The following is a 72089-nucleotide window of genomic DNA, read 5'->3' on the forward strand; positions in this document are numbered from 1 at the left end:
GGAAAATAAGAAAAATTACTCACCAAATCCAGCAAGACCCAGGATAATTAGTAAGTGGGATTGAACAAATTTGTTTTTGTTTGCTTTTAGCAAGTGTAGCCATAAGTAGACCTTTTTTCATGTAAACCCACTCAGCTCTAAAAGCAACATTTACCAACAACAAGGAGACATTGCAGTCCAAGATCCAAACAAAGTGATCCTGGAAACCAACTTCCAAGTTATTTGAAGCAAGATGCCACATCGAGTTAAAACCAAAACCAAAAACAAACAAACAAACAAACAAACGAAAAAAACTAAGCGTCATTGCTCATCTGAAAATGAGACCAGCATGTAGTATGTTGTAGTGAGAATAGAATTATTTCTGCTATTGACAAAAAAAAAGCTAATATGTCACTTGTTTCACTTTTATGAAATGCATGTAATGCAAATGTTTTTACAATACTACATGCTTATGTCAGAGACCGTTTTTATGTATAAGAAAGATCTAGATCATCAATGTGAATTTTATTAGTTCCTCCAGGTAAGAAACTAGTTAAGTCCTATCTTCTTACAAGTTCAATGTACAAAGAGTGGGTCTGTACAGTCAGAGAGCATTTGTACAGATGCTCAAGTTTCATATTTTCCTTCTCAGCCAAAATAATCATTAGATGGAGATGACTGGTTTAATTGATTTGGTGTTTGAACTTTTGTTTTGTGATTCTAAATAGACACACCATCAAATAATGGTTTTACTTCTTACAGAACTTGGGACGTTTACTCATGTCCTCTGTGTGGTTGAGGAATCTCTCTCCTTCCCCTGACTTCCCTCATTATTACACCACAGTGTGTTCCTAGGAAATACCATTTTATCCAAAGCCAATTATAAAAACAATTATTTCAAAGAAAGAAGGCTGTTCTAGGAAAGAGAGTTTGAAAGAGTTGAGTTTCAGTGTAACTAACAGATTATTATTTTTGTGGGATGTGGGTGCTAGTACTTCATCCTTCTCTTAGGACCTTGGTTTCCTCTGCTGGAAACTGAACCTGGTCGAACGTAAGGGAAGTAATACATGTAAAGCGTCTAGCACAGTGCCTGACGCCTAGCGCAGGTGCAATACGCACTAGCTTGTATTATATTTATCATTTCAAATGACATGAGGAATAGTCATCTGTGTAATGTGTCATTAAACTTGCTAATTAATTAAGGAGAAGTGTGTGTGTGTGTGTGCAACACACATGCATACATGTATGGATGTCTTGTGTATGTGCCTACATGCACACATGGACATTGTGTGTGCGTGTGTGCACATGTATGTGCACGCATGGGCATTGCAGAAAGTGTCTTTCTTGAATTTTCACAGCAAACAACTGAGAGTGGGGTTAATATGTCCATTTTATGTTTGGGTAAAGTGAGGTACAGAGAGGAGTAACTCAGACAATGCAGGCAAGGCCACAGACTCGGGAGGAGGAGCCCTGGGATTTAAACCCAGCTCTGAAGCCTGGAGCGGCTCTAAGCACTGACTCATCAACTTGTAGCATCCAGACAAGGTGGGGACAAAGGGGCTCATCTGGAGCCAGTGAGTCTGCTCTCACACTCCTGGACATACTTTAAAAGCTGCGGAGGAAAGTGTCTGTCTTCATCGTTTTCTGAAATACTGCTCCCTCCTTGGAAACGGACAGACATGCTGGAGATGGCGGGGTCTGCGCCCAGACACTTCGGTTTGTCCTTCTAAGCTTGATTTACTCCTGTTATGCGGGTTCTCATAGGGAAGGAGCAGTAAATCGACAAGTAAACGCCCAGCAATCACCAAGTAATCAACGCATCTTTGAGGGACAGGTGACTGTTTTCACTCGGATTCTTCCCTGGCTTTGGTGTTGTCTTAGTGGGGCTGAGTTTCTAAACTGGCTTCTCATGTAAACGTAGAAAAATTCAAAATAAAGCCTGAAGATGTGGTTAGAACAACCTGAAGCTGACTGCATGGTTCACCCATTTGACATTTTGAGGGATTTCTTCTAGGTCTTTTTTTCTACCCATATTTTTATATATCTTTTTTTTTTAAGATTTTTTTAAAAATTTATTTGACAGAGATCACAAGTAGGCAGAGAGGCAGGTGGGGTGGGGGTGTGGGGAAGTAGGCTCCCTGCTGAGCAGAGAGCCCGATGCGGGGCTCAATCCAGGACCCTGGGATCATGACCTGAGCCGAAGGCAGAGGCTTTAACCCACTGAGCCACCCAGGCAACCCTATATTTTTATATATCTTGAGATCATATTACATGTGATTTTCTTCCATTATTTTTAAGAATTATTAAAGAACATTTTATTTATTTGTTTAAGAGAGAGAGAGAGAAAGAGAGAACACGTGAGCGCACATGAGTGGGGGGGGGGCAGAGGGAGAAGCCCACTCCTGCTGAGCAGAAAGCCCTATATGATGCGGGGAGTGAGCAGAACCCCAAGATCATGATTTGAGCCAAAGGCAAATGCTTAATCAACAGACCCACCCAGATGTCCCTTCCATTAATTTTACCTTAAAATTGTAACATGATGCTCTTTCATTTTATTGCTGGTTTTAATCACAGGGGTCCAACCTAGGAGTCTGTATCTAAATGCCCACCCTGAGAGCATATGCTCTGCCTGACTAAAATAAGCTTCTATAAACATTATTGTGCCTACCACTGTGCTTAGCTGGTATATTTCCAATTATTTTTGATTACTTATCTTTTTTTAAGATTTTCTTTATTTATTTGAGAAAGTGAGAGAGACCATGAGAGGGCAGAAGGTCAGAGAGAGAAGCAGAATCCCCATGGAGCTGGGAGCCTGATGAGGCACTCGATCTAGGGACTCTGGGATCATGACCTGAGCTGAAGGCAGTCGCTTAACCAGCTGAGCCACCCAGGTGCCCTCTGACTACTCCTGAGAGCAATAAACAGAAGAAAAGAAGGCTGACACCAGCTTCAAAAGACCTGAGCCAGTTAGAATGCATTTGATGCACCTGAGTGAATTACTTTTCACAGGAATGTTGTCTCCTTCCCCTGATCCTGCTCTCCTTTTAAGTCTTTCCTAACTTTGATAAGAATTCAGACACTTAGTCATTGATTTGGTTTCATTTGATTTGAGATCAGAGACTAACACATCTAGGGCCGGCCAATATTTAGAGGATTTGGTCTTAAAGCAAACATTCAAGTAAACCATTAAAAACAGACCCAGGTCTCATCTTCCACCACCCACATGTGCTGAATATGAGAATTCTGGGGCCTCTCACCCTGGCCTGTTTACAGATGTACAAGACGTACTGATGGTACAAAAAGTACCACAGCCAAACGCTTTCCACCTGACCCCCAGAAGGGAGTTTTCACCAAGCCAGGTCCTGCTCAGCTGAAATTTCTGTCCCCCAGGAAGGAGTTTTAATTTTACTAATTTTCTTCCTTGTTTTTCTGTTATCAATTTTGTTGATTCTTACATTTATCATTGTTTTCTCATTATTTGAGCTTGTTTGGGATTTAACTAGCTCTTCTTTTTCTGCTTTCTAAGATAAATGTGTACATAATTGATGGGGAATACTTACTGTTTTTGATGTAAGAATTTGAACACTATGAATTTTCCTCTCAATACTGCTTTAGCTGTGTGCCACACATTTTGATATGTGACTTCTTTTTTTTTTTTTTTAACACTGTCATTCAATCAAAAAGATTTCCTAATTTCACTTGTGTTTGATCTTTTCATCAATGAGATGGAAAGAAGTGTGGCTTATTTATTTCCAAGTATTTGGAGATTTTACATGCATCATTCTGCAACTTATTCCAAATTTAATTCCATAATGATCCAAGTGACTTTGATTTCAATTCTTTTCAGCTTTTTAGGATTTGCCTTATCATCTGGGACACAGTCTAAAGTTTCACAGCTGGTTGAGCAGACTGTGTTATTTGCTATTGTGATGGAGCATCCTTAGTTTCCTGTAAATACCAGCTGGGTAAAGTTGTTGCGTTTAATGTGTCTTCTGTATCCTAACAACTTCCTGTCTACTTGAGGTCTGCATTAGTAAGGAAGAGTATTGAAGTATGCAACTATAATTATAGAGTTTTCTACTTCTTTCAGGTCTATCCATTTTTCTTTTATTGTTTTGAAGCTCTGTTACTCCTACATATTTAGGATTGTTATGCTGTCTTTATCAATATATTCTCCTATAATTATAAAATGCCTTCCTTTATCCTTAGCAATAATCCTTGTTTTGAAGTATACTTTGTTTGGTACAAGAGACACTCTGGCTGTCTTGTCTTAGTGTTTGTGGGTTGTAGATTATCTCATCTCCTTTTAGCTATCTTTTTTTTTTTCTTTTATTTAAAGTGGGTTCCTTTTTACACCTATCTCTTACTTCTATTTGTCATTTAGATCATTTACATTTAATGTGCTTAAAATTAGTTCTATTTAACCAGGTGATGGACATTAAGGAGGGTGCATAATGTAATGAGCCCTGGGTATTGTGTAAGACTGATGAATCACTGAACTTTACCTCTAAAACCAATAACATTATGTGTTAATTAATTTAATTTAAATAAGAAAAAAATACTAGTTTTATTTAAATATAAAATTTTGCAATTTGTTGTTTATTGGTCCTTTTCTTTTCTTTCCACCCTTTTGTTGGAATAATTGAGTGGTCTCGTTTTAATATCCATTCTCCACTTATTAGTTACACCTTCAATGGGCTGCTGTCCCTAATTTCCTTATTTCTGGGTCATTCTACTTGCACCATTCCCCTATCCACCCAGCCCATCCCCAGCCATACCTGTCTTCATCCTTATATTCCCAGGGGCCCTGTTTGTATTCTCTCAAAGAAGAGGTTTCATGCTCACCTCTGAGAGGAGGAGGTGGGCTTCCTCAGGTGTGCTCTCAGCCTCTCTGGCTAAGTAGACTCTGTCAGGTTCTAGCAACACTATCCAACACATGATTTAGTCAGAAAAACGGACCTGGAATGAAAAAAGGATTAAGCCTAAAGAGATATCATTTCTGTGAATTAAATTTTAGTTGACCATTTACTTTGTATTTTGAAAAATTGGGGCCAAACCTGGAAATCATTCTGAGGTAAGGATCTTAAATTTCAGTTCAGTATAAATGACACCTATGCTTGTAGAGAGCATAACTGAGCATGTAAAGTTGTCCAGTCACTGTATTTTGCTAAAACTCATGTAGCATTTTGTGTCAATTGTACTTCCATTAAAAATATAAATGTATTAACAAAATTTCAATTCGACTTAATTTTCTTTGGTCTTGATAATTCTACATTTACTAGATGTAACCTCAAATTCATACTGGTTTAATATTAAGTTTGTGATTACTGTTTGTTGGTTGGCTGTTTTTTGTTTTGTTTTTTAAATGAAAACATCCGTTTTGGCCACCAGAATCATGTTTTGTTCCTTTTGCAAAGATGGGCTGGACTTTTGTCCAGCTGTGGGTCAGGATGACATTCTGCCAATCTCTCAAGTATTAACTCACAGTCTTGTGTTTGAGATACACAGGAGTCTGACCAACACGGACAGACACAAAAGTATTTAATGTTCTTTAAAAATGAGAATTCCTCTTTGAGTGTATTCTGCTGAAGGTTGAATTTTTATTCCTTCAATTTACTGATATGTATAATACTTTAATTTTCCTCGACAATGTTTCTGGCCATAAAGATATATCAGAAGCCCATGGTTCTGGATCCTGGTTCCAGAATGATAAGGTGAAGGACATCCAAATGTTATTTATGTTTCACATGGAAATGATTCTTTTTTACCCTTCCAACCCAAAAAGGAAACCAATCAATTAAATAAATAACAAAATAAGTGTATCTCGAACTTCACATTGTTCCTAATGACCTCAGTTGATATGGACAAATTGTCAAAAATGTGATTTGCATCATTTTTTTAAAAGATTTATTCATTTATTTTAGAGAGAGAGAGTACCTGAGGGGGGCTAGGAGTGGAGGAAGAGGGAGAGACAGAGACGCTGGAGCGGAGTCCCCACTGAGTGCTGAGCCCCACCTGGATTTGCTCTCCAACTCTGAGACCATGACCTGAGCCAAAACCAAGAGTGGGATGCTTAACTGACTGAGTCACCCAGGTGCCCCTGCATCATGTTTTAAAATGATAAATATTGTACGTGTCTTGGCTTGGCCTGCTCTAGAAAAATACCCTAAAGCAAACGGCTTGAGTAGAAGCTTGTTTTCTCACAGGACTGGGGCCTGGAGAGAGAAGACCAAGGTGCTGAGTGACTTGGGCTTGGTGAAGACTCTCTTCCTGTCTTGTAGATGGGTGCCATCTTGCTGTGTCCTTATTTTGGGATCTCCTGTTTGTGCTTATGTGGAGAGAGATAATTTGATGTCCTCTTTTTCTAAGGACACTAATCCAATTACAGAGCCCCAAGCCTCATTACCCCATGTAGGCCTAATTACTTCCCAAAGGGCCATCTCCCACTATGATTGCTTTGGGGATTGGGAGTTTAATATCCTGCCCATAACAATATGTAAGCCTCATTCATTCTTGGAAACTTGCAAGGGTGGGTTTCAAATTAAAATAAGGTGTGAATAGTTATGCCTTATGCAACATTACTTAGTTTCATTTTCATTGGTATGTTATTGTTTCAGAAACAGAAAATGATTGCATCTAGAACCAAAACTGAACTAAAATATATCTCCAAGAAATGTAACTGAAACTCCATGAGGGAAAGCATGCAGTTTAAAAAACACTGTTTCTCGGGGTGCCTGGGTGGCTCAGTGGGTTAAAACCTCTGCCTTCCGGCTCAGGTCATGATCTCAGGGTCCTGGGATCGAGCCCCGCATTGGGCTCTCTGCTCAGCGGGGAGCCTGCTTCCTCCTCTCTCTCTCTGCCTGCTTCTCTGCCTACTTGTGACCTCTGTCTGTCAAATAAATAAATAAAATCTTTAAACAAACGAACAAAAAAACACTGTTTGTCTCTCTCTCTCTCTCTCTCAAATAAATAGATAAAATCTTCTAAAAACATTTAAAAAGACACTGCTACTATTACAAATAGAAATGGAAAAATCTCCAGCATTACCATAAAGGGTGGCGGGAGGCTATAAGTCACCCTGGTTAAAAGTCATAAAGACCCGTTAGCTGGGTGATTGGCCAATAGTGCTTCCTCATGAGACCTGGAGAAGCAGAGTGATTCCTGGGGCGGTGGGGGGTTGGAGAACCTCAGAGCACCCACCATCTACCTGCTCTCTCTCACTGCCTCTTTCCTTGGGCCAGTTTGTGCCCCGATCCTGAGCATCACGAAAGTGAAGCTGTTGAGTCTTCCGAGTGCACATAGCTCTATTCGTGGGGAGAATGGCTTCTCCCATTAGCCATGCTGTGCTCAGAGCCCGAGGGCTGTGTTCCTTAGAGGGAGGCTGTTATATTAACTAAAGGGACCAGCAATCAAGGAGGAGGGACAGGTCCGTGCAGAGGGGCCTCTTCTGTGTTGACCTCACTGCCGGGCACAACAAGAACCCCACTTTCTCCAGCATGAGCTTTGTGCCATTGTTCCCATGCTCCAGCCTCACCTCTGTAGCGGTGATACCCCAAGAATAAATGGGAACTCCATTCTGTTTGAGACCCTGGAAATGAACCATGTGGGGATAAGTGGATGACAACCAGAAACATTCAGACTTTTTTCTGTCTGATACTATCACTGGAAACATCTCACTAATTCGTCAAAGCTTCCCATGAGGCATCTTAGGGCTCACAGGTCTGGGCCAGAGCTGTTTCCTTCCTTTGCACAGGGAGAGATTAACTTTTCTCATATCTCTGCTCTCTGAGGGCTGTGGGATCTTGTCATTTTGTTAGGACACGGAGATCCCCCTAAAAGCCCTTTCTCCCGTGGGACTGAGATCCGGGGCAAGGGGCTACAGTGGTCAGAGTGATTTTGGTTGCAAGTCAGAAAATCAACTCAAACCGGTGGAAGCATAAAAGTCATGGTCTTGCGCCGTCATGCCCATCCAGGACCCGGACACCGCCGGGACTCTTCTCTCTTCTCCTCTGGCCTGCTGACTCCCAAGCAGCATCTTCACTCTCAGAGGCAAACGGTGGGTCCCATTGTCCCGGTCTTACCACCTTCTACGTGGGCCACCCCACGTAGAAGAGCACACCCCTTTCCTGAAGGGACTTCCACCGATCCAGTGCTTCTAAGCGCCCCATCTGGCAGTCACGTGACCAGGTGAGGGAAGGATGCCATTGCCTAAGACTCAGGCTTGGGCCCCACCTGGAGATGCTGGCTGGCTTCACCGTTCCCAAAGCAGAGCCTGAGAGGAGGGTAGTGTGGTTTCAAGGAGACTGGACATAACCATGAAACAAAAACACATAAATCCACTAGAGGGTCCCCTCTCATCTAGCCCCTGCTGACCTTCCTTGGCTGGGGGCCTTTCCCTCATGGGCGAGTCCTCTTTGTTGGCCACATGGTGGCGTCTTAGTGGCCGTGGCTGTCATTCTGGTAAAAGAATGAGGAAAACTGTAAAACAGTTACTTCACCAACGCCAGGCACACCGTAGTTCCACAACGTGGCCAACAACACAGAAAGCACTGTTGTCCCAACACTGAGCTAGGTTTTCTGAACCCCATGCTAAGCCCCGTGCTGCCAGACCAGAGCACCCCTGGAGTTTTAAAGGACTCTTAATCACTAACCCAGCAAATATATGCGTGCAGGTCTGGACAGCGTTTCATGTCTTCAGAAAATGATTCATGCAAAGTATCTCAAATGACAAGAAATCACCGAAGGCCGACCCCCTAATTTTAGATGTACTGATGGGAGATATCATTTAAAGTAAAACGCTAAGTTTCTGATGTCATGGGCACCAATCATTGTATTATTTACAGTTAAATAAGGGGGACTAAGCACAGATGATAACATGCCAAGCGACAATTTCATTGGATGAAACTGTGATTATAAATTGGCCATCAGTACTCTTCCTCTCACTTCACGTTCATTTATGGTGACAGATCAGCGCCTTTCTCCAATGCAAAGTGTTATGTGAGACAATCTCTAGCAGGGAAAGGAGGGGAGGGAAAAAAAAAAAAACAACAACCTGATAAGTCGGGGCATTAAAGTTACGGGCCGAGCAGATCTACACCAACCACTTAAGCACACTCATTATTATGGCTACTGCTCCCCCAGGCCACTGGAGACTTGATAATTTAGTCAGCATTATGCAGTTTGAAGTGTTTCATGTTCTGCATGGGAGCCGGCTGCAATTCAAGTATCAGTAGCCATGAAAAATATGCACATACGTTTAGTAGGAAAATCTCCAAGGGGACAACAGAGGAGATGGGCATATGTCGTCGCTGTGTGATGGCGAGTTTCCGTGAATTAATCATCTGGACATAGTTTATCACCACTTTTCATTTTGCCAGAAACATCCCCCCTTCATTTGTTGGAGAAGCTTTATTATACATGCACATCCTGGAAAGATAATAAGACCAAAGCCTCTGATGCTTCAGTGCAACAGGGTTTTGTGGGTTCTGTCTGGCACCGATGGCTGCCCCACCGACGGAGCTCTCTGATAGAAAGCATGATTGCTTACTTCATCTAGTTTAGGGCCCTGGCTCTCTTTCGAGCTGCTACTTTATTACATCAATTACCGCAAACCATCGCCTTGTATAATTTATAGGGAAGAATCCAATTGCATTCAGGTCGTCTTTTAAATGTAAGACATCCTTTGTTCACTTGCTTCCAAATATTAAAATTTTTATCACATGTCCTAGGAACCAGCAGTGTTTCATTTTCCATGTGGATTTAAACATCTGGCTAGACATGTCACCTGTGCAATTTGTTTGTTTAATTCAAGGGTTGGAGTGGGGGTTGTTTTGCCTCCCAGATAAGATATTTCTGAGCGAAATACCTAATCTTTAAAGTGCAGTTAACATAAATGGCAATTTTTAGAAATGAATCCCTAATGCCTTTAAAGCTGGGGGTGAACGTGCCTGTCAGAATTCTGGCCCGCAGTTACGCCATTTGGTTGTTGTTTTGCTTTAGAAGTCCTGAAATGTGCTGCTATGGTTAGCAGTGTAAGTGTAAACCACAGCAATTGCTTTTGACACTTAAAAAGGATTTTATTGACAGTTGGAAACACGTTGGGGATTTGAAAAGAGTACTTTTCCATCTGTAATACTTGGTGTGATCAAAGATCACTCAGCAGCCCCAGATTAGTGGAAATGAGGCTGCCGTGAGTGTTTGCCACTCCACACGGGATGAGGGCTTGGGTTTTGATTCACACTAATCCCCATCACGATCTAAGTGGAATTTACGGTAACGTGGATATACTACTCAGGGCTCCTGCCAACGTAATTTTAAAGAGCCCTAAAGTAGATAATAATATAGCCAGATTTAAATTTCCTTTTAAAGTTAAATCTTACTTTCCCACTCTCCATTCATACACTGGTTTAATGTTTCTAACATATTATACTTAACTCTCTGCGTTTCCTATATGCATTTACAAATGTGTGCCGGATAGGCGGTGGTACTTTAGATAATAGGGACCAATCGGCCTCGATTCTCACGGAGCAGTGGCTAGCAAGGTGAAGTAGGGGGTCATTTGGCTGCAGGAACAACTGAACAACGGTAGATACTGGTCTGGAAGACCCGGTGTCATTTATAATTCCTTTCTTCCCCCCTTCTTTCCTTTCTTCATTCCTTCTGACTGTAAATTATATACACGTATGTATATATATACACATATTTATTTATAAAACGGCAACAGAGTTCCCTCTACCTGCTCTAAGACCCTGGCTTATTAAGGGAGGAAAATAATCACAACTTGCTCACAGTATTTAGGCAAGAATCAAATAGTACACGATAGGCCAAATCACAAAGCAAATGCCCTTGTTACCGTGGGTAAAGTAGAAACTACAAAGAGACATGGAACAAGTTGGATCCTTCTATGAGCATGAGATATGGTGACCACCCAGAAGTCTGGGGAAAGGGACTTTTTATTTTTTTTTAATAGCAGAAAAGAAAGATACATGAGCCACCAGATAGAACCAATTGTCTGGTCTGAGGACTCCCTGGCACCGTCTAGGGAATTCGCAAGAGAGGGGCATTTTGAGGAAGTTGGGAAGGAAACAGTATAACCCCACCCTCCAAACCCCAACTCCAGATTGAAACCTTCATACCAACTTTACCTACAAACTCTGGTCCCAACAACATCTTATGTTCTACCACAAAGATAACACCATCAAACATCAGCATTATTCAAGACCATATAAATGTCTTTTTTTTCCTTCAAGAAATATATCCATGAATATATATACATATATATGTATTTGTACATATATATATGTATATATACACACACACACATATATGTGTGTATATATATATAAATAACACATTTATTTTGGTTTATATATATTTATTATACACATAGATATGAAGTTTATCTATCTGTATTTATGTTGTTAGCTTTGTTAGAAAGAATAATTCCTGGGGCACCTGGGTGGCTCAGTTGGTTAAGCGACTGCCTTCAGCTCAGGTCATGATCCCGGAGTCCTGGGATCAAGTCCCACATCACTCTCCCAGCTCCATGGGGAGTCTGCTTCTCCCTCTGACCTCTCCCCTCATGCTCTCTCACTCTGTCTCTCTCTCGAATAAATAAATAAAATTTTTAAAAAAGAAAGAATAATTCCTTAAAATGTTTCTGAAAACCTAGAAGGAAAAAGAATAGGAAAAAAAAAAAGTGATTTGAAAACGAACAAAACCAGAAATGGAGTCATGATCGTACATGGTTTCCTACTGTACTTCTTCCAAACAGACTTGCTCAGGAGAGCTGAGGTATCCAGGGGAATGTAACAAGGCCCTCTCACTTCCTCAGTCTAACATGTGGTCCCCTTGTTCAATAAGGCAGGTGCCCACAAGACTACCAGCTATAGCAGAGATTTTGGAAATCCCAACATAGTTCATGAGTCACTAGATCCTTGAGAATGTTAAGAACAGTGAGCAGTTGCCAGGCATGGATTTCAGAACCAGGGCCCCCGGGCACAGCTTGGCCTGCTAGGGATTTGTTTGTTTGTTTGTTTGTTTTTTTCCAGAGATGACATTCTGCAAAAGACATAGAAAGGTATAAGACTCTTGGATGTGACCATAAATTCACATAAGATAAGATCCCTTGGCTGACCCTGGGACCCTAGCAACAGGCTTTGATGGTTGTATTATGTGTACAGTGATAGAGAGCCTGGTGATCTGGTCCCACGGCACACCACTCTGGGCACATTCCAGGTCACAATTTGGGGCTATTATAGGTGGAATCACTTATTTGCGAAGATAAGTTCAGGCTAACAGAGGGGGGGAATGGCATAAAAGGCTGTGTAAGCACTTGGAAGACTCTAATTGCTAGGTGGCCAGTGGCCCTAGCTGCAGATCTCAGATGTCCCCAAGAACACATGGACATTTACTAGACCAAGGCACGATTTCCAGCAGCTCAGGGGACCCAGAGAATTTTTCACAGAAGAAGCCATTCTTTTTTTTTTTTTAAGATTTTATTTATTTATTTGACAGACAGAGATCACAAGCAGGCAGAGAGGCAGGCAGAGAGGCAGGCAGAGAGAGAGGGAAAAGCAGGCTCCCCGCTGAGCAGAGAACCCGATGCGGGGCTCGATCCCAGGACCCTGAGATCATGACCTGAGCGGAAAGCAGAGGCTTAATCCACTGAGCCACCCAGGCACCCCAGAGAAGCAATTCTTATTTCAAAGCGACATCACAGTTTCTGAGGTGATAGAAGATTGCTAGGAAGATGATGTCCAGTTCTTAGGGAAAGTAGGGAATGGTTGATTTCTGGGGGTGCTGATGCTCCATATTAATACCACAATATGATTGGCATTGTCATGGTATCAAAAATATTCTAACATTTCTCACGGCTAATGTCACATGTGACTATTGCTTTGGGATGTAAAGAGGAATTCCTCAGTATATTTTACTGTGTTTGCCAAGTATATTTTGTGACAGTTTTCTATCATAAAGGAAACAACTAAGGTTTCATAATAGTTTTACTACACCAATGCTGGACTTACACAAAGCTGTTCTTGTGTGAGTTTTTAAAATTCAGTTTCTCCTTTCAAAAAAATACACAAGATGAGAGATCTCTGGAATGGCAATGAGAGAAACTCAGTGGACCCTCTTATCGGGTGAAACACTCATTCAACCAGTGACAATTATGAAAACAAAAATTAAAGAAGGGAGGAGAGTGGAGAGGTGGGTGACCCCAGTGATGGGTATTAAGGACAGGGATTACATGGAGCACTGGGTGTTACACATAATGAATCATGGAACACTATATCCAAAACTAATAATATACTCTATGGTGACTAACATAATAAAATTTAAAAAAAAAGAAAAACATAAAGTATCTGGAAATGGTCCTGAGGATATACAGCAAATGCGGAAACATTTATTTAAGAAAATCTACTATGTCCCAGTAAGAACAATGAGAGTCTGTGGCATGCTAGTCATGGCCCCCTTCCAATATCCTTTTCCAGTTTGGTGTCATGAGAGCTGTATACCAGCTGCTTATGACCAAGAAACCGGGTCTGATTTCTCCCCTACATCCCTGGTTGGAGCTATAGTTTCATTCTGAAAGGGGAAGACCACTGTCCTGTCTCATTCTGTGAAGCATCATGATGCAGAAGCTGTATTTCAGGAAAGTGCCAGCAGTTGGATTGGAGAGTCTTCCCTCCACCCAGCCTCACCTTGTAGGACAGAAGCTCTAACTTGGATGTGGTATACCAAGTGTTCAGGAACCTGATAACCACAAGCCTGGGGTTACCGTTTTTGCCCAGCCCTGAAGTTGTAGAGCAGGGTGCTTGCTTCGGAAGATACCCCATCCCCAAGGCAGTGATGCAGAGATTCTGTGCAGGGGGTGATGAAGCCATGAGAAAAGAGAAGTGTTTATGGTCTCCTCAAGTCGAATGACCATTTGGAACAGGTTGTGGGGAGTTTCATGCCTAAAGGTTTTGTTGAAAACAATGGAGATTTTGGTGCTGTGGTATTAAGACACCAGTAGCAACAGTATAAACAGTAGACTGGCTGGAAGTTTGACAGAGAGAACAAAAAAAGCGATGGCAAAGAAAAGCCCTCTGAGAGGCTAAGAAAGTATCAAGAGGTTCTGCATTTTAGCAGTCTCAGATTTAATTGGTCTGATTTGTGGAGAAATTTATGTTGTGGAGCATTGTTGAAAACAGCTAGCAGGTGTGTAGCAATTAGTGGAAGCTAGTCGTTTAGTGCGGTACCCATAAAGGCAGGTGAGCCTGAAGCTTAATGAGAAAATCACAGAAAGAGATACTCCAAAGACCTTGGCTAAAAAGTTACCCACAGTTATCCTTGGTGGTAAGAAAGACCCCACATTTGCTCAGGATGCACACTCTGAAGAGCAATTTCAGGCTGAAGACTGTGGGAGAAAGATAGTACTGAATTAGGTGTTTTTGGTTTTTGTTGTTGTTGTTTTGTTTTTGTTTTTTGTTTGTTTGTTTGTTTGGTTTTCTTTTTCTACCAGACAAGTAAATAAGAAAGCAAACAACAGCAACAGCAAAAAGTTGCAGGGAGGAATCCTTCCCAGAGTTGCTACAAGAGATTATATCAGATGCCCAGTTTTCAACAAAAGAAATAATAAGATATGCAAAGATAGGTGAACATGTGATCTATAAACAAGGATAAGAAGAGAAGAGCAAACGAAGACTGCCTTTGAGAGGGCTCCGATGTTGGACTTTGCCGAAAAAGATGTCAATGAAGCCATCATAAATATGTTAAAAAAATTAAAGGAAACAATATTTAAATAATGTAAGACATTCCTGTTGACATGTCTCATTAAATAGAGCCATACAAAACAAAACCACACTGAAGTACCATTCACACTCACTCTCATGGATGTAGTGAGAAAGCAAGTACCATATGTTGGTGAGGGCATGGGGAAACATTAGTCATCGTAATTTGATTGTGGCAACACAAAATAGTGAAGCCATTTATCAAAACATCAATCTGAGAGTTAACATATGACCCAGGAATTCTGCTTCTAAGTCTTTATTCCTGAGAGATGAGAACCTATGTATAAAACAAAGCAAAACAAAACAAAACAAAACAAAACAAAACAAAACAAAACAAAACACCTACACTCAAATGTCCATAGAAACATTAATTATAGTGTTCAAAAAGTAGAAACAACCTGAGTGTCTATCAACCGGTGAATGGATAAAAACGAGGGTATGGGGCACCTGGGTGGCTCAGTGGGTTAAAGCTTCTGCCTTCGGCTCAGGTCATGATCCCAGGGTCCTGGGATGGAGTCCTGCATCGGGCTCTCTGCTCAGCAGGGAGCCTGCTTGCTCCTCTCTCTCTGCCTATCTCTCTGCCTCCTTGTGATCTCTGTCTGTCAAATAAATAAAAAAAATATTTAAAAAAATGAGGGTATAAACATTTCATCTGACTTTAAGGGGAATGGAGTTGGTGTGCATGCTACAAAATGAAGTATATGAAAATATAATCAGGTGGATGAAGTCAGATTCTGGTGATGGTTACACAACTCTGTGAACACACTAAAAAACATTGGACTGTACACTTTATGTGAATGATTTGTATGGTATGTGACTTGTATCTCAATGCAGCTATTTTTAAAAAGTTCTGGGATTTTGTGAAACGTGGAGAGAATCAGGCTAGGGCACAGCTGGGGTGCCAAATTCCTGCCTGTGCCCTGTGACTGAGTATTTTACTGATGTGGGTTCATGTCCACCCTGCATGGTCCAGTCCCTTCAACCTCTCAAGGGTACTTTTGCTCCTTATAAATTCCAGTGGTTCTGGAGTCAATCTCCACTTAAACCTTTTGGATGTGAAATGTGTCAATATTGTTCCAGGCCACTTACATTTCCCTGGCCATGGTGCTGAAGTGTGGCCTATTAACAAACTTGACAAAAGTCAATGCACCTGCTCCTGATTTTTCCCTTTGGGCTGTGAGTCATCTCAACATAGACATGGTGTCTGTCGACCAGTTGGTGCTCTGTCCATTTATGTATAAGCTCCATGAGTCCAAGATGCTTCCTGTCCAGAGATAAGTTTGTCTCATTGACTGCCATACCTGGGGATTTTCTAGTGGCTGTCTCTGTTGTTTTATGATAGTGCTATTTGTCAACAGGTTTCATTGACATCCCCCTGTGCCACAGGCTCCAGCTAACCATTGCTCTTCATATTGACCAAGTGTAGTGCTCAATTCACTTGTGCATCTCACCTTTCCTAGTTTCTGACTAGACACCTTGATGATGTAATCTGTGAATCAGTGTGTCTTGGTCCAAAGATGCGTTTCAGGGCAAGTGATCTGGGTACAGAGTGTTGAATTTCCAACACTCCATCTCTCTAGAAATCCAGAACCAATATCACTGGATATAGTAGGCAAGGTGTTGGGCAAACTGGGTTCCAAGATGTTGCCAAGCCCTGCAATACGAAAGCTATTGTCTCTGTTATTTTCCTCAGTCTGAGAACACTGAGTATCGAAGACTTCATCTGATTTTAAAATTTCTCAGCTCAGTCTCATGATTTTTTCTAGAGTTATGTTATTATCAGTGGTTATTTTTCTATTTTTTAATTTAAATCCTAACACTGACCTAAACATATTTTTCTTTATTTTCTTAGGTGAAAAAATTCACTGCTCATTTTCTTATCAAAATGACATCACTCACAGCCTCTACTGATCACCTGGTCTTCGTATCCATCACTCTTGTTATCTATTATAATTTATATAAAAATTACACTACTATTACATAAGTAATTTATATAATTTTATAATTATTCATTTTATTTTATGAATAACTCCTTCAGCACATATCCCTATAATCCTTCACCAAACCAGGTTTCCACCACACACACTCTTCAGAACTTGTATGAACTCACCACGGTGGCAGAGGCTTAAACAGATTTCCATGTCGCTGACAGAGTTGTAATAACCACTGATAAAATCCTGAAGAATGTTGATGTATTGAAATGTGTTTTGAGAACCACATTTTAGATTTCAAATATTATTGAAGATCTTTTCAGACTCCGTGTTAACTATAAAATCGGAGACAGTATGACGGATGGTATGCCCTTATACGAGTTTCTTTAAGGAGTTGTCAGAAACCCCCTCCTCTCCATCCCTCTTGAGTGAGTGTGGTTCCTAGTCTTATGCAAAGATCTGAGAGTGCGAGCAACTTCATGACCATGTTAGGACCAAGTAGGAGCTACATATTAATCAACAGCTGTGAAAGTACAAATTTGTTCCTTGCTACTTTAAGTACTAGCTCAGGTGCTGTACAACTGCCTGCCTTTGTGATCTCACTTTTGGCAGGTTTGGGGGGAACATGAGCTACTTTTGAGGGGAGCCATCAATGTTTTTCACAGTGAATGCTGAGTTCCTGGTTTCTGCTCACTCTACCTTTCCCCCTCAAGCTTGAATAGGGAAGTGAGGCCCTGTGATAACTGCCACACATCCCTATAGAATTATAAATCTCCTCCAAGGAGTTATGCATGTCTCTTAACTGTGGGAGCTTAGCAAGTCATAGAGAAGGAAAAAATAACAAGAAAAAGTGTTAGAAGCTACACATCTCCCACCATGCTGGCCAGCTTGTGGTTCCTCCAACATGACCAACATGGGCCTGTCTTGCTGCCTTTGCATTTACTCTTCTTTGTACATAGAATATTCTTTCTCACATAACTTTTCATGCACATTTCTCCTGAAATGCCACCTTCTTGGGTAAATTAATGTAATGACTTATTTGACTTAAACCTACTATCCAATGTCTCTATTGCTCTTTGCTGAGGTTATGCAGAGAAAGGGGACCACCTGAGCTATAGTTATGTGTAATTAGCTGGGTTGAGGGTTTAACCTGACTTTTCTCCAGCAAGGATGTGTAGATGTTTTCCAGAGAAGCCCCCTGCTTGCTGTAGTATGCCACATCCAGTCCTTCCTGAACATACTTGCAGGATTGCTCTGCTTGTCAGGCTGAAAGTAATGTCCAACCAGCTTTCTATATCCTATGATTGGGAGGGTGATAGTATCAGAATGGCAGGCTGGCCATCTAGAGATGCCACTCTCTCCAATAACAAATACACCTGGGATTCTTCCCTGAAGGAAGAGTTAGGAGCATTCAGACCTCCCTGTGCTAAAGTCCTCTCCCTTGCCCTCCCCACCCGGGCCAAGGCATCAGCACTAGAAGCCTCGGACGTCAGAGAACTTTATCATGGCTCTGGTCAATAGCCAAAGAAGCTGTGCATTAGGGGAGAAGTTCAAGACTTGTTCCTAGACAAATACAAAAATTCCATAGAGTTGATCAGTTGCCTAAGTTGGATATAGTGATTCATGCATTCATTCAGCAAACATTTATGTTGAGGCAGTTTGCTTAGGGCAAGAGACACTATGCCAGATGCACACATTACTCCTCGTTCCAAGAAGCCTGCCATCAACTGGGGAGATAGCCCACAAACAATCACAAAATAATGTTGTGATAGCAGTTATGGTAAGTGCTACAGAGGAATATACACTATATTGTGAAGTTCTTTAACAATGTCTCTGAGAGATTATGGAGGCTCAAGATGGCCTGTTTGAAGAAATGCCCTTGTGAGGAGGTCTGAGAGCTATGCTAAGCCTGCCTTACTTTGTGATTATAAATAAGTGGACTGACACTTTATTATTATTATTATTATTATTATTACTAACATTATTTTACATCTGTCACCTGCCATTGACACTGACTCCTATATTGGGTGTCATATGTGGATACTATCCCTGTCCCAATATTAGCCAAAACTGCTGTTTAAATCTGTGAAGCAGACACACAATTTTCTAGAAATAACCAAATTAAGATTTTGTGATAGTAAACAGAAAATGTTTATCAGTGAAAAAAAACAAACATGAAAAAGAATTAGAATCACTAATATAAAGTTGAAATATTGGTGGGGCAACTGATGAAAATTTAAAATATACTTGGAGTTCTAGAGAACGAAAGAGAAAAAACAAACGGAGAAAGAATAATAATATAAAATGCTTGATTTGACAAAAATTTTTTTTGTTCTTTTTGGTCTTTGGTCAAGAACAGTGAAATATGAATGAAGAAATATAATACTCATAATACTCTAGAGATATTCCTACACTCCAGTGAGAAGGATAAAATATCAAAGTTTTTCTTATTGTTATTTTTAAATAAATAATTTATTTTCAAAACAAAGGTAATCCAAATATTTTAGACATTTCATGTGCTATGGTGGAAGCTTGAGATGTTTGGATTGTATTCAGTTTTTGTAAGGAAATGAATGTTTTTCACCAATATTTTAATAAATGATGGCATCATTCAGTCTTCTGATCAGAAGCAAAATAATTTTTGACATTTTAACGTGCAAAGATTCAGAAAGTAGTAAGCTCGTGTCCTCTATATGAACGATTCTTGTCCAGTAAGTATCCAAAAAGGTTGAACCAGGAGAAAAATGAAAACAGGGCAAGATTGGATTGGAAAGATACAATAGTGAGAAAACCTGTGCTCTGTAAAAATAGAAATCTTCAAGATCAAAAGGTTCTGCACAGCAAAAGAAACAGTCAACAAAACAAAGAGGCAACTCACGGAATGGGAGAAGATATTTGCAAATGACATTACAGACAAAGGGCTGATATCCAAGATCTATAAAGAGCTCCTCAAACTCAACACTCAAAAACAGACAGTCACATCAGAAAATGGGCAGAAGACATGAACAGGCACTGCCCCAATGAAGACATACAAATGGCTAACAGACACATGAAAAAAATGTTCATCATCACTAGCCATCAGGGAGATTCAAATCAAAACCACATTGTGATACGACCTTACACCAGTTAGAATGGCCAAATTTAACAAGACAGTAAATGACATGTGTTGGAGAGGGTTTGGAGAAAGGGGAACCCACTTACACTGTTGGTGGGAATGCAAGTTGGTACAGCCACTTTGGAAAACAGTGTGGAGTTTCCTTAAGAAATTAAAAATAGAACTTCCCTATGACCCTGCAATTGCACTACTGGGTATTTACCCCAAAGATTCAGATGTCGTGAAAAGAAGGGCCATCTGTACCACAGTGTTCATAGCAGCAATGGCCACAATCGCTAAATTGTGGAAAGAGCCAAGATGCCCTTTGACAGGCGAATGGATAAGGAAGATGTGGTCCATATATACAATGAATATTATGCCTCCATCAGAAAGGATGAATACCCAACTTTTGCACCAACATGGATGGGGCTGGAGGAGATTATGCTGAGTGAAATAAGTCAAGCAGAGAGAGTCAATTATCACATGGAATCACTTATTCATGGAACATAAGGAATAACACGGAGGACATTAGGAGGAGAAAAGGAAAAGTGAATTGGCGGAATCAGAGGGAGAGATGCATCACGAGAGACTGTGGACTCCAAGAAACAAACTGAGGGATTTGGAGGGGGGGTTGGGGGGTGGGTGAACCTACTGGTGGTTATTAAGGAGGGCATGTATTTCATGGAGCACTGAGTGTAGTGCATAAACAATGAATCTTGGAACACTGAAAAAATAAAATTAAATTAAAAAAATAGAAATCGTAATTAATTATGAGAATACAATTGGGAATGGTAATTTCAATAATAAGTAAAGTTTCCTAAAAATAAAGCATACAGAACTCTGATTTCTAAACCATCAGAAAACCAAAGGTGGTGGATCCGTGACTCTGGAAGGAGAGTCATTGTGGGTACTCTCAAGGTTCCACCTCAGAACAAAGGGTACAGATGAGAGAAACATCTCAGTGCAAGGGCACACTTATGATTGTGTATACTTTATGAAGGAAATATCGCTTGAATGATTTATCTTAGAGAAGCATAAAGGAGAAAACCGTAACTGGATTTCCCAATTAATGTAGGGGAAGAAGTGGGAAATGGAGGAGTACCTAAAATATACTAGAATAAAAGGGAAAGGAAAGATGGGGAACATTTTAAGGAGGCAGAAGTAGTATTTATAAAACAGGTGTTAGAAATTAAACTAAGTAAACCATAAACATGCAGATGATACATCTTTATACAATTATATATATTGTCATCTTGGATCTTAAAAATCAAGGCAAATTAGCAGAAATAAGCAGAACCATAGCTCCCAGAAAGGAAGGAGAGGAAGATAAAAAAACCAAAGCTTGGAATAAGTTGACTCCCCAAAAATGCGAAATGGAAGGAAGTATAGTGTCAGTATTAATAACAATTAAATCACATTTCAAAGCCCAAATTTTTAAATGAGAAAAAATGGTTATGCAACTAAAAATATATAATAAAAACATAATATATAATCCTGTACACACTATCCTTATCACATACAAAAAGACAATTGCAAGAAATGCAAATATGAATTAATGAAAATAAAATTATGTTCGAAGAATTTAATAGACATATCCAGTAATCAAAAATAAAAACTTATATATATTTTTAATTTAATAATAATTATATTAATTACCTACATATGTGTATAATTAGAAAGATACAATTTAACAATAGATATAATTTAACAATAATAAGAATGTATAAAAATGTAACAAATATTCTTGTAGTACAAGATAATATTAATAATTCACTGATGAGGGCACCTGGGTGGCTCAGTGGATTAAGCCTCTGCCTTCAGCTCAGGTCATGATCTCAGGGTCCTGGGATCGAGTCCTGCGTCGGGCTCTCTGCTGGGCAGGGAGCCTGCTTCCTCCTCTCTTTCTCTCTGCCTGCCTCTCTGCCTACTTGTGTTCTCTCTCTGTCAAATAAATAAATGAAATCTTTAAAAAAAAATAATTCACTGATGAAGGAAAGTTCACTGAACTCGGTAAGAACAGATTAGTATACTTTGAGACAGCTCAATAGAAAAGAGTCAAATCAAATCATAGAGATTAAATTGAATTTAAAAAGTAGAGAACATAAAAGAAATGTGAGATATGAACATCAGACCTGGCAAATGTGTAGTCATGTTCCCAGAATGAGAGAAGAAAGAGAATGGAAAAACAAGAAACATTTGAAAACAAAGGCAACTAATGTATAAACTTGTCAAATCACTAATCTGTACAGTCAAAACTAACTCTACTAAAAAAAAAAAAAAAAAAGAAAGAAAGAAAGAAAGAAAAAAAAAGAAAGAATGAAAAAAAAAAACAAGGATAGCTAAAACATTTTTGAGTTGTCTTACAGATGCCAACCCACAGTGTCCAGAAGCTCAGGGAACACCACACTGAATGACTAGAAAGGAAGTGCCACATAGAACTCATAGTTAGAGATGGGCACCTGGGGGGTCTCAGTTGGTTAAGTGACTACCTTCGGCTCAGGTCATGAACCTGGAGCCCAGGATTTAGTCCTGCCTCAGGCTCCCTGATCAGTAAGGAGTCTGCTTCTCCCTCTGACATTAGCTCCTCTTGTGCATTCTCTCTTCCTCTCTCAAATAAATAAAGTCTTAAAAAACAACAACAACAACAAAAAAGAACTTGTAGCTAGAGAGACAGCTCGAAAGCAGCAGAAAAGGGTTAAACAGTGATTCCACACCCACCAGATTTCCTTCATGATGGAGTGTGAGGCAAATGTCTCAGACAGATCTCCCTGCACTCTTGCTTTATTTGACACTCAAGAGCAAGTTCTCAGACTGACATCAAATGATCCCAGATCGAAGGGCAGAGGTGGCAGAGGTGTCACCAGATAGGACCTGGATCACTGGCCCAAAGGATCCTGACTGGGATGGCGGATGGCAGCGTAGGAGTGGAGAAGAGCATAGCATTGTTTCCTGTGGTTTATACAGTGTTTCCACCTGTAGCCCAACTCCTTGGTCTCTCATTAAAACCAATGACATTTTGGGACTCCTTGGTGGCTCAGTTGGTTAAGCATCTGCCTTTGGCTCAGGTCATGAGTTCGAGATCCTGGGATTGACTCCCACATCACGTTCCCTGCTTAGTGGGAAGCCTGCTTCTCTTTTTGCCTGCTGCTCTCCCTGCTTGTGCTCTCTCTCTGGCAAATAAATAAATAAAATCTTTAAGAAAAATAAAATAAAAAATACAACCAATGATTTTTATTTTATTTTATTTTATTTTACTTTACTTTTTCAGTGTTCCAAGATTCATTGTTTATGCACCACACTCAGTGCTCCATGCGATACGTGCCCTCCTTAATACTCACCACCCACAACCAATGACATTTTAAAAGTTAAGGGTTCTTTAAAAATGTCCAGTGAACAAATATGAAAATAATGACAGAATTTAAAAATATTTTAGAAGTATTCATTTAACTACTGATTGGAGACAATCATTATGAATTGTTAATTGTTAATAATTGTTAATAAAAGTTTTAAGTGAATGGATGATGGTAACTTGGTGTTATGGACTGAATTCTGTCTCCCCACCCCACACACACACACACAAAATCCATGTGTTGGAACCCTAAGCTCCAGTGTAGATCTATCTGGAGCTAGGTCCTTCAAGGAAGTCATTGAGGTCAAATGAGGTCATAAGGATGAGGCCCTGACCTGATAAGGTTTCTGTCCTGGTAAGAAGAGACGTTGGTCAGAAGTTTGATCCTGGACGCCCAATCTCCAGAACTATGAGAAAGTAAATTTATGCCACGTAGGCTGCCCAGGCCGTAGTATTTTGCTATGGCTGCCCAAGTGGACTGAGACACTGGGCATTTGTGCAGCGCCACCCCCCGCTCCCCACAAAGGAAGAACAAAGGTTGTCCCCACCCTAAGGTGGTGGCTAACATGAGTAGTGTGTGTCTCCTGAGGTGATCTGACATCAGCAATTCAGCATCACCTATGTTTTTTCCTACAAAAACAATATTTAATATGAAACATTTAAACTGAATTTTCAGTTCATGAAAATATGGGAATGAAGGACAAATTAAATGATTCCAGGAGGAAGCAGAAACAAATTAAAATAGTGGCCCTTTCTACAGAAAATTGGGCTAAGTTTCTTTAACAATCAGAATATTTGTATTATTTAATAGACATATCTAATATTTGTATTATTTAAATATACATATATATATGGGGCGCCTGGGTGGCTCAGCGGGTTAAAGCCTCTGCCTTCGGCTCAGGTCATGATCCCAGGGTCCTGGGATCGAGCCCCGCATCGGGCTCTCTGCTCTGCGGGGAGCCTGCTTCCTCCTCTCTCTCTGCCTGCCTCTCTGCTTCCTGTGATCACTGTCTGTCAAATAAATAAATAAAATCTTAAAAAGAAAGTGTGTATATATATATATATATATATGTATATAAATATATATATGAAATAACGATGCAAAGCATGTACTAGATTCTGACAGATTGAAAGAGTATTTTAAAACACTATTAGGACTCTGTCCATCAAATAAATAAATTAAAAAAAAAACACTATTAGGAAAAGTTACATATAAAAGACTAACTTTGAGAAAATATACCAAAAGTTTAACAAGAGTATGCACCGTTAGCTGTAAGATCCCATTTTGATCCAGACACCTGTGTGTGTGTGGGTGGGTGTGTGCGCGCACACCTGTGTGTTTAGGAAAGGCCAAGATGGAAGAAAGTGTCAAAGGTTACTGGTGACCTCTGAATGGTCTGGGAATAACTTTTTTTTTTTAAGGTTTTATTTCTTTGAGAGAGAGAGTGTGCATGAGTGGGGGTAGGGGAGGAGGGAGAAGCAGGCTCTCCACTGAGCAGAAAGCCCTCCATCCCAGGACCTCTCAGATCACAACCAGAGCCAAAGACAGCTGCTTAACCAACTGAGCCACCCAGGCACCTGGGAATCATTTTTTAATGTGTTTAACTCTTTTTTTTTTTTTTTTTTTTGGTCTGTACTTTTTTAGTTTTCTGAGGACACGCATATACAACTGCTATAATAATACATGTTTTTAGAAAATCCACCCCTGTAAGGAAGATGTTCTTTCATGGGCTGCCAATAATGGGCCTCCCTTCATTTTGTTAATGAGTGCAATTCCTACACCGAGAAGCTGTTTCTCTTGACCCTTGCATCCGACCTACTCCTCCAGGAACTCACACGAATGCCTACAGAAAACGGGCCTCCATACTGGGTCATGTCTTCTCTCCAGACATCCCACCTTAGCCATGCCTCTCAGGGATGCATTCCTGTCTGTGCCATCCTGGCAACGATGCCGCTCTGAGGTGTCGATTCAAACCTTCCACGCTGATCTAGACATCGTGCATCTCCCCATGCACGTTACCACCCTAAATTCTTGCCTGTGATGGACACCCTTTCCTTGAGTAAATTGCTGCTCACCTCTCCCCCAGCACATCCTCAACTCTCTTCATATGTTTACATACCTTATGATTTCATTATCACATCCTCTTAAAAACACATTTATTCCTTGCTACCTTGTGATTTCAGTCACCTGTAGAATACTTAAGCCTGGAAAACCCAAGTGGTAGCCAACTGTCCATGTTCTCCATGTTCAGAGAAAAACATTTAACCCTGCTTACAGGGATTCCCTTCCACAGTTCTCACATTGACCCTCAAAGCTCTTCCAGTCTTGAGTATGCATTACCATGTTTCTCCCCAGCTCTCCTGAGCAACACCTTCCATTCCTCAGCATGGTCAAACACCTCACTCTGGGGCTAATGACCTTTCCTCATCTGTATTTAAGAACACTATTTCAACCAGAGTGACTTGTCTTGGTATTCTGCCATCAAATATGTAAGCCAACCTGCATCTGGTCACTGAACTTCCAACCCGAGTGACTTGTCTTGGTATTCTGCCATCAAATATGTAAGCCAACCTGCATCTGGTCACTGACCTTCCAACCCTTTCTATGATGGAGGAAGTGTCTCTGTGCCCATTCAAGTCCAGTCTCTTCACTGGCTTCTCCTCGCCTTTAGAATGAAGTCCGAATTCCTCACCATGGCTTCCATATCCTCCTGGCACCTGCATGTCTTTCATATCTTTCTGCATAAGTCTTGCCCAAGAAGGTCCCATCACATTCCATTTTTCTCACTCCAGCCACAGGGCCTTTGTGTTTGCTATTACTCCAACTGGAAAGCTCTAGCACAGGTCCTTGCAAGGTTGTTTCCTTTTACAATCATGTAAGACATAGTTCATGTCACCACTTCCGACAGAGCTTCTCTAATAGCCCAATGTAAGTACCTGCCCCTGGGTTTTCTCTCATGCTAGGTGTTCTCACCTCCTCTCTCCCCTTCCTCCTTCCTCATTTCCTCCTCCTCCTCCTTCTCTTTCTTCTTTGCTTCATAGCAGTTATCAATATGAGAAATAGTTTATTGTTTATTCTTTTATTGTCTTTTCTCCCCTTTATAATATAAACCCCATGACTGTTCTGTTCACTGGTATGTCTTCCTCACCAACCGCTTTGCCTGCCTGATACCTACTATCCTCTCAATGAGATTGAGTGAATTCTTGAATACAGCTGTACTGAATCTGAGGTGGACCCCAGGGTCTTTATCTCCTGGTATTTCTGCCTTTGTGTAATTCCCTTCCCTTGAGTCTGGGCAGAGCCTGGGAATTACACTTAACTAACAGAATAATGGCAAAGATGTGGAGATATGCATGGCTCCAGGCACATAATTACATGATGAGATCACCCAGTATATTGGGGCCTCCCTGCTTGAATCTGACTGTGTCTCTCCCTTGCTCTCTCAGAAGAAGACAGCCGCCACAGGGGAGGCACCTGGCAAGGAACTGTGGGTGGCCTAAAAGAACTCAGGTTGACCTCCAGGCAGCAAATAGCCTTTAGCTCTTTGTTTTACAGATGCCAAGAGACCATATACTAAAATAATCTGAGGGATCTTGGATGTAGTTCCTTCCCCAGTTGAGTCTTTGATGAGATCTAAACATGGCCTGCACCTGGACTGCAGGTTCAGGAGACCCTGGGGTGGGACTCCCAACTCATCTTCACCCAGACTCCAGATCCACAGAACCTGTAAGGTGAGAAAGCAATGTTTCTGTACTTGATGGCATTCTGTATGCAGCGGTAGGTGGTTAATACACTGACTTACTGGAGACCATTCAGAGATGTCTGCAACATCCTCTGGAGGCCATGTGTGGCTGTTCCTGGCTAACAATGCTGCGTGCTTCTAGCTTAATCTTCTAGACCCTTCAGAGCTTCGATGAGGGTTTACTTTATAACACACTAACAGAGCCCAGGTACCTTTATAAGAACTAAGTGTGATGGCTGTGGACGATGGGAGGGAGAATTTGATGTATGTCTCCATAATTGCTCTCCCAAAGACTACATCCTAACAATGATGTGAGGAAGTTTGGTTCATGTACTTTCTCTGGAAAAGAAAACCATAAATAATAAAAAAATAAATAAAAAGTGCATATTTAAAATTAAATTCTAAATTCTGTCTTAAAAGTTTTGTGAAAAAACAAAATGTACGCTGACCCTATTCATGGACTCTATGTCTCCATGACTCTGAGGGTGATAGGAAGGCTTCTTAGCCATACGCTTATCTGCTTCCTCCTTTGGGTCAGGAATCCGCATTCAGTACATGTTTTAGTCCATGTCTCAGAACAAACATGGTGCCTTTGAGCTTGTGGTTGCTGTTGATGGGAAGTATGGCATTGGCTGGTGGTGGAATGTCAATGCTGCTACCTGATGTTCCCCCAAGTACAAGAACCCACAGAGCCCACAGCTGCTGTGGTGACTTCTGCTCTAGTCTCTTTGGGTGCTTTCCAGAAGATGAAAGCAGGGAGAAAGTAAGGGATTAGCACAGCACTGACCAATCAATGATAACCAGTCAGGCACAGAATCACATGTGAGAACACACACATCTTTGAAAACTTGAAGGAAAATAGCCCATTCGTAGAAATCAAATTGACAGCTACATTTTTTAACTTTGATCTCAAGGAGCTGGTTTAACCTCCTGATAATAAGAACATTTTTTAAAGCAAAGCTTTTTTCTTTTCTTTTTATTTTTTCAGCTATATTCGCTTAGTCACTCCCTATTACAAGATTCTTATATTCAGAGACTCTGTCTTATTCATTTTTGTAAACTTCCCAGGATCCAAATTGTGATGGACATAGATAAATAGATAGGGTAGATGCTCAAAAATATAATGGGTGCTCAGAAATGTGAAAAAAGAAAACAAAAAGGAAGGAAAAAGAAAGGAGAACAGATAGGAGGGTGAAGGGAGCGTGAGAGGAAGAGAGAAAAAGACAAAAATGTGTCTATTCCATAATTACCAAGAGGATTTTCTGGAATATTCTTAATACTTACAAATCTCAACTACTGCTTATTATATGATATCTTTTAATACATTTAACCACAAGAGAGACTAAGTATAATAGAGCATTTCAAAATGTATGAATAAATGCCAAGGTAGTGAAGTGAATGATTATTAAATAAACATATAAAGATAGGCAAGTAATAAACAGTAACTTTTTTCTTTTTGCAAACATTATAGAGTAGAATAGCATTTAAAAATACCTACATTAATGTTGATGGACATAATAAAACTTGAGAACACTGATATTTTATCTATTAGGATTAGGTGCTCATTTTAATAGTTCTAAAATCTGTTTCATATTGTTACTATTATTATTTACTATTTACTTCTTTTTTCTCACTTTTATTAACTCATACCCTAATTTTGGCCTATAGCTTAGGACGATACAGTATATTGTTTAATTTGCTTCAAAAGCCACAGAAATCTGTAATAAGGAGGGTTTCTCAGAGACCCAACAGCTAGGATATTTGGTGGTGTGGAACTATTCAGTAAATTTAGAGACACTGTATCAGTAGGTCTAGCAATCAAGATGCTTCCTGCATAATCATGTATTTCACTGTTTGAGAAGTCAACACCGCCATGAAATTGGTTAATAGTACACTAACTGATAAGCTGAGTATAAAAAAGTCCATGTAATATATAATGGGCTCTTTTTTTTTTTCCTCTCCCATTGGTATATATATGAAAACCTTTAAAAATATTCTAGAAAAAAAGTGGATGTTACATTCTTTACCATTTGCTTTAAAAAGGATTTTCCACTCGTTCATCTCTAGAAGGTCATCTTTGAGATGTACAAGCCCGCCCTTCATTAGGCCCCCTCTTGCATTCATATTTAACTTTCTTTCATTCGGTGGCCTTTATTAGCTGAGCTCCTGCAGCTTGTAGCACACTTTAAACAGCAACACTGGGAGGATGTAAATGCAGAATAATGTATCAGGACTCAAATTTGCATGGTCAAATGTCAAAAAAATTAGGCCTTCCCCAGAACCATGTCAAGAGAAATAACATAAGTGGGCAAACTCAACAGCAGGCACGCCATTATCATTTAGCGCAAGCTGTCATCACTGCCAGCGAGTGGAAACAGTGGTCATTAGCTGGAACTCTGCCGGGGGACGTTGCAATTCTTCCCTTTCCTTTTTTTTTTTTAAGAGTTTTATTTCTTCCCCATCATCTGACAGTATTTCACAGAACACCGCAATGCAATGTTGCCTCCCTGACAGGAAAGTCAAGAGATGGGGGATGGAGCCTCTGGAGGAGGGGATCCAAGAAGAGAGGGACCCAGGCTCGTCCACTGTCAGCTGGAGGGTGCAGGAACTGCATTACCTATTGGATAAATACTCATTAAGAGTAATCACTTTATTTCAGCTCTGTAATGACATTAACAAGCTTGGAATACAGGGAATTACATGAGTCAGAACAAATAATTGAATATTCTACTGCAGAGGGAACAGAGCCCAAGTCTGCCTTCATGTCATGCCGTTTCTGAAGCTAGCACAAGCATGCAATTAGATAATAAGCTTAAACAGCATTAAATTGGCACTGCTCGTACCACCACTGAGAAAAAAGAAGTATTAATTGTTCAACTCTCACCTGCTTGTAATTTCATGCCATGCAAATACTTGTCAGGCTGCCCTATTTTTATTTAAATGGACTCATACACTGGATTTAAACAAACCAATAAAAATGGAATATAGAGAAAATTTGAAGAAAAACGTAAGAAAGATAAAGGACGTGGCGACAGATGCTGATGAGAAACCATGTTGGGGGGGGTACCTCTTTGAAAAAAATAAAGAGGCATGCAAATTTGGCTGAATTTTTAAATGGAATAACATGAATAAGTATCCTACATGGCAATTTTCTTTCAAAGCTACTATCAAATCTGAGTGTGTGCGCTGAGGAAGGATCCCTGCAGTTCGTTAAAATTAGCGCAGCTAAATTCATGGGCGTGGATGAGAATATAGATGCAGATGTGGATACAGAGACAGATACTGTGGATACACGTGGATACAAATGTGGTCACAGGTATGGATACACATAGGGTTACAACTGTAGAAGCTGATGCAGACACGTATGGATACAGATGTGACAAACACATAAATACACATATGGATACAGACAGAGACTCAAATATAGGTACACATGGATACAGACAAAGATGTAGATGGATTCAGATACAGCTATAGACTTAGGCACACACATAGATACAAGACTTAGGCATACACAATGATGTACAGTGTTGGCACATCATTAATCATAGAAAACGTTATACATAAGTAAAGCTTTCAAACAGAACATATGCTTCTGTGTTGTGGCAGACAGGAAAAGATGGTAGAAAACTGGTAAACAGCATGAGTCACTTTCTTAACTTGTTTAATTTATTAGAAAATCAGAATTCCAAAAGAAGAGAAAGCTGTGTTTTTGACACCCCATCCCAGGGCCACATAAAGGCAAAGGTGTCATTTGGTTTCCTCGAGACGGCCTCAAGTGTGAGTTAAGCTGATGTGATGCATCGAATTACATGAGCTGTTAGAGAAAACTGAGGAGAGCGCTCGAATCGCCCGCTGCCTGCTCTGGCCTCCACACAGAGAGGACGGTGTCTTCCCTTCCAGGGTGTGCTGCCAAGATCAGAGCAGACTGAGATGAGATGTGAGAGTCAGGGTGCTCTGGGGATGACAAATTTGGGAGCCATCAGTTTATAGCTGGTTCCGACCATAACTCCAAATCTGTGTGGTTATTCAGACGAGCCAATCAGCACTGGATATTTGATAGGCAAACTCAATAATCATTTATAATCCTGACAGGTTAAGGGTCTCCAAGGCAAACCTTAATATACACAATGGGTTTGAAAATAAGAGAAAACAAATAAAGAAATCTCTATATTCCTGAGCAAATGTCTTTTCTTTCTCTGGTCCTACAATCTTCCAATCAGAGGTTTGCTTTATCATCCCCATCCTCTCAGGACACACAAAACCATTTTCAATCTATTTTTCTAAGTAGACCACCATCTAGCCTTCATCTCTGTGTCTGTCTGTAGCTCACGTGGCTGCTTGGAAGTTATTCTTTAATAAAGACGGGGAGAAAGGGAAACCAGAGCTGACCTGAGGACACTTTAGAATGTGTCAATAAATTTAAGATTGAGAACTGAACTAGAAAATCGAGTGTTTATCACATCTGTCCTATAAAATAACTTGAAATTGTGAGAAGAAAGATTATCCACTAGCCCAATCTTTTTGAAGGATTAACACCTAGCATATTGCATTGCTCATGGTAGGTACCCAATTTAGCCTTAAAAAAAAAAAAGATCCAGGAAAAGGACATTCTTCAAGTAGTAAACTGAAATTAAAATTAGCAGCAGCAAGAATTCTCTCTCTCTCTCTCTCTCTCTCCCTCCTTCCTTCAGTTCCTTTTCTTTCCCTCCATTTTGCTTTATCTCATGCTTTCCTTCTCTCTCTCATTATAAAACAATTCTAGTCCAGTGTAGTTATAATGAGACTCCGTTATATGGGACCTTAGCTTACACAAAATGTATACTAACCATATGAAGAACTGTGTCAGTCGCCACTCAGTCAAAGTGAACGTGTATGTTTATTGATTATTTAGTAGGAGAAACCTTTAAGCATTTACATTTCCATTGGGTCTACAAGTTGCATGAGACAATTGTGAAAGAATAAACACAAGATCAAGGTACATTACATCAAAGAATAATCCAAATATTAATTCCCCAGAAAGGAGAGATTTATTTATTCAGCCAATACATGTTGATTGATTACCTTCCATGGACCTATACCAGGCACCATACTCTGCAGAAGGCATAAAACACACTGAACTTCCTCGAGGAATTCTACTGCCTTGGAGGGGCCAGGCATGCACCATGCAGTGCAGAACATGGTATTCATTGTGACGTTTCGTTTTCAAAGGGACTCTTTGAAAGAAGCATTCTTGTCAAGATGAAATCAAGAGAGACATGACTTTTGGCACCAAAGTCCTGTGGGAGAGGCAGCCAACAAATGACATGAAATAATAAGACAAAAAGGATGGGGCACGAGAAAAGCAAAGGTCCTCCAAGTGAGGACCCATGACCATCCCCATGACCATCCCACTTAGTACTCGGATGCTGGATCTTCAGTAGAGTTATTAGGGTCCACATGTACCAGAGCCACAGAGGCTGGAGAATCACTGTTGTTATTTTTTTATCAATGCAGAGGGAACAACATTCCACATAGATACAAAGCTTGAGAGAAAAATGGTGCCTCGTGTGCCAGGGATTTCTGAGAAGGTACAGAAGTCTTGTCTGACTGCAGAGGAATTGTAGCTCGACTCAAGCACAGGCTGACCCACAGTAAAACTTTTCTAAGTCCTGAGCCTTTGAAACAGGTACACTGGAATTGATTATTTTATGCAGATAGAGCAGTTTGTGCAAAACCATGGAGGCATCAGAGAATGTGTCTTTCAGCTCAATATTACTGTCGATTGTGGTTCGTTAGGGAGTATAGTGGGTGAAGCTGATTTTTATGTCATGGAAGTGAGATAGTAATTTTTCCTGAAGGCAATGAAAATCCATGATGAGTTCAGAGTGAGGTGTGGGGGCGAAGTGGTCATCTTGGTTATATTATCACTCCACTCCAACATTGGTGGCAAAACCTTTGCATTTCCAGAGGGCTGCTTGAGCTCTGGCCATTGTGTCTGATTAAATACATTGGTTTGGAAGCCAAGCCCTATGTAACTGGATCTCATTGTAGGTCATGATGTAAGCTTTGCTCTAGGAGCAAAGTCATAAGCAACCTTTTCAAAGGTCACACTGTGCATTCTTTAAACATCTACAACATGGAATAAAAAGTGAAGCTTATGAACAGAAATGGGCCAGGGAAAGAGAGCCATGGTCATTGAGGGCCTGACAGTGGCACCTCGGGGTTATGTTGGGGTAAGCTGCTGGGACTCTAGTCCAATGGACTTTTTCCCAATTCTGTGGGATGTACCTTGCCTTAATTCATATTCAAATATCGGTGTGTTTCTGTGACTCACTAGCTATGCCTTTGGGCAAGATGGCATGACAGGACTTAAATTCTTTGTCCACCTATCTGTCCTAACAGGAGGAAATTTGTTTGCAGTCATGATCACTGTGTCTGAGGTCCTTCGTCCCAACTGCTAAGTGCCCATTATAACTGCCAAGATTTGCAATCCAGGGAGCCTCAAGGGTTGATGAAGGTGTTCTGTTTTGTTCTGCATATATTGAAGGGTTTTCCTCTTAAAGTGAATCATGTTAATAGATCCTCTAATTTTAAATGTGATGCAAAACAATTGAAGGTGAAATATAAAGCAGCCCTTATTCTCAAACAACACGATTGTCTCCATGCAAGCCCAGGAAAATCTGAAGGTAACTGTAAGAATGGGAGAGCTCAGGAAATTGTTAGGTAAAATATCAATATACAAAAAATCAGTTACACTCTTAAATATAAGCAGCAATCAAATATAAAATGTAATTTTAAAAATCCCACTTAAAATAGCAACAAACAAATTATATGTATAACAAATGTAATTTAAATACATATAAGCTTCATTTTAGAGACTATGAAACTTCACTGAAAGACAGAAAGGAAAGCAAGTAAATAGACACCCCATATTAGTGGATGGGAACAGTGCATCAATTTTTTCTCCAATTTATTTAATACATGTAAAGCCATTTACATCAACAGTTTCATATTTTTCTACAAAACTGGATGATTGCCTCCTAAAACTTAGTAATAGTCTAACGGTGGTTAAGATATCTCTGAGGAATCGTAAAGGGGGGATCTCACCTCATCAAACAGCAAGAATAATTGTAATGCTGTGCTATTTAATGTCATGTAGGACCTGAGATGAACAAATGAACTGACTGGACAGCATCAAAGATGCAGGAACAGACACACAAGCACACAATTATATATTCATGTATGAAATGAACATATGGCAGATAGGTCCCTGATAATCATGGCATACTTGGCTACCCATATAGAAAATTGAAATTAATTGAAGTACAGATATATTAAAGGCCTAAATGAGCAAAACAAAACAAGTTGTATATAGGGAGATACAGTGTGTCCGCCAGTAGGGTTTTTCTATAAGTCATTAAAAAAAAAGGAACATGGGGAAAAATAACTATAACTTTCCTATATTAAAATAAGATGAAAATTTCTGTATGGCAAACATTCCCTAAGCTGAGGGCACTCACAAGCCATAGATTAGCCACAGACTAGGGAAAGACCACGCCAGGGCATATGACAGACAAAAGTAAGCTTCCATGATAGGTGGCATTCCTACAGTGCAATGTTTATATAACCCAATGGAAACACTTACGATGGCTGTGACCGGGAAATGTACAGGAAAAGAAACCTGAAAGGACCAGGGCAGATGAACCCATCATTAGAGTACCATTCAGAAGAGTTTCATTGATCTAAACAGCCTCTGTGCTTCAACGATTCACCCCTACCCACAATCCAACCTGTGGCAACTGTGACCTTCTTAAAGATCAATTATAGGGGTACCTGGGTGGCTCAGTTGGTTGAGTTTGACTCTCAATTTTCATTCAGGTCATGATCTCAGGGTCAAGGGATAGAGCCACACCTTCAGCTTCATGTCAGGCTCCACACTCCACATGGAGTCTGCATGCCCCTCTCCCTCTGTTCCTCCCCCAGCTCATGCTCTCTCTCTCTCTTTCTAAAATAAATAAATAAATAAATAAATAAATAAATAAATAAAATCTTTTTAAAAAATCAGTTATAGTTTTGCCCTTTCCAGAATGTCACATGGTTGGAAACACAATCTGGCTTCTTCTACTTAGCAACATGTACTGAAGGCGCCTGTATGATTCTTCATGGCTTGATAGCTCATGTCACCTGAATGATACTGAATAGTATCAAATTAAATGGGTGCATCACACTTGGTCTCTCCATTCACTGATAGAAGGCTACCTTGGCTGCTTCCAGGTTTTGGAGATGATGAGTGAAGTTGCTTCAAAACTCCTTTTGCAGGTATTGTGTGCATGCAAATGTTTAGCTCATTGGGTAAATATCCAGGAGCAGAATTGCTGAAATACATAGTAGGAGGATGTTTAGCTTTAGAAGAATGTGTAAACCTGTTTCCAAGGTGGGTCTCCGATTGTGCATTATTTTATAAATGGTGAGTGAGAGATCCTATCACTCTATGTCCTTATTGGCAGTTAGTATTATTTTATTTTATTGGCAGTTTTGTTTTATTTTAGCCATTTTAGTACGTATACAATGATAGCTCCTCATTGTTTCAATTTTCATTTCCTTAATGACATATGTCTTTTCATATGCTTATCTGTCTTGTGTGTATCTCCTTTGGCAAGGTATCCCTTCAGATCTTTTGCACATTTTTAATTGGGTTGTGTGTCTTCTTCTTCTTTTTTTTTTCAGATTTATTTACTTATTTGAGAGACAGAGTGAGAGCATGCACATGGGCTGGGTAAGGGGCAGAAGGAGAGGGTGAGAGAGAATCTCCAAGGGACTCCCTGCTGAACATGGAGTCCAATGCAGGGCTTGATCTCATGATCCTGAGATCATGACCTGAGCCAAAATCAAAAGTTGGACGTTTAACTCACTGAGCCATCCAGATGCTTCTGGATTGTGTGTTTTCTTATTGTATTTGAGAGTCTTTGTATATTTTGGATAGAATTATTTATCAAATAATAGATTTTTCAAAATATTTTCTCTCGATGTATTATTTTTTCAATCTCTCTTTTAAAAAATTACTTATTTATTTGACAGACAGAGATCACAAGTAGGCAGAGAGGCAGGCGGGGGGTGGGGAAGCAGACTCCCTGCTGAGCAGAGAGCCTGATGTGGGCCTCGATTCCAGGATTCCAGGATCCTGAGGTCATGACATGAACTGAAGGCAGAGGCTTAACCCACTGAGCCACCCAGGTGCCCCTCTTTTTTCAATCTCTTAACAGTTAAGTTTCATGGAGCAAAGCTTCTTAATTTTTGTAAAAACCAACTTTTCTATTTTATCTTTCAGAGATCCATGCTTTTGATCCTGTATCTAAACACTTAGCACCAAACTGAAGGCCACCTTGATTTTCTCCTATGTTTGCTTCTGGTAGTTTTAGAGGTTTTCATCTTATGTTTAAGTCTATGATTCATCTAGTTAAATTTTATGAAAGGTGTAAGTTCTGTGTCTTGCCTCTTCTTTTTCTCTTTTCTTTCCTTTCCCTCCTTCCCTCCCTTCTTTCTTTTCTTCTTTCTTTCCTTCTTTCCTTCCTTCTCTCCCACCCTCCCTCCCTCCCTTCTTTCCTACCTCCCCTTCCCTCCCCATTCCTTCTTCCCTCTCTCCCTATCTCCTTCCTTCCTTGCATATGGACATCCAATTTTTCTGACATTTTTTTGGAAAGACTATTGTTTCCTTGATTGAATTGCCTTCATTTCTTTTTGAAAATTAGACCACTGTTATGAATCTGTTTCTGAGCTCACTATTTCTGGGATTCACCAATCTCTATGTCTCAACATTTATGAATACCAAACTGCCTTGGTTACTGAGATTTTTGGTAAGTCTTGAAGCTGAGTAGTGTCAGTCCCTCAACTCTATTTGTCTTCATTATTGTGCTGATTCTTCTGGGTGTTTTGCTTTTTGATATAAACTTTAGAACTGTTTAAAAAAATACCATGAACTTGATTGCCAGTATTTTATATGGAATTTGTGATCTATATATCAAATTGAGAAGAATTGAGTGTGAAACAATGTCTAGTCTCCCTATCTATGAATATAGAAGATTTCCTTATTGATTTATTTTTTCAACTGTAATTAACATACGGTGTTATATTAGTTTCAGGAGCACAAAATAATGATGTAACAATTCTATATATTTCTCAGTGCCCATCAGGATAACTGTGCTCTTACTCACCATTCCGTATTTCACTCATCTTCCCACCCCTCTCCCTCTGGTGACCACCTGTTTGTTCTCTGTATTCAAGAGTCTGTGTTTTTTGTCTGTTTTCTTTGTATTGTTTCTTAAATTCCACATATGAGTAAAATCATATGGTATTCGTCTTTCTCTGACTTATTTCAGTTAGCATAATACTCTCTAGGTCCATCCATACTGTTGTGAAAGGCAAGATTTTATTTTTGTTATGGCTGAGTAGTGTAATATCATTCATTCATACATATATATATATGTATATATATATATATAATCTCACATCTTCTTTATCTGATCACCTATTGATGGATACATGGTTTGTTTCTATATTTGGCTACTTTAAATAATGCTGCAATAAACTTAGGGGTTTATATATCTTTTCAAATTAGTGTGTTTGTATTCTTTAGGCAAATACCCAGTAGTGGAATTATTACAGGATCATATGGTAATTCTATTTTTAATTTTAGGGAAGCCGCCATACTGTTTTCCATGGTGGCAATGTTTTTTATTTTAGTCATTCTTACAGGTGTAAAGTGATATCTCGTTATGGTTTTAATGTGCATTTCCCTCTTGATTAGTAATGTTGAGCATTTTCATTTTGCCCATATGGATAACCTCTTTAGAAAAATATCTATCCAGATCCTCTACCCATTTTAAAAATTTTATTTTATGTATATCTGTATGTATGTATTTATTGTTTAGTGTTGAGTCATATACGTTCTTTATATAGTTTGGGTATTAACCCTGTAAGGATATGTCATTTGCAAATATCTTTTCCCTGCTCAGTGGGTTGCATTTGAATTTTGTTGATAATTTCCTTTACTGTGCAATTTAGATCATTGATTTCCTTTGATTTCACTAATCAGAGTTTTGTCATTTTCTAAATATAAATTGTGTAGACATTTTATTAGATGTATATGTATGTATTACATATTTGTGGTGATAATGTAAGTAAAAATTGATTTTGGATTCAACTTTCAATTGTTTATTGTTGGTATACAGCAAAGCAATTGAGTTTTGCATATTGACCTGGTATCCTACAGTTCGTCTGGTAATTACTTATTAGTAACAGGAGTTTTATTTTTGTTGCAAATGTTGACTTTCTGGGATTCTGTTCATTACAATACAAAGAACAAAAAGCTTTATTCCTTCCCAAACTATATGTCTTTTATTTCCTTTTCTTATTGAATTAATTAAGGGTTCTAGCACAATGGTGAGTAGAAATGGTTAGAGGAGACAACCTTGGCTTGTTCCTGATCTTAAGAGAAAAACATCTAGCTGCTTCTCATTAAGAATGGTGTAAACTACATTTTTAATTTGTTTGTTTTAAAATTTTTATTTATTTGGGAGAGAGAGAGAGAGAGAGTGGGAGCAGGGCAGAGGGGCAGAGGGAGAGGGAAAAGCAGACTCCCCACTCAGCAGAGAGCTTGGATCTTGACCTGAGCTGAAGGCAGATGGTTAACCCACTGAGCCATATACCCCTTGTTTGTTTTTGAATGTTCTTTACCATGTTGAGGAAATTGACCTCATTTTCTATTTTCCTGAGAGTTTTTATCAATAGTGGGTGTTGGATTTTGTCAGTTGTTTTTTCCATATCAATTAATATGATCATATAATTTTTCTTTCTCACCCTGCTGGTATATTATAATGAATGATTTTGAAATGTTGAGCCAGACTTGGATACCTGAAATAAGTCCTTCTTTGTCATACTGCACTTTTTCTTTTTTTTTTTTTTAACAAATTGGTGGATTTATTTTGCTAATATTTTGTGTCTATTAGAAGTATTGGTCTGCAGTTTTCTTTTTATACCTCTTTACATGGTTTTGGTGATAGAGTAATGGTGCCCTCATATAATGAGCTGTGAATTGTCTTCTTTGTCCCTGTTTTTGGATGGAATTTTTGAGAATTTGTATGATTTATACCTTAAATTTAATGGTACTCACAAGTGAAATTTTCAAGGTTTGTTTTTTTTTTTTTTTTTAGGGGTGTTATTAAGTATTGATCACTTTCTTTAATAGAGAAAGGGCTTTTGATGTTATCAGTTTCTCCTGTGTGAGTTTTTGTGACTTATGTCTTGTAATTAATTATCTAAATTATCTATATGATTAAACTTGTGGTATAGGCTTTTCTAATATTCATTTACTATTACTTTACCATCCATCAGATCAGTAGTGATGAGCCCTCTTTAATTTTGATGTTAATGAAGTATTCACCTCTTGTTTCCTTTGTTATCCTGGCTAGAATGTCATCAATTTTATCGATCATTTCAAAACCAGTTTTGGTTCCATTGACTTGCCCTATTGTTTTCCTATTTACAATTTCATTTATCTCAATTTTTTTATTTTTTTCTTTCTTCTGCTTGCTTTAGATTTAAATTATTCTTCTTCCTTGGGTTTACTAAGATGGAAGACTGCATTCCTTATTTTATGCATTTTCCCCTAATATAATCATGTAATGCTATAAATTGTCCTCTAAATAATGCTTTCACTACATCTCATACATTTTTGTGAGTTGCCTTTTATTTTCTATTTAGATCAGATATGTTGAAAGTCTCGAGACTTATTATTTGACCCATGTGTTACTACGATGTTCATTGTTTAACCACCAGAAATTTCAGTGATTGCTTCAGATTTTACAATATCCATTTATATCTAAGTCTCCTTTCAAACAACACTTTGGTTCACAGGTAACTTATAACTGAATATTCAAAATTCCTCCTTCTCCGTGTTATAAGGAAATAATGTTGTCATGTATTACACTCATCCATATGCTATTGTCACCTGTACATTTTCAGTTATTGCTTTGAACAAATATGTGTTATATTAAGAATACAAAAATAAAGTATTTTATTTTGCCTTCATTTATTACTTTCTTTGTGAACATCTTTTCTTTATGTAGATATGAATTACTGGCCTAAATACTTTCTCTCTGAGGAAGTTTTAACATTTCTTACAAAATATGTCTATTGGCACCACAATCCCTTTTCTGCATACTTGAGAAAGTGTTTATTTCTACTTTAGTTTTGAATGGTAATTTTACTGAATGCAGAACTCTTGATGGTTGGATTTTTTTCATTTAACATTTTAAAAATTTCAAACATTTCACTGTACTATCTTATTCCTTGCATGGCTTCCAAGAGGTCTCAAGTAATCTTATTTTTGCCCCCTAAGGCATTTCTTTCCTCTGGCTTCTTTCAAGATTTTCTCTTTCTTTCTTTGTTTTTTTTTTTTTTTTTTTTTTCCCAGTTTGAATATACCTAGTTGTAGTTTTTTTTGAGTATTTATTCTGCTTGGTGTTCTCTGAATATCCTGGGCCTGTGACCTTGTGTCTGTCACTAATTTTGGAGACTTTTCAGCTATTATTAGTGCCAACATTACTTCTGTGCTGTCTCTCTTTTTTTCTGTCTGGTATTGTCATTAGGCATGTCATATTCTTTTCATAATTGCCGCAATATTCTTGGATATTCTTTCCTATTTGTCTCATTATTTTTTCTCTTTGCATTTCAGTTTGGGAAGTTTCTGTTGACATATGTTCAAGCTCACTGGCCATGTTGCCCCACTGGTGTCATTGCTTTATGTGCCTATTTTTAGATTTCTGTGAGCTTTACTTGTAATGATGTTTACCTGGGATTCTCTTGGGAGAAATAACTAGGGTCACTGGGCAAATTCACCTTTAGTTTCAGGAGCCAAAATGTCTGGCTGTTAAATATGGGCTTTGTTAAATACGTTAAATATGGCTGTTAAATATCGACCCTGTTGAAGAATAGATAAACTTAGAGGCATAAGCTGCACCTTAGAGCTCCCTGAAAGTTTAGGTTGAAGTCCAAAAGGACACTCTCATTTGGCTCTCCTCATTCTGTCTCTGACTTCCATGCTCTCTCACTGTGTTTTCAGACAGAAATTCCCTAATAAAGCCCTTACACATGATTCCTTATTTTAGGATCTGTCCCTGAGGAATACCACCCAACATTGGCCCAATAATATACTATTACTTTATTAGGTATTTGTTCATTTTAAAGGGTGTTTTCTTTGTTATGTTGTATAGCTTTTCATTTATCTTCAGCAGGAAGTTTGGGGCCAAATTACCCAGTACATTATTGGTAAGTAGAAGTCCATATGCAGCTTTTCTCAACTTTATGGCATTATCTTTTTTTTTTTTTTTAAGTACACCCTACACTCAATGTGGGGATTGAACTCACAATCCCAAGATAGTCACAGGCCCTACTGACTGAGCCAGCCACGTGTCCCTGATGGCATTACCCTAATATCAATGCCATGAGTATTGTGAGTGGCTCTCTTGATTTACTTTCCTGTCCTGGTTTTACCACCGAGAGTCCAGTGTCCAGAGAAACCCCTCAGTTCTGGGGAAATAGGGGCAGTTGGTGTCCCTAACCAATATATGAAACAAAATCTCTAAGTAGGGCAATTGGGTGTAGGGCCTGATCAGTGCAAGTTCAGCCATCTTCTCTCCTTTCTACATGTTAGTTGCAACTGTGTTCTTTTTTTTTTTCTTTTTTTTTTTTTTTTGCAACTGTGTTCTTTATTCTGCCTCCCTTTTGGTTGTGAGAACGTGGTCATTGTCTCATTGTCTATCTTCCCAATGTCTGTGCTAAATAATCTCAATTCCATTCCTATTACTGAAGACTGAACATTTCTGTGTTGCAATAAAGTGAATTTTACTTGTAGCCAGTTCTATTCAACAAAAACACCTAGACTTGGAATAGAACCAGAGTAGATCTGGGATCTCTACTGCTGACGTTTGGGGTCCTGTCATTAGAGCACTTGATATCACTGTGGTTCTTTTAGACAACTCTCAGTCCTGCTCCTTTTCCTTTTAAAATCCACATTGCTGGGAGAACAACTGATCAGACAGTATGTGCCAGATGTGCACCTTGGATTGCTCTCCTCTGGGATGGGAGTGGAGTTATATGACCCAGACATAGGTGACTCTGGGAGGGTCTGCTCCCATGCATTAAGGTGAGCCAGGCAGATATCTCTACACCACCTCTCAGACCAGTGGTTTTCAAAGGGTGGTCTCCAGATTACATCAGCAGCCGCAGTGCCACCTGCTCATATGTTATAAATGAAAATTCTTGAACCCTACCCCAGACCTACTAGATAAGGAACTCAGGGTTGGATCCAAACAAGTCGTCCTGATGATCTTGGGGCATGGTCAGTTTCACAACCCATCTTCCAGAGGACACATTTGACTTCATCACCCTGCCTCTGCCATATTACATTTTATTTTCCCATAGACCAAGAAGAGAAGATGATTGAATAATTTTTCTCAATAATGAAGAACAAAGAAGTGTATGCCCATTCTTTGATATTGTGATCACCCCCTTATCCAGCAGCGGCCTTCCATAGCATAGTATATAACGATAGCAAGGGGCAAGAAACAGACAGTGCTAGTCCAGAATGTCCCGAGGCTGGCTGCCCCTAAGAAGTTCAGAGCATGAAACAACCACTAGATTCTGTGGTCCATGGCCCTTCTCCATACCTCCATGTTGTGAAGTGGTTTTTTGTTTTTGTTTTTGTTTTTTAAATCAGATTCTGTGTGTATGGGATTAGACAACCCGTAATTCCTTGGAGAGTGGGGCTAACCTCTAGCCAGAGGATTTGCTGGCTAGAAAGACAAACATTTAGACCTTATAGACAGTCATTTTTGTCAAGATAAACCGCTGGCCATTGTAGAATGGAAGAGGTCTGGTGGAGTCTCTTTTCCAGCCCGTATCGTGGCTGGTTGCTCTCCTCAAGGAACAGTGCCATATTGGGGGAGGAGGGTCACTGTTGGTCCTTGTGCCTTGCGTGTTGAATAGTCAGTAGGTAAAGCAGCTTTGGTAAGTGCTTAACCTCCATCTCTATAATCATGAAGTCTATTCTTATGCTATTTTGCAAATTTTTTGTTGGCTAATGATGATGGCTGATAAATATTGACTGCTGAGTTATTTTGTCTACTTGGGTGTTCAATGTTTCTTCCACAACAGATGCCTTCTGCTGGGCATTAGCATGTGATGCAAATATCTTCACATATCATGCTCGCTCCTGTATATGGATACATCCATTTGCCTTAATCAGAGCTCTTTGCTTATTATATTCCAATACTCCCCCACCCCATGTCCTCAACCAACTGCCAGGCTACTGCTAACAATTCAGAAGTAAGTATACACTCTCAAATTGCTCTAATATCCTTCCACACAAAGTCAATTTTGCCCATTGGAAAGATTTTTTTTCCCTCTACTGTCTATTTTGGGCATCCCAGAATGTCAGTGTTGTGGCTGCCATTCATCTTCAGTTTGCATACATATCCTAAGCTATCCCATCCTTCAGCTGGTCATATGGGACGGCTATAGAGTTATAGGAAGACACTAGGGTAAGGGTGTTCCTGCAACTACGGTAGTAGATGGCCACTGGTTCTAGATCACCTGGTCATGAAACCCACACATGCCTTCTGGTCCTGCTTGCTTCATCCCTGATGTTATATTCACATTTGACGACAAACTGTTAGGATACCCATATAGATTCGTGATGTGGTAATGGTGACAAAACTCTGCTTGTAAGGCATAATCTGGATTCACAGTCTATTTCTGCCCCATGGTCAAGTGTTCCATCTACCAGAGCCCACTAATATACTAAGAACTCTCTCAAGATGAATCTAATTCTCTGGTGCAGATGTTATGGCTCCGGAATCTGAAGGTCCTATGTTGTGATTCTCCCCCTGGGGCTTTCCATAAACACCACCTGCACCCTTCCCCACTGCCAGTGCCTCCAGCCCATAGTGTCGGATGTATCATAGGGTCTAAATGGAAGGGCTGTTTGGACTAGAGCCTGACCTTCTAAAGACACCAGTTTTGATCTGGCATCATTCAGAGCAATCAACCTTCTACGTCACCCACCATATGGCCCATATCAGCACTCCTGGGTATGGAACACATTGTCTTCAGAACCCACAGCAGTTTGACATAGACGGTGCTTCTTTTTTGTAATAAGAAGCTCCTGCTCACTGTCCAGTCTGTATGATGTCCCCCATGCAATGGACCAGTGTGAGGTCTGAATCTTGTGAAGCTAGAGACAGTAAAGGGCAGTAAACTTGAGTCTGCAGTGGTGGCCCCCATTTCTCTCCTGACCTTCTTCTTAGCAACCTTGTCTGGCTGCTCTGAGGCTTTCCTTGGAGGCATTGTTGGAATGAGAGGTCTCAGAGGTGGGAGAAAAGGGTCACCCCAGCCCTGTAAGCTCCGCCCACTCTGAGCATTGGGTGTTTTTATCTGATTCTGTTGGAGATACAAAGTTCCTGTTGTGATCCACAGTCTCGGGGCTTACGGATTCTCTCTCTTAGATCAGCTGGCCTGTCTCTTAGGGTTGTGCTCTATCTGGACCCACTAAGGATGTGCCTTGATCTTATGTGTCTTGCATTCACCTCCTCCTGTGCCGCTGAGGCTCATCTCTTTGGATTCTCTAGTGGCATGTCTGAAAGAAGAAAAATAAAACAGCATCACCTGTGTGACCTCTACATTTATGCCCTAATAGTCTGATTATATTCTGGAGGCTGTAGGAATGCTTCTGGATAAATTGAGGAAGGGTTGGAGATTATTGAAAAGAAAGCTGGAAGATTACTATTATAAACACTTAAGAGGTCACAAAAATACCCATATGGTGACAATGACTATATCCATTTTTTAATATATTTTTAACCCTCTGGGCCCCAATTGGGCTTCACCTAGCTAACTCCGTCCTGGGAGCTTGTTCAGCAGAATGTGCCCTAGGACCCAGTCTGGCCCTGACATCTGGTACCCAACACACTTCCTACAGTGCATGGGAAGCTACTGGGGAGCTCCTGTGACCCCCCTTTCTTATAGTCAGTCCTCCTTTTTATCTTATTTCCCACTTTATTATTATTTTTTAATTATTTTTAAAAAGATCTTATTTATTGGGGCACCTGAGTGGCTCCGTCAGTTAAACATCTGCCTTTGGCTCAGGTCAGGATCCCGCAGAGTCCCCGGGTCGAGCCCCGCATCGGGCTTCCTGCTTCTCATTCTCCCTTCGCTCCTCCCCCTGCTCATGCTCCTTCTTCCGCTCACTCTCTCTCTCAAATAAATAAATAAATCTTAAACAAAGATCTTATTTATATATTTAGTTATGATTTATTTATTTACTTAGGACACAAACAGGAAGAGGGCCAAAGGGAGGGGAGAATCTCAAGCAGACGCCCTGCTGAATGCAGAGCCCCACGTGGGGCTTGACCCCACAATGCTGAGATCAGGACCTGAGCCAAAAGCAAGAGTTAGACACTTAACCGACTGAGCCACCCAGGTGCCCCTTATCTTCCAGTTTAATAAGACCACATCCTAGGAGCCCATGGGCTTGATGAGCAAAAAATCATCGAGAAGAACAAAGACTCAGATTGGACTGTTGTGCACAGGGAAGCCTAACTCTGCCTCCCCACCCTGAATAGATCTCTCCTCTGCTAATGGATCTGAAGGGGCCAACTGAGTTGTATTTTGTGTTCATGAGCAGTCGCTGGATCAATGTGGTCAAACCACATTTTCTTTGCTCAAAGGCCCTTATTTGACACTTCCTGGCCGTCTGATGATTGGCTCCATTAACGTGAGTCTGTTTGGTCACATATTAGCATCGTAACCCGCGGCACCAGCTCACTCTGTATTTTATAGCTGTTTGAAATAAAATGCACTGCATGCTACCCTTTCCATATCCACGAGATGCTTCGGGCTGTTCCCCTCACAGCAAAGCCACATCAGGTCCTGGGTGAGGGCTGGCATTTTCATGTAAATGGCAAGTTTTATATCAATGTCAGATTAGCTGCGAGGTTGTTTAAACACTGAAACCTTCTGACCAGTTGACAAGACAGGGTTTCCATGAAGGAGGTGACATTTCTGAAGCATCCGTATCTTGGAGATTTTGATGTATTAGTTGATCTTTCCCCTGATGGCTGGAGATACAGACAGTCTTGTTAGTATTTTAAAAATATTTTTTTAAGTTATCTTTTTTCTTGCTCTCTCCTTCTCACTTCAGAATTATTCTGTTACCAAATTACCTATTCCAATATTAGCATTCACTGGCTGGGCTAATGGAAGGAGAAACGCCCGCACTGGTCTTCTCAGGGCAGAGAACTGGCCAGGATGTGTGAGCTTGGTGCCCTCTGAGGCAAACAGTGACTTCTCTGCTCATTTATCTTCACTCTCCATGTGCAAGAAGAGGTGACCCAGGATGTTGTATAGGTTTCCAGTTTATTCTTGAGACGAAGGGTTTCTGTAAAGAGGCAATGACGAAGGCAGAAAGAGTAACATTCTCACACTTGTACGAAAAGCCATGGGCTCTCGCTTACTACTTCCCACAAAGAGGAAGAAACATGCTTTTCCTTGGGTAGTTTGCATAGTGGATGTTGTGCCAGAATGTGTACGCACACGGCATATACACACAGGAAATGTGTCCAAAGCCAGAAGCTCTGGCTTCTGACCTCTCTCCTGTCCTCTGAACTCCAGCCCCTTTGGCCATGGCCTGAAGGCCATGTCTCCCTGTTGACGCGTTGTCCTGTGTTGGCTTTTTCCCCGGAGTGCAGGAAACGCTGACTCCTTTAACAATAAAGATAGCCTTGGGGCCCCGGTGCGGCTCAGTTGGTTGAGTGTTTGACTCATGATTTCAGCTTAGGTCCTGATCTCAGGGTTGTGGGATTGAGCCCCACGGCTGGCTCCCCGCTCAGAATAGATCCTGCTTCTCCCCCTCTCCCTCAACCCCTCCCCGTGCTCATGTTCTCTCTCTCTAAAGTAAATAAATAAATGACCTTTACAAAATTAGTGAAGATAGCTTTGACAATATGACTGTTTCCATGTTGCCCGGATTCCTTCTGTGCTTCATCTTACAGCCCAGCCCATTAGTGGGTGATGAGAACTTACTGCCCACCAGAGGGTTCTAAAACCCTCATCCTGGTCATCGATACTCTTCATGTTATTCCTCACCTAAATTCCCAAAATGACACCCACTACTCCCACTCACCTTTACTAATTCCATTTTTAGTTTGGGCCATATTATCTGCCATTCCCCAAACATGGCCTCCAGGCCCCTATCCCCCTCGCACCTTCAGCTCCTTCCCATCTAAATCCTGCATGTTGGGCAGAATGAGATTCAAGGCCATCTTCAAGAAGCACTTGAGCTCTTGTCAGAGAGTAGGCATCCCTTTCCTTGTAATTGTTATCATTTCAGTCTGCACATGAGCCACTTGGGTGCAGAAATGAGGCTTCTCTGTGCCATTGCACTCCCATGACCACAACCCTCCCCCACTCATATGCTGCACGTGGAAGGAAAAGTAAATTAGAACAATTGGTATTTTTAAGAAATTGAAAATTGAGAGGGGAATATATCTCGACTGCATGCCCCAGTCTATACTTTTATTAAATGTAACCTAATGTAACTGAGGAATCAGATAAATGGTTTCATTTGTAGTTTCCTGTCCTGGCTTCAGAGGGTTAAACTGAATGTGAGTGTTTACAGTGAGTGCCTTTGAACAGCTCCGATATGGAAAGCAGCTGAAAGGTGCTGTGAGGCTGACTATCAGGGCCAGACGGGTGGGAACGATGCTTTACAACCTAAAAAGGCTACGTTTTAAATAAGATATATAATGCACAAGAAGCTAGATGAGGAACTAAAACATACCAGATACAATCTTAGTTAAAATGTACATTCAAATACCAGCACCGAGTTAGTAATCAGTGGAGAAAAAAAATTGAGCTCCCCCATATTTTAGCTCGAGTGATTATTCAGGCAAATATTCTGAACCTGCATTTGAAAGCTCTTCTGAATAAATTGTGTTTTGATAAGTATTTGCCTTGAATACCAAGTTTCCTCCCTTAAATCAACACAAAGTGAAGATCGCAAACTGAAACGAGAGGAGAAAACTGATTAACAGGGACATCCACCCCTAAGCCATTGTTGTTTGTGATGTTTTCCCTACATTCCTGTCAGTGTGGTGTGAAAAGGAAAAACCTGCTTAGCTGAACGGTGGGTAAGTCTCCACAAATGTCAAATGCAGCTTGTAAGAGACATAGGGATTGGATTGCCTAATGAATTCAAAGTTGCTATTAGAGACCAGATTAGGATTTTCATCTAAGAAAAATTTAAAACATACTTCAGAGTTAGTTTTTGCAATTTCTGTAAGGTTGCAAGACTTGACTTTGCCAGCATAGAATGTATTTTGCAATGTCTGGTAAAACAAAGACATGTACCATCACGACGTTCAGTCTCCTGTGTGTTAGGGACCTATACCTCAGTGAGCGTCGGTGGAAACAAGCAGTGGTACCCAGAAGGAGGCACTACGCCTTGACTCAAGTATGTCTGCACATACACAGACTCTTTTGTGTATTATAGTGCAGTTCTCAGCCATCAGCTGATGTCTTTTCTGGGACACCAGAGACAAAATGAGGCCAACGAAAGATGATTCAATTAGGTTTTAAAGTGATTCCTGATCATGGACCGGTTCTTTAATTTCCTTCTTCTCATTGAAATGCCAGACCTTCTTCCTAGATATTTTAGCATTGACAGCTGATGTCTCCAATTTATTATGGATTTTCAAATCAGAAGTGATATTTGCTTCTCTCAATCAAATTAAAAAGAGAAGACTTTCCCAGTGGGAATTTGTGCAATCGAACAGAGTCATAACATAATAGTCACAGAATTGATTCCCTATAATTGTGGTAATTTTGTTCAATCCTGAGAAGTCTGCAAAGAATACTTAGCTCCAGCGGCCCCCTTGTCCGTGTCATAGTTGGCCAAGTTTAAAGTTGAGTGTAAAACTCCTGCCAATCCATAGCAACTCACTTTTACTCACTTATTGATCACCTGCTACAGCCGAATGCTCTGAGCTGATACACTCTAGTCCTGAGCGTCTAGGACTCTTCTGGTCTCACCAGAAGCTAGGGACTGCGGGTGACCCAAAGACACAACAAAGTGGGGAGCTGGCATGCCCAGTCCCATGCAGGTGGGGAACAATATCATGGGAAACTGGGCGGCAAGAAGGTCATTGTGAGGAGGAATGTCCTTGTCGGGCCGGTAAGGGAGCGACTGGAAAGAATGATCAAAGTAAATCCTTAAAATTCCAAAGCTCTTTTTTAAATGTCTACTTTTTAAATGATGCTGCCTCCAAACTGTCCTGGGAGGTGCCTCTCATCGGCCCTTCTGCTGGCGGTCTGCATGCACCACGTGGCAGGGGTGGCCGTTGTAGTCTGCCTGTATCACGCACCCTTTAATGCATCGCTTTTCCTTCTTGTCTCCATTCAGAAACGTCACCGTTTCCACTTTGTGGGCCTGTGTGGCCGAGACCAGCTAGCTGGTCACTGGCCTCCTGGACCCGCACGGACGCTTTGTTTCTCTGATGCGTTTTCAGTTTAGGGCCATGGGACCCTGTGCCAGTGGGCTGTGGAAGGTTTGTGTCATCTTGGGGCCTAGACCTGAACAGTTGATGAGATGCCCTACGCTATAGCGGTTACCCAGGAAGCGTGCTCAAGCTGCCCAGGTTCTGCATGAGAAGCAAGGCTTTATTCCATTAAGCTCATTCATTAAGTTATTGACATTACCCGACTCACCCAGAAATTGGCATATCCTGTCGCAAGGTGCTAAACTATGCGGTACTCAGTTGTCGGGGGCGAGGCAGCCGCTGGGGGCTAGGAGGCTGGGCCACTCTTCTCCTGGGGCAGGGGGACACGTGGAGACATAAGGTTTGTTCTGGGTCGCCTTTGTGGCTGGTTTGTTTGTTCATGATTCAGCTCGTATAGTTTCCCCGTTGTTGGCCCGGAATTCCAAGGAAGAAGGGTCTCTCCCATAGTTCAGCCACTGGGTGAGAAGGAACATACTGGAGAGAATTTACAAACAACACTGTTTGGAAACATAGTTTCTCTTCCAGCTTCAGCAACTCTGCTGAGCTGTGATGGGTGGTGAGCCCCACAGGGAGGGAGTCTCCTCAGCATTTCAACACACAAATCCTTCATTCTGAGTGGCTCAAGAAACAAAAACAAAAACAAAAACCAACCTGAGAGTTTAAATGTATCAAGGTCAAAAGCAGGTGTGACTGGGGTCAGGTGGGGAGTAATGTATGAGCTCTCTGATACACAAAACCATCTTCCAGCAGAGTTCAGGGGCAAAGGGCACTGATGTTGTAACAACACTGAAATAGATGAAAGTTTAGGATTTTTTATGCAACACTTATTTATTTGTCCTAACCCACTTGTTACAGGTATCTTCACTTTATAACATATTAAGTCCTATTCCCACACACCCTTCCAAGTTTACTGATGAACCCGTTAGGCAGACGCAGAGCCATATGACTGTGCTGGAGAAATCCATGCTAGTGAATGGTCAGCTAACAATGCTGGCTCTGTTCTCTTGCTAGGTTCACTTACTTGGCCAAGTCTCTCTTTTTCCAGAAACACTGGCTTTAATACTTTTGTTGTCGATGCCAATATTCTCCTGTAAATTCTATCTTTAAATAAATTACTGCATGGAGGTCTGAAAAAATAAACAAGATAGAAACAGAGCTGTTCTGATGACGCTGCGTGTGTGGCGGGCGGGGGGCGGGGGGTGGATAGATTACGGTGAGGACGTTCCTGAGCTGAGTCCATTCGTTGCACATGGATGATAGGGCCCCCAGCAGGGCTGGCAGAAGGTAGATTTTCAATTGGAATTTTATTTTAATAGCTTCTTGATTTCAAATTAACGTGACTGTCTCCATGTAGCACTAAGCCTACACACAGAAGAGGTCACTTCTAGTTTTTATACCAGTCATTGTAATCACAAGTGAAATGTTAATCTGTTGGGACCACATCATCTGGTCAAACAAGCTCCTGCTTGCAGAAATGCACTGATGAACTCTCGGGCATCGGAATTTCTCTGTCTTGATCTCATGTATAATTCTCTAAATGTGTCTTGCTATCAAGAAGTTAAAGCTATTATTCTATCAGTCTGTGTGCTAAAATCGAGCCAAAAGCAAGTATCTGCATCTTCAGCGAGGGAGGACCCCGCCTTCAGACACTTCTTAACCCAAACATTGCAGGTTACATGAGGTGAATGGCGCTGTACACGGTCCACACTTGCATATTTATATTGTCCGAGAACACTCATAATTGTATCAACAAAGCAGTACGGCCCCTATCAGCCCTCAGACTTGCACCATGGTGAGGCATTCACACCACGGCTCCCTGTCAATCTCCTGGTCCGCTTCCCCTAAATGCGGTGTATCTGTATTCCATATGCAAATTCTCCAGTGAATGATTTCCTGTTTTGTAAGGTAGGCTGCACCTGTAACATGTGGGATTGAGTTAAAAATGACAAGCAGACAAGCACAGGCACATTATCTTGACAAACCCAGCCTCCGAAAATTACCCTGGGCCTGAATTATTAAAATAACAAGGAATATTTCACTCAGCTGTGCAGAAATGATCCTAATTGTCCACTTTGGCCAAATCCTTTCAGTCTCTGAGATCGGTCAATTTACATCGGTGGCTTGCAAACTCCTCAACTCCCATTAGAGGCAAGCACAGCGGCAGCCCAATGCACCCTCATTTATTTTAATAACCTGCCAAGCAGACATGAAAATGTTAACGTTGGGAGGCTATAACATGACAGGATCCCGACTTGTCAGAGCCACATTATAATCTAGTTAAAACACTTTCTTCCTCCCTTTCATGTCTTCTCAGGTAAGCGGGGAACTAATTGTCAAATTACTAATTTTGTTGGCATTAATATCAATACCGAGACAAGAGGAGCGTGGACTGTTGAGCGAGAGGTTTTCCTTCTACACCTTCTGCTGCTGATGGGGAAATTACCCTAGAATCAAGTAAAGAATTAAATTTGTATGATCCACTAGCTCTCTGGCACTAACCCACGCTTGCAAACAGTGTTTGCTGATGCTGTCAGGGGAGCCATTTTACATCCTCTGGCCTGTTTGTGGTTCTTAGTGGGCCGGGCATCCTGATAATGAGTCGATGTGAATTAACTGTGTGCTACATTGCATACAAGCATACAACATGGCATGAACCTGTATGTGCTCGAGGACTTGCTACTTAAAGACCTTATATGTGAAGAACTTGTAAACTGGTCGCAGACTCTGTGATCCTAACATCTAGATCAGGCTCATAATCCTGGAGAAATTACTAATACCCTCCTTTTTCCTCTCAAAGGTGAGACCCAGATTACACTGGGAATGGTGATGCCATTTGAGACAGAACATCAAAGACACAACCCCTGAAAGAAATAATGGATAAACTGGACTTAACTAAAATTAAAAAACAAAAACAACGACGACAACAAAAACAAAACTCAACAACGTTTTGCTCTGTGAAAGAGAATGTCGAGAGAATGAAAAACATGCCAGCAACAGGTCCTTGGCACCTGTGAAGGACACGTCTGATACAGGATTGTTATCTGAAATGTACAAAGAACTCTGAAAATTCAATAGTAGGAGCACAAACAGCCCAATCAGAAAATGAGTCAAAGGTCTTCACAGTTACCTCACCAAAGGAGAAAATTAGATGGCAAGTGAGCGTGAGAAAAGATGCCCCCTCGCACGTGTCCCCAGGACAGGCGAAGTGGAGCCGTGGGATACACGCACACTCACCAGCATGGCTCTAACCTTATGGCCCAGCAGCCGCAATTCCTGGTATTTGCCCAAATGAATCAAAAACACAGAAATGTGCACATGGATATTTACAGCAAGTTTTTCTCACAGATTCCAAAACTTGGAAGCCACCAAAATATCTTCAGTAGGTGAATGGATAAAGAAACTGTGGTCCCTCCAGGCAGTGGACTACTATTCAGCACTAAAAAGAAATGACCTATGAAGCTATGAAAAGGCATGAAGAAACGTGCATGCATATCACTAAGGGGAAGAAGCCAATCTGAAGAAGGTTACATCCTTTGTGATTCCAACTCTATGATGTTCTGGAAAAGACAAAACTATAGAGACAGCGAGAAGATCAGCGGTTGCCCAGGTTGGGGAGTGGGGAAGAGATGATAGGCAGAATAGAGGATGTTTGAGGCAGGGAAAGTCCTCCGCATCACACGATATGATCATATATCTCATTACCCATGTAATGGGTATCTCCGAACCCATGTAATGCACAATAGCAAGAGGGAGGAGTCATGGAAACTACACACTGTGGGTGGTAATGATGTCTTGGTTTTGGTTCAACAACTGTAACAAATGCCCTGCTCTGGTGGGGCTGCTGATCGTGGGGGAAGTTGTGTGCATGTAGGAGCAGGGAGCACCTGGAAAATCTCTCTGTGCCTTCCTCTTAATTTTGCTGTCAGCCTAAAAGTGCTCTAAACAAATAAAAATAAAGTCTTTTTTAAAAGGCCCTACTGTTTAACCAAAAAGAAAACAAAAAAAGAACGTTTGGAAACCCAATGAACCACTAAATAGAATCCAGTTTAATGGTCATGGGTTCTGTAAGCTCTCTCTTCACACTCATTTACTGTCGCTGCCCCAAACAGAATCTAGGTCTGATCACACCTACTCCGTCGGGGTTGTTTCAGACCTCGGTCATCCTGCACCTGCTCCTCCCTCTGCCTGGGAGACCCTCACCTTCTTCTCCATCTGGAGCATCTACTGGGACCCTGCCCAAATCTCCTCTTCTGAACGCTTTCCTGCCCTGCCCTCCCCTCTGCTGCATAGTTATTGGAGCAGCAGTCGGACCACATTGCTCGTCTAACACTACGGATGATTTGATTCCATCTGTCTACTTACACACATAAAATTAATGCCATCAAGGTAGAGAACATGTTTTAATCATGCCTGTATCTCAGTAGGGGCATCATAGAGACGTTGTCAGAATGCTAAAAACTATATAAGGAAAGAGGATGTGAATGCGGGCCCAGAAACTCAAAAGTTGTAGCTCCTCTATCACCGAGCCTACCCAAGCACCTCGATGGCTATGTTAGCACCAGGGGCTTCGGAACTCCCTCAGGCGGGCAACTTGTTGACATAGTAATGTGGGCTTTGTTTGCTGTGGAATTCTTCCTAAAAACTCCTTCCTTCCCACTCAACACACACAGGCAAGGGCTACATAGCTGCAGTCCCTTCACGCCCCTTCTGTCACATAGAGGAGACTCGGTTCCTGTGTCCATATCCAGCCTTGGGTCTCAAACTGGGGAGGGGCACTGTTCACACCTATATTCCTTTTTCCCTGAAAGTGAAGATGTTTATTTGCTGTTTTGTTATTGTTGTTATTGTCCTCAATAAGGGGCTTTGTGGGCAAAAGTGCTTTCAAAAATTCCTATGCTGGCAGGGGCATTTTCTCAGTCAAGTAAATGAATCAATAGTTAATGGCATCTGTAGAAGGAGTATTTTTGACCATGATCATGTTGGAGAGCCTATAACCTGGAAATTAAAGACGCCACAGCTGTGAATTTTTTGAAGAGCCTTTAACCTTTCATGGGAGATAGGTATGGGGAAGAAGAGAAAACTATAGACATTTTTAGAAAATCAAGAGTGGCCTTGAGAGAAAGGAGAACAGAAATGCATGTCAGATCCAGTGGACGGCACGTCCGTGCTCCCAGGTGTAGGAAGTGCGAGAGGAAGGAGAGATGATGGGACAGAAGAACCCTGCGGTTTCAAGGTCGCGGCTGTCCGCGGAGACAAGGTTCACTACAGCGCCGAGGAGGACTCCAGCTGCTCCTGTACATGCATTCACACTTCATCCTCTCAAATTACCCGTGCTGCTGGAGATGGGATTGAAAAGTGGAGACTCAACCCACCTGTCCCACCTCAGCTCCTGTGTGCACACAGCACACGGTGCCATCCTGCACCTTTCTGGGGACGAGTTGAAAGATGGATCCTCCTTTGCATCAACATTTCCCTCTGAAACACTCTGCCCCGAGAATGCCATGCAGAGGCTACTCCCAGGCGTGTGGAAATTCTCTGTTCCTGCTGCTCCTCCCATTAACCTGGCAGAAGACGGATGACCTGAGCCATCTTATTGTTTTATGCTAGGAACACAATGTGCGGTGTTGTGAAAATAGTGTGTTAGTCGGTTCAGGCTGTCATAACCAAGTACTGTAGACAGGGCACATGAAACAACCGGAATTTATTCCATCACATCTGTGGAAGCCTGGAACCGAGAGCAGAGCGCCAGCATGGTCACGCCGTGGTGAGAGCCCTCCTCCTAGCTCACAGCCACCGGCTCCCACGGCCTCACACAGCAGAGAGAGAGGAAGGAAGTCTCTGGTGTCTCTTCTTAGAAGGGCGCTAATCCCATCAGGAGGTCCCACCCTCCTGACCTCAAGGAACCTTAGTTAACTTCCACAGACCCCATCCTCTAACATCACCACAAGGGGGAGTAGGCTCCAACCTCTGAATCTGTAGGGGACACAATTCAGTCCATGACGTCAATTAACTTTAATTCTAACACTGGTAAGTGCTGAGCAGGTATCTCTGATAGCCGATCACATTTAAAGATAAAGTAAGTGAAAAAGCCGGGTTGTGAAATTGTGCCTATGTCATGACTCAGCTTCTTAAAAATTACATATGTAGTAAAAGTAATTCTCTCATTAAGAAGCTAGATGTATAAAGTTGATTATTTCATGTGATGACCTTAAAGAGAAATCCTGGGACATCACTAAGCCCTCTCAACCTCAAATACCAAATTTATTCAGCAAATCTTCCTGAATGCCACTGTCCCAGATGCTAAGAATATGGAAGAAAACAGACAAGAATTCCTTCTCCCTTAGCATTTAATCTTAAGTTACAAGTAAAGGGGACTTTTATGTAATAGTCAAAATTAGATTAACAATGCATACAAATAGGGATGCATGCTTCCACCCCAGATGGAGTAACTTGATTTAACCTTTCCCAAAACAAGAACAACAAGTGGACAAAGTATATAAAGCGACCATTTTTAAGGCACTGGACAATAGGCAACAAAGAACAGTGATTCCCGAGGGCTGGAAATAAAGAAGGTGAGTCCAGGGACATGGTAAGAGTTTCCAGAACACGGTACAGGGAAGGGAGACGCAGAAGAACCTGGTGGATCCCTGAGTTGAACAGATGGGCCTGAACACCTAGGAAAAACAAGACACTAGGATCTGTAATCAGAGTCCTGAGAGGAGAGAGCACCCAGGGGAGGTCTGGTGCCCTACAGGCGGCACCCTCACATATTCAGAAGGGACTTACCTGTGCCTGCTTGTGAAGAAACTACAGGAGAGAGGGAAAGAACCACATGACAGGTTTAGAAGGAAGAATACCAGACAGCCAGACAGGGCGAGGACTACTACCTGTTTCCATAGACAGACTGTGACATCTCATCACTCAAAGGGCGTCAGGAAGAGCTTCAAAGGGATGTTGCTTTCACAGTGGAGAAAAAATAGCCCTACACTCAGTACTGTTCTGGGCTGTCACAGCAAATCTTATAAGTAAGACCTGGAAAAATTCCAAGGATTTACGAGGAATTTGGAAAAAAGGATTTTTTTTTTTTTAATTTGAGACAGGGGGCAGGAGGAGGGGCAGAGGGAGAGGGAGAGAGAGTCTCCAGCAGACTTTGCACCAAGTGTGGAGCTTGAAAGGGGGCTGATCTCAGGACCCTGAGATCATGATCTGAGCCAAAATCAAGAGTCAGTTGCCCAACGAACTAAGTCACCCAGTTCCCCCTAGAAAAAGGAAATTAAAAAAAAAATAGAAGAATATAAAAATATCCAGTACCTGAAAAAGGTAAAATATACATGAATGAGGGGTAGCTGTGTGGGTTAAGTGACCAGCTCTTGGTTTTGGCTCAGGTCATGATCTCCAGGGTTGTGAGATCAAGCCCCACGTTGGACTCCATGCTTAGGAGGGATTCTGCTAGAGATCCTCTCTCCCTCTCCCCGGCCCCTTCCCCTGCTTGCATGTTATCTCTCTCTCTCGTGAATTAATAAAATAAATAAATCTTTAAAAAATACATACATGAATGGTATCAGTATGCAAGGAAGGAAGAAACGACCCATTCAATCAATTAAAACTAATCCAGACTAAGACAGATGGAATTATCAAAAAAGAAATTTAGAAGTTTATTATAGATTTGTGGTTTTAGTCACAAAATATAGAGTTTGGAAGTTGTCACAGTGGTCCTTATACCAACAAAAAATGTTGAAAAAATGTAAATGCAGCTACTTTTCTTGGGCCCATAATAGAACAAATATTTCTGGGCAAACCACCACTGTGAAATCTGGAAAGGAAGAAGAATCCAAGAGTCAGAGCTGGGATCCGCTGACCTGGAGTGGCCGGTGCTGAAGCTATAAACTGGTAGGAAAACATCCACAGAGATGCTGACAAATTAGTGAGACTGAGTGCAAACTATAGTCTTTGGAGGGGCGCTCCTGCCCCCTCTGCCATTTTGGGTTTTGCCTTCAAGGACTCTTTCAAAAACTTCTAGTTTCTTTCTCAGATCATCACTTGACATTGGCAGGAAAGAAAGGAATTATCCCCAGGGTTTCTGCATTTAAAAAAAAAAAAAGTTTCCATGGAAAAAGACTTAATAGAACCTATCTATCCTATCCTGGATTAAGGATATTTCAAAAGAAAGTTTAGGGAGCTTCGTTGACTTCAAGTGAATTAGATCTCAAATCAAGGCAAATGACCAGGGATAAAGAGTGTGTTATGTAATGATGAAGGGGCAAGCTTTCAAAAAGGTATAACAACCCTTATGTGTATAGATCTAACAGTCTCAAGATATGTGAGACAAAAACAGATCACACTGATCAGACAAATAGTAACTTTACTGTTAGTTGAAGACTTCAATATCTCTCTTTTAGTAATTGATAAAATGGGGGGGGGGGGAGGCAGTGAGGACACATAGTTGACCTGAACAGCAGTATCGATAACCTGGTATAATTGACATTTTTGGACTACCTCATCCTAAATAGCAAGATACATATTTTTCTCAAGCTTGCAAGGACACTCCACAAAATAGGCCACATTTGGCCAATAAAGTATACTTTAACAAACTCAAGACAACATAAATCAGACAAATTATGACCCCAGAATGCAATGATATTAGGCTAGAAGTCAATAATAGAAAGATAGATGGAAAATTCCTGAATACTTGGAAATTAAACAACACACTACTAAGGAATACATGAATTAAAGAAAACATATTTAAATGGATTTTAAAATAGATTAGATTGAATGGATATGGAAGACAAGCAGAATCTGTGGGATGCAGTAAAAGCAGTGCTCGGAGGGAAATTTATAACATCAAATGCATAAATTATAAGTAATAATGATTGAAAATCAATAATCTAAGCTTCCACTTTGAGAAACTAGAGAAAGAAGATCAGTTTAAGCCTTAAAAAATGGCATAAAATGAATAATAAGAGAAGAAGAAATCATTGAAATGGAAAACTGGAAAGTAATAGGAAAAAATAAATGAAATTAAAACTTTGTTCTTAGAATAAAAAATGGTAAAAATGTATAAACCTCAATCCTGGCCTGGCCAGCCACACACAATCTAAAGGTAATGCAATTACAAATAACAGAAATGAAAGAGTAGTTACCGCAGCTTCACATTTCACAAAAAATAACTCCTAATAGATCATAGACCTACATTGAAAATGCAAAACTATAAAACTTCCAAAACAAAACATCTTAAGAGAAAATGTTTTGACCTTGGTTTGGTAATGAGATTTTAGATACAACATAAAAAGCATAATCCATGAAATAAAACATTGATAAATTGCAATTTATTAAATTCTGTTTACTCTTAGGCAAACAACCCTGCAAAAATAACAAAACATCAGGCCATGTATGTAGAAAATGTTTGTGAAATGCATTTCTGATAAATAATTTGTGTCCAAAATATTTAAAGAACTCTCAAAGTCAATAAAAGGCAAAACGTTTAAAGTGAGCAAAATATCTGAACAGATACTTCACCAAAGAAGTCCCAGAGATGGAAAATACACATAGGAGAAGATGCTAAACATGATTTTTTTAATAAAGAAATAGCAGAGGCACCACTACACACGTATTTAGAATGGCCATAAATCAAACAAAATAAACAAGACCTGACACTGTCAACTGCTGGCAAGAATGTGGAGCCACTGGAACTCTCGTTCTTGACTGGTGGGGGAACAAAAACCATACAGCGACTTTGGAAGACAGTTTGGCAGTTTCTTACAAAATTAGACATAGTATTCCCATATGATCCAGTAATTACACTCCTAGGTATTTATTCAATTTGTCTGAGATCTACACCAACACAATGACTCCCACGTGACTGCTTATAGCATCTTTATTTATAATCACCCAAAATTAGAAGCAACCAAGATGACTTTCCATTTGGTGGATAAACAAATTGTGAAATGTTATTCGGTAATGAAAAGAAATGGGTTATTGAACCATGAAAATACACAGGAGGCACTTTAATGTGTGGAAAAGAAAGAAAGAAACCAGTCTGAAAAGTCTCTACCCTGTGATTCCAATTAAGTACGTTCTGGGAAAGGCAACCATACCGAGATAGTAAAAAGATTAATTGTCACTGGGAAGAAAAGAGTGAAGATTGAATAAATGAAATACAGGAGATATTGTAGGGCACTGAAACTATTCTGTATGGTATTGCGATGGCACATGCATGATGCTACACATTTGTCAAACATCATAACTTCACAAAGAGTGAACGCCAATATATGTAAGTGTATAACCAACCACTTGGGTCGAGGAATCCAAGAATAGAAAACAGAATGTGACAAAATAATCCGACTGTATGACAAATGCACAAAAAAACCTTCACTGAGTTGGGTCAGGGAAATATCACTGACCTAGGTAATTTGGAAATGAGTGGATCCTGCCAAAGGCAAAAGAAACTGCATGAGCACCGCAGTCTGGCTGACAGAATTGTTCCCCGTGTGTGGGTGAGGTTTAGCACTTCTGATATTACTCTAGATACACTGTAATTGCCCAGTTAAATAAATGAGCAATGGATGGTGAATGCCTAGATGGTCACTGGTGGAGGTGGACCTCACAGGTGAGTAAGGGAGGTGGCTAAAAGGGATTAGTGCTGCAGACTCCCACAGGAGATAAGACATAGCCAATTTTTATGGAAAAAAAAAAGAGAGAAGACATAAATTACCATTATTAGGAGAGGACATCACTTTAGATTTTTATAGATATTAAAAGTATATTTAGGATCTATAGAGGCAGTGCCTGTGTGGTGCAGTTGGTTAAACATCTGACTCTGGATTTCAGCTGAGGCCATGATCTCAGGGGCATGAAATCAAGCCCCTCATTGGGCTCCATGCTCATTGGGGAGCCTGCTTCAGCTTTTCTCTCTATCCCTCAACACCTCACCCCTGCTTGCTCTCACTCTCTCTCTCTCTCTTTCTCTAAATAATAATAAAAAAACCTGTATATATTAAAAAATATCTGTAGATAATAAATCAATATAATAAACATCTATAGAGGATAAATGTTTAGCATGAATCAATTTATACCACTAATAATTTCACAACTTACATAAAATGGAAACATTTATTGAAAGACACAAACCACCAAACTTACTCCAGATGTAATAGATAAACTAAATAGCCCTATTAGAAAAATTAAATTTTAACTTACAAATATTTCCATTAAGAAATTTTCAGAGTCATATGGCTTCTTTGGCAGATATCAGTTTTCCTTAAATATGTGGTATTTCTAATACTAATCTAATGCAAGTCTTCCCCAAAAATGAAGACAAGGAAGTATTTCCTGATTCATTTTGAGAAGTCAGTACTACTCTGATTATAAAAGTGGTCAAAAACAATGTAAACATGGAAAACTACATATTAATATCTTTCATGAAATTTGATACATAAAACAATGCATTATTAGTAAATCAAATGAACACTGTTTTAAATGATAATTCATCATGACCCCGTGGGATTTATTGCAAGAATACGAGGGTGCTTCAACATTTAAAATCAATTAATGCAATCACCGTATTAAAAAAGTTAAATTAGGGATGCCTGGGTGGCTCAGTCATTAAGCCTCTGTCTTAGGCTCAGGTCATCATCCCAGGGTCCTTGGATCAAGCCCCACATCGGGCTGCCTGCTCACTGGGAAGCCTGCTTCCCCTCACACTGCCCCTGCTTGTGTTCCCTCTCTTGCTATGTCTCTCTCAAATAAATAAATAACACCTTAAAAAAAATAAAAGGTTAAAGAAGAGAAACCATATCATCTCAACGGAAACAGAAATACCATTTGACGATATTCAATATTCTTTACAGATAAATACTCCCCACAACTAGAAAGAGAAGGCAATATCCTGAACTTGAAATGTCATCTACGGAAGTGTTAGAGCAAGCGTTATACTTCATGCTGGGAAAGTTAATGCTAGAAATAATTAATTATAGAAATAATCAGAAATAAGAAAAGAATGCATATTCTCACCACTTCTGTTCATACTTGTACTGAAAGTTTCAGCTAGTGCAGTAATAATAAGAAAAGAATAAATAAATAAATAAATGGCATCTGAATTGACAAAGCAAAAGTAAATCATCTATATTCTCAGATATCAGAATTGCCAATGTAGAAATCTGATGGACTCTATAAAGAAGTAATACAAGGGGTGAGTATTTTAGCAGGGTAATTGCATAGAAGGACAATATATAAAAAGCATTTGTATTTCTACATTCTAGCCACAAACCATTAGAAATTAAACACATTAAAAACAGTATTCATGGGGCATCTGGGTGGCTCAGTCGTTAGCGTCTGCCTTTGGCTCAAGTCATGGTCCCAGGGTCCTGGGATCAAGCCCCACATGGGGCCCCCTGCTCAGTGGGAAGCCTGCCTCCCTTTCCCACTCCCCCTGCTTTTGTTCCCTCTCTTGATGTGTATCTCTCTGTAAATAATAAATAAAATCTTAAAAACATAGTATTCATGGCATAGTAAAATATGAAATATTTAGGGGTAAAATTCATATATTTGCAAGTCCTATATACCAAAAACTATCAAACCATAATGAGAGAAATTAAGGAAAACCTAACAAGATGAAAGATATACCTTAGTCATGGACATGGGAGCCCTATGGTATTTTAATATTGCCCAGATGTCATTGGTCTTATTAAAATGTCGGTTCTCTCCACAAGAATCTTTAGATTCAGTGTGATTGCAATCAAGAATCCAGCACACTTGATGGTCTCAAACATTTCTTTTTTCCTTTTTCTTTTCTTTTCTTTTTTTTTTCTTTTCTTCTCTTTTTCCAGTGTTCCAAGATTCATTGTTTATGCACCGCACACAGTGCTCAAAACTAATGATGTATTGTACAGTAACTAACATAACAGAATAAAAAAATAAACACACCAAAAAAATAATTCAGCACACTATTTTGTGCAAATTACAAGTGAATTCTGAAATTTACAAATCAGCCACAGCAATGTTCAAAAGGAAAGGAAAGTTGGAGAACAGATACTACCTAATTTGTGGGTGTAAATATAGCCTGGTAGTTCAAGGGAACAGAACAGAGAATTCAGAAATAAGAACACATGTATGTGGACACTGATTTTCAGGAAAGGTGTACAGGGATTCAATGGAGAAAGGTAGCCTTTCAACCAATATTGCTGATGCTAGTGGATATTGTTCTGGGCTGAATTGTGTCCCCTGCAAATTCTATGTCAAAGTCCTAATACCAGCAACTCAGAATGTAACTGCATTTGGAGAGAAGGTCTTTCAAGAGGTAATTAAGGTGGTGGCACTTGGGTGGCTCAGTTGGTCAAGCGTCTGCCTTCTTCAGCTCAGGTCATGATCTTGGAATCCTGGGATCAAGCCTCCCCTTCTCCGAGTGGGGCTCCGTGTGCAGCGAGGAGTATGTTTCTTTCTCTCCCTCTGTGTCCCCCCAACTCATTCTTTCTCTCTCTCTTTCTCAAATAAATAAATACATTGTTTTTATGAAAAAAAGAGGTAATTAGATAAAGTGAGGTCATGTGAGTGGGCCCTGAGCCTGAGACCAGTGTCGTTATAAGACGAGGTGGTCAAGATACAGACAACACAGACCAAGGGCTGTGCATGTGAAGACCCAGCAAGGATACAGCTGTTTGCATGCCAAGGACAGAGATCCTGGAAGAAACAAAACCTGTGGACACTTGATCATGGACTTCCCGCCTCCAGCACCGTGAGAACATACATTTCTGTGTGTGAGCCCCTCAGCCTGTTATTTTCTGTGGCAGCACCAGCCAATGAATGCAGATATTAATAAGGCAAAACAAACAAACAAAATAAAAACAAAACCAAACAAAAGTCTCTCAACCCACCTTATATCATCCACAAAAAGCAATTCTAAATGGACCACAGATTCAAATGTAACAATGTGTATCACAGAGAACAGGAGAAAAACCTTCGTGATCTTGAATTAACAAAGACTTCTTTTAAAGCTATACCCCCAATTGTACTGTATCTCAAAGTTTTCATATAGGATGATATTCTTGTATTATACTGAAATATTCTGAATTTAGAGCTAACAGTCTGGGTGAAGAAATCAGTTTTGTTTAAAATGATAGAGTTGAAAAAGAAATCCCAAATGTATAGGCGTTTTGCTTATATGTTAATGTTGAGGAAGTGATATTTCAGTGAGGATAAGTTGTTATTAGTTTAAAGTAATTTTGCACTTTATAATGATTAAAATAATTACAATTATTGAATCATTCAAATAACTGACACATTTTAAAAAACCTCCTCAAAGGGAGCCAATGATAGCAGCCCCAGAGGTGACAAAGGTATATAATCCCAAGTTCTACAGAAGAGATTTGAAGAGAACCTAAGCACTTTCTGAAGGTTTACTGTTTTTGGAGAATTTTAACTTCAAATTCTACTGCTAAATGTATATAAACTTATTCAAGGCATGACATTTCAAAACAGGCAATCATTTTCAGCAGATTCTCTAATATCAAATATTGCTGTGCTACACTGTATCTAGTACATGTATTTTGCAGACACATGGTATATGTGTGTATGTCCTGTAGCATACTGTATATACACACATTATGTGGCAATAAGTAAGCAATGGCACAGTGTTAAAGAATGTGGGATTTTAAATATTTATATTCTAAATAGACAGGAATAATTTTCATTCATCCCAACACGTAGGAAGAGACTTTTGCTACAACCACTTACCTTTCAGTTACAACCAGCTGATGGGTTGTTTTGAATGAAAATAAACATCTCTCCAAGCAGCGTGGTTGTTTGCTACAGAAAATAAAATTAGTAAGCATCAGAGTGCTTAATAGATTTTAAAAATTGGATATGGCAAAATAAATGGATCTTAATCTCTCTATAACTTGAGTAAATACAGGCTTGCTTTAATTCAGGGCCGCTCGCTTCTGAGCAAGCTCCGTTCTTCCTTCTGTTAACCTCACCTGCCAGGCAGGGCCATGCAAATGAGCAAGGCTCAGCTTTTTTCTTGCGTCTTTGCTAATCCGCTCCCGTTCTTCTAATCAGGCTACACAGAAGCCAATATCTATTTTCATCAGGCAGATAGGATCTCTTAAGGAATTAAAGAGGTTTTCCACTTAGGTCTGTGGTGGGCAAGGACAGGGCTGTGATCTGGGGTTTTAGGGATTTCTCATTATGCACTGGCACTTGCTGGATCGAAGAACGGAGTTCTGGCTACTGGGCTTTTAATCCTCTTGTGGTTAGGGTTAGAACTTCCAGTGATTTAAGATCTTTGATTACTCAGCACTTGGCTTTTGATTGAGTGAACTTCTGAAGACAGCACAGGACTGTGATTTCAAGTTAGCAGTTTGAAAGTAACTACTGGAAAAATAGATAGGAAGAGCCTGTGATTAAGCTAACACTGTCCCTTTTTAATTGACTTCCTGAAGGAAACTGGGGCTTAACTCCTCATGTGCCAAAGAAAAAGGAAATAAACAGAGGGGGTGAATTTCATGTTTTCTCCTGAGGGGGGAATTTCAATGAAATTTATAGGACTGTTGGCCGTGGTGACACCGAGAGAGACCTGGCTCTAGCCAGCGCAGTGACTGATGCAGGGAGGGTTTAGTATGGAAAAGCTGAGGCAGATGTTTACTGATAGCCCCAAAGTCCCTCTGTTGATGATTTACATCTTCAGAATAAAAGCAGAAGCAATAATAATGAATAATAATGTCCAGAGAGATAATACAGATGTGTGTCGTACAACATAGATCAGGAATGGAAATATTTTGTACTGGCTAATATAATCAGACAAAATAAAGTTACTTCTCTCTCTCTATGACTTGGAGAAGTAATGAGTTCTGGCCTCTCTTGTCCAATACTAGAGGGACGTTACTTGTAAAGTCTTCTTTTCCCCAGACTGGCAGGATAGACAACCCCAAGGAACAGAATCACTGAAAACCACAACTCCCCACTTGTGGGCACAGATTGTGGATGAGGGGTCCCCGGAGTGCTGTCTGGGCTCAGAGCGAGTCTGGGGTTCTTGTCGCATCCCGTGACTCTCCTCCGTGCCCCTCCCCTCCTGGCCCTTTCCTGGTTGGGAATTGTGGACCATGTGTGTCTGCTATGGGGCATGAAGACCCACACACAGTTCCTTTGCTCTGAGCCACCCATCCTGAGAAGGAGGTATACAAGGGGTGGGTGAGAAGTGTGAGACAATTTTATCCTTTCTTTTTTGACATGCTCCTAGTAACACATTTCTTTTTCTTTTCTATTCTTTTTTCCCCTTTAGGTGAAGGCCTGGGATAAACAATGTACTGTTGTTTAAAAGCTGTCTGGTGAACTAGGAGAGTGGACACAGCTTGCCTTTCATTCTTGATGTCATCCCACAACAACTATCACAGGAAAGAAGACAGGCAAAGCCCTGGGGACGGTCAAGGAGGACAGAGCTGAGGAGGGCTGTGGGAGGGGATAAAATGCAGACACCTGGACACCAAACATTAATGTTCTCTAAGTGGTTCCTCTTGCTTTCTCAGGTGGGACAACCCTTTCACACAGAAAATAAACTATAAGAAAAATACAAAAAAAAAAAAACACACACACAATTGTCTGAAGTCACTGGAGAGTGATCACAATCAGGAAGAAACTGGAATGGAGTGACACTTGAAATAGGTAAATGTGAGTGAGATTGTCATTTTTTTTTAACAGTTTTTCACCCAAGGATCTCCTCCCCATCCCTGTCCACCATTAGTGCCACTTTATGGAAAAATCTAGAAATTGGATACAAAATGACAATACTACCAGTTTAAAAAATCAGATGACAGTTTTCAGAGCTCTCATGTCCAGAGGAAAATTAAGAGAGATGTCCCTGAATGGAAAGAACTACAGAGGGTGTGGTCCAGATCTGCATAGGAAATGCAGCCCAAACTATGGAACTGCTACACGGAACACCTGTGAGGCACAATGCGAGTAGCTCGGCCAAGTTTACAAGAGAGATAACGGACGCTACCTGTGCAGGGGACACAGAGTTGTGAATCTGTTTTCTGCTGGGAAAACTGTCTGTTAATACAAGAAAATTAATGTTCTCTGGAGGAATATAACAGAATCCATAGTCTCTATGACATAATTTTACAATTTTACAATGTCTATGATGAAATAAAAAATCAGTAGACATGCAAAGTAAAAACACACAAGGAAACATCCATCAGTGTATACTTAACTCCAAGATGACTCAGATATTGGGATTAGCAGGTAATTTTATAGAGGATATTATAACTATTCTCAAATATAGGGAAGCAAATAAAGTACAAAGACTAGATTCATAAAACACCAGCAGAAAAATAGAAGCTACAAAATATAACCAATTGAAAGTACCTGACTAAACAAGTACTTGAAATTTAAAAAAAAAAAAAAAAATCAGTAGATGAGTCCTTCAGCAGAATAAAGATACCAGAAGAAAACAGTAAAACAGAAGTTAGGTAAGTATAAATTATCCAATCTGAAGAACATAGAATAAACAAATTGAAAAAAAAATAATAGGAAATCTCAGGTACTCTTGGGGACAATGTCCAGAGTTCTAATATACATACAGCAGGAATCCCAGAGAAAAAGAAAGATGGGATGGAGAAAAACATATTTGAAGACATAACAGTCAAGCATTTTCAATTATGACAAAGTGTAGTAAGCCTTTGAAATGAGAAGTCCCAAAGTTCAGGGGAGTTGCTTTAGAACCAGAAAAGACAGAAATGCCATTAGCCTTTTACCAGAGACAGGAACACATCACTGTTTCTGGGCCCCCTCCTCGTTGAGCTGGGCTTTCCCAGGCACCGGAACAGGGTCAGGTCTCTCCTGGGCTCTGGTGACCGGAACGGGCTTGCTGTATGTGTGTGGACAGGTAGGGGTGTGTGTGTGTGTGTGTGCGCGCGCGCGCACGTGCACACGTGTGTGAGTGTGAGTATTCATGCCAGTGAGGTTGTGGAGCTTAGGATGCCCATGCAGGTGGGACGGACTAGGAAGATACAGGGTTAGAAAGGTGATTTGGGAAACGGGGGCAAACTGGAATCCTGACGATAGGTTTTCGTATTATCCTGATGACGATGTGGAATATTAGAAAACCTTGTGAATATGCTGCTAAACAAACATGGATTCTCAGCAAGTGGATTTCTGGAACCGCTTCAGAAGAGGAAATAAAGTGGGCGGATCTTTAGACGGATGGTCAGTAGAGGGGCATTGAATCTTCTTGATAAGACATTTTGATTAATCCAAATAAAAAGGAGAAGGAACATTTCTGGTGGGTTTTGAATTAAAATGAACTACAAGCCAGATTCTTGTGGGGGAGTACCAAAATCCAAGGCATCTAGAGGTCCCAGGTGTCAGGTGTCAGGCGGATCAGAAGTGTATTTGAGTGACAGGCAGGGGAGGCTGAGGCGCATGTTGGGGACACAGAGATCTTTAGGAGTCTGGGAGACAGATGAAAGGAAGTGTGCAACAGGAATGTGGCTTGTGGGCCTGGACCCCGCTGAGGTCCCAGAGGTCTGCATTAGATGGAAAGATACTGATTTTACTTGGATAGAGGTCTCCAGGAGAATAGATGTGACCACTGAAACGGACCTGTTTCCAGAGAGAATCACTGAAGGCAGGTTTGAGTTAAAAAAAAAAGGCACTTGAAGGAATTCCAAGGGCATTCCAAGGAAAAAAGAGAATAATAGAAACCCCGAAGTACTGTGAGAAGGAGATGGGAGGAAAATTAGATGCCTCAGGAAAATTAGATGCCCCGGCAAGTGAGTAATGTGTGGATGCCATGTTGAGGGTAGGAGGATTCAGCCTTTGGACAATCATGGGAAAATCAGGGGCCTATGGTGCTGCATCAAAGTCATAAACCCCTTTGAGAGAGTATGAGTCTTAACAAACTGGAAGGAACCAGACGTCCGGGGGTGAGGAACTGGATGTAGAAGGCGTGAGGACTATTGGCAGCTACCATGAGAGTGACTTCAGAGTCACGTCTTTGAACTCTTCTACTGAATAGTTTAATGTGGGTGTGGCACGGTAGGATCCCTTTTCATGGGTGTCTTTGGAGGAATGTCACCCACTGTGGTGGGCAACCTACCAGATGGCTCACGAATCCTCTCCTCCTGGTGCCCCTAGCCCACTGCAGCCCACCCACAACGAATAGGACTGACCTCTGTATTCAGTGATATATTAAAGATATGACGGAGGGAACCCTATATGCCATACCAGACATCGCAGTGTTCAACTTGCTCTCTCTTGAATCAGTCACCTTGAAGAAAGTCTGCTGCTGTGTCATTCCACACTAGAGGAATTTGTGTGCGAGGACTTAAAGCCTCCTGCCCACGGTCAGTGGCATTTTGCTAGCCTTGTGGGGGAGCAGCATTGGAAGTGGGTCCTTACCCCCATCGGGACTGCAGATGCGGGGACCCTGGCCAGCCTCGAGACTGCAGCATCACGAGTGACCCCTGCCAGAGCCGCTGACATCTCGATACGCAGCGGGTGTGTGAGATAATAAATGGAGACCCCTGATTTAAGTTCTTACATGTTGGTGTCATGCCTTATGCAGCCATAAATAACTACAATGTCCAGTCCCTCTGTTATCATGCCATCATTGTGTGTTAGTTCAGTCTTGTGGAATCCTTGATTAAAGATCATACTCAATAAATCATTTTAACTTTCCCCAAATCACCTTGCTCCAGGGACTGGAGTCTCAGGGTACGACCTGCAGAGTTAGAAGAAGGTCAGACTGTGCTTTCATGCTTGTCACGAGTCCCTCTGCTTTCTTCCACAGGCTTCCACCTAAACAATAACGGTTCTACTCAGGGATGCAGATGGATGTTCTCCAGCGAGGATTTCAGGCCTGAGCCAGGTGGTTCTTTCACACTCCGGTTTTCAAGTGATGGAAACCTCATCTTCTGTGGAATATAACCTTGCATAGAAGTGGCCAAAATCACTTTGTCTTCATCTCTATGTTTCTAGGGGCTAGTAAAATTGCCATTTTGCTTATGTTGTGAAAGTCATATTTAACCGAAATTCATTCTAAAAATATCATTATGACATTGTGTCTTTAAATGTACTGTAGTGTTCAATGTGGTAGAGTTTCCATATGCAATATTCTTCATGCTAAAAATAGCGTTACTGTTTCTCACCATGTGGAAAGCAGGTACTTTGAGGGTGGGGTTGATTGATGTGTGTAACCTGATCTAGACTTTCTCTGCTTCTATAAGTGGGTTGAAGACTCCTTCTCCAGCCCCACAGGGTGGGCACCTGGGTGCCTTCCTTTCTCAAGCTCCCATAGCTACCCAGCTGTTTTTAATCCTCAAATGATTTTCTTTTTGTTATTCACCTTAATTATTTCTGGACATCAATCTTCTGTCCAAAACATAACCTCATTTTTCTCTTCTGCAAATGTTATTTTGGGGGCTCGTGTTGCCACGCATACTTCTTTTTTTTTTTTAATTAATTTTTTTATTTATTTTCAGCGTAACAGTATTCATTGTTTTTTCACCACACCCAGTGCTCCATGCAATCTGTGCCCTCCCTAATACCCACCACCTGGTTCCCCCAACCTCCCACCCCCCCCCTGCCCCTTCAAAACCCTCAGGTTGTTTTTCAGAGCCCATAGTCTCTCATGGTTCACCTCCCTTCCAATTTCCCTCAACGCATACTTCTGTACCAACTTCTTTTATTGTAGATAACCATCTTGGCAATTTTGTGTTTCCGTAGATACTGTAGCACTGTAGCTGAAAGATTAAAAAAAAATAAAAAGGATAATGAATATAATCAAGGAAGTCCATATTTATCACACTTCTTCCTTACCTCATGGGCAGTTTTCTTGTTGGTTGTGTGAAGAAAAAAATATGTAAGCAATACCAAATCTATGACCAAGTTTGCAATTTTAACTTCAACTATTTTATAACCTTAATCTCTGCATGCCACAGGGACGTTGTAGAGTTTAATAGTTATTTTGTCATTGCTTTGCATTATATTTGTGACAAAGGACAACATTTAGTCACGCAGAAGTTTTTTTAAACTTCAACAAAATGAAAATGAAGTCAGCCGTGATGGACTTGTTATTATAACAGTCTCTTAGTTTATCTGGGTTCTGTAATACAGGCATCAATGACCCTAGATACACGCCCTCTTTTATAGCCGTGTAACAATGTTCTCCAGGACAGTGGAGTTGTTGTTGAACTTTTCTTTGGATTCTCTGTCTGAGATATTGAACCCCTGTCTTCCTCATCATCACAGATTTCAGGGCTTCAATCATCCTCATGACACAGCAAGGACAATAGATTGATAATTCCTTCTGCCCTTGGGGCTAGCTGGCACCTCAGAACTTTTCACACAAATCATGCAAATAGCTACCCTACACCAAGAAAGTGCCTGTTTATCTGCAAAAGTCTATATTGGGTGGCAAGCTGAGGGGAGCACATTCCATCCCCTGCCCCAGTCTGCAGAGTGGCAACCATCCATTTCAAAACCTTGACTCATTCATTCCATGCAAGGCATTATTAGGTGAATGTTGTTTCAAAGTTTTTCTGCTTTGATTCATAGATGGTTTGATTCCATCAATGAGCAAACATCTTTTTGTGTCTTTTGAGATCTACTGGCATGTATTCTCTCATTGTTTAATCCAGTGATGTCTAGGGCCAGTTCAGGAATGAACTTGAACCTTTTCAACCTAAAGATGGATATCCTGTGTGCAGGCTGACATGGGTTATATTGTGATGTGGTGGACTTCTAGGTAGGGTACCAGTGAAGGATGTGGTTGGAATCACCTTGGTGAGAGGCTATGATCAATGGAAATGAAAAGGGAAAGACTTCATCAGTTCAGCTCTGTAAAGCTCTTTTTTGTGCTTAAAGCATAAATGGCCTATGATGGGAATGTTTGCATGGTAGAAGAGGCAGGCAGAAATGTCTCGCACTTGGTAACTAGAGGTCTCCTTTACTCATAGGGATTTGGAGGAGGGTAGACCACAGAGCAGGAACAAATGAGCTCCTCTTATTTTCATACCTTCCAGGATATTAACGATGTTTGTGCAACTTTGGTGATATTCACCTATGCTTTGCTCAGTGGATTTGGTTATAGAGAGAGCACCTCAGAATCTGCAATATTAGGCCTACTATAAATATCATCCTCAGTAGACACCTGCTTCTGAGCCCTCACTGTTAGCTGATTAAGAAATAACTTTCTAAGTGCATCTGCACTTTTCTTTATTTAAAAAGGATACCAAACTGTTTTTATTTTGGTGTTCTGTATTTTTCCCCCACAATATATGAAGACTCAATATCTCTGTCCTAGAAAAAAAAATCACTAATTGGATCACCTTTGATTTACTTGCTTGTACTCTCCATTCTTTGTGTACTGAAAACATTTTTGCAAGGGCTGCTCTATTCTTAGGGACAAATTGATTCACAAATAGAATTTGGTGGAAGAATGCAATGGGAGAAAATGAGCTGGAGGGAAATCAGAGTAGGAGATAAGAGAATCAGCAAATTAGAAGAGAGTCAAAAATAACTCTGGTATAGATACACCTTAATTAAGGGAATCAATGTCTCCTAGGTAGGTATTCTACAGTGCTTTGCAATTTGCATTATAAAAACAAAGATGCATCTGGAAAAATGGGGTCCCTGT

This window comes from Martes martes (genome assembly GCF_963455335.1).
Source record: "Martes martes genome assembly, chromosome: 5".
Lineage (NCBI taxonomy): Eukaryota > Metazoa > Chordata > Mammalia > Carnivora > Mustelidae > Martes > Martes martes.